The following is a 72089-nucleotide window of genomic DNA, read 5'->3' on the forward strand; positions in this document are numbered from 1 at the left end:
AGTGTAGCTCGACCAATCAGAAAAAAATCCCCATAGCCCCCCACCCATGCCAGACCTGAGCCAATCCAGATAGGGATGCGAGGTTTAAAAGTCCTGCATGCACGTACGGTTTAGCCAATCAGCTATGCTATTACAGGAACAAAGAACCGTCTGTACAAAAGTAGATGTGATTCAGAGCTCGGGGCTCTCATCAAGACTCCACTGCACTGGATGAGATGGGAGCCCTAGCTTGAGCTAGCAATAAACCCCTTTATGCATTTGCATTGCTGTGGACATCTTATTCTCTCAGTTTTGGGGACTCGGACTTCAGGCACAACAGCCAGCTTTCTCAACTTTCCCAAGTGACTCAGGGAAACCCATCTTAACTGTGTCAGAGAAAACTGGAGGGCAACTTCAGAAGAAAATAATGAATATGAACAAAAACACTCATTTTCCAGAAAGTCCAGAAATATTCATCCAAAAAAATGTGAGATAGAAGCAGACAGTGCAGGAAAAGGAGAAGGAGAAAACACGGCTGGAGCAGTCAAACACACAAATGGAACAAATCCTGAATGATAAATGTAACCATCTAACATCAGAGGCTAAACACCTGCTAAAGGCCATCCTCTTGTTTGACCTCCTTAGAGATCACATGGATGATAGGAACTTGAAAGCCCAGCAGTAGGGAGAAGCCAGAAATGGCCATTGATCGATCCATCCATAGGCCAGTGGCTGATAAGAATGTGTCATTGATGATCCTGACATCAATGTGTTCCTTCAGAGTCCTAAAGAGAAACAGCAAAAAATAGCCCAACAACTATGGGAAGAAAAGCAAATGAATGAAGAGCTTCCAGGACAAATATCCAGTCTCACATTAAAGAAATGTCTCTGCACTGTGAGAATTCCCAGCTGGACAGAGATTCAGCAGCTGAGGCTACAGCTGAGAATTCTGCCTGAATTGCATGAAGATCATTTAACACAACTTCACAAAAATTGTGTGAAGAGAAAATGTAATGGTTAGAAAATGGAAAAAAAAAACAAAAACAAAAACATCTTCCCAGCAAGTGTAGAAACATGAAAGCCAAAGCTACATATCAGTTCTGCAACTTCTATAAGAAAATGGCAGAAGGCCTGGGCAAAGAATTGAAAGGAAACACTTCCTACCATGGAAAGGAGATCTGTGTCAGTGAGAAAGGGCTCAAGACTGCTAGGTGCTGAGGAAAAAAATTGAGAACAACAGGCAGATGCTGACCAAGACTGAGTCCAAGTTCCAGCCTACCGTGCCACTTACAGCCAACAGAGGCCCTGAAGTATCTGGGGATCCCCTGTGTCTTCCAGATCACCAGAAAGCGACATGCTATGAATGCTGAAGGATCTAGGGTCACTATCAGGTTTGACTCAGAATAGTGTCCTGGACACCCATAACTTTAGCTCAACATGTGCATACATTTCTGTTAAAGTAATTTTAATTAACCTCTTGTTAAGCTTGTCATCATTACTCTTATTTGTATAGAATTTTAACTTTATGGTAGCTTTACGGTAGTAATCTGTAAAATAGATTTGATAATATCAATACAATTCCCAGCAACATAGAGGTTCCCCATGGGATACTTTGGCATCATTTATTTTAAGTATTATATTTTGATTCAAATTAAATGACCCTTATAACCTTCTTGTAAGTTTGATATAAGTAGAGACATTTGAGCTAATAAATTATCTGTAAAGCAGGGCTAATATTACAAATATTTAGAATTAACCTAATATTTACTTGAATAAATTTTGGTCACTTTAAAAATGCAAAAACATTAAACACACCTTGGCTCCATTCAAACTACATAATATTTCATTAGTTTGTTACTAAACTTGCATTTTTGTTCCAAAAATTCTAAGATTAGCTTAATAAATTCATAGATTAGAATTTTGGAATTATTTTGTTAATTTTGGAAGCATTTATTTGTTTTGTACTATTTTCTTAATCTTTGATATTTTATTTAAGATTCAGTTTGTTTCTTAAAATTCTAAAGCTTATCAGTCAAAATGAAAATATTTTCTCTTAAAGGCAAACACACACACACACACACACACATACACACAAACCCCACAAGGCAAACACTAATCCCTCTTAATTGTTTGTGAGTACTTGAAAAATATAAAAATAGAGTTGCAAAAAATTTTTTAATTATTTAAATAAAAAGTAAGTAAGAAAAAAATGTGTGTGTATAATTTGTATTTACAAACAGATTCCTGAATCATTTATCCAGAAAAGAGGTAGTTTCTTCTGATGATTCAGAAGAGATTCCAATAAGAAACACTTTATTCAAATGCTGTAGATAAAGAGACAAAGATGAGTGTGGTTCAGAGCTGTGTCAGGGATAAGGACCCAGGTTGGGAAGGTACCAGGTGCTGGCAAGTTAAACACTGCTCCATTTCTATGCCTGTAGAAAGGAGAGGGTAGAGATGTCATCAGAACCCAGCGGAGGGCTGTCAGGGTAGCAGGTAACAGGCTCCTACTCTTTGTCGCCCAGTCCTTTTGTTTCCTGCAAGAGTAATAAGCTGCCTCCCAGAGAGCTTGGCTAGCTCGAGCAAACCAGACAGAAAGCTCAAAAGAATTCAGAGAGTAGCCAGAACAATTGACTATCTTTGATCAAAAGTATGTGTGTGTGTTTCATTGTCTTCTTTCATATCCATATACTTAACAAAGGTCTATGGAGCTTCTATAGTGTCTACAGTGCTATTCTAGAAGTTTGTGATGCAGAGATGAAAAAAATCTCCAGAGCTAACGAATCCTGTGGACTTCAAAGTTTACATTTTAGTGAGGGGCAATGTCAGATAATAGAAAGCAAAGAAAGGATGATGTTATCTGCTTTTCAGACAAATCCAATAGGGGTGAGGGGTAATTTGCATGAAACCCAGGAAGTGATATTCACATTGATGTCTAACAATAAGAAAATTTTCCTGGGAGGTTAGAGGGCATGACCTCTGGTAGGGAGATATAGGTAGGGAGAATAGGAAGTCTAAATTGCCTGAGGCTCTTCCTGCCCTGCAAATAGGTTCATCGGCACTATTTTTCTAGATTCTACATATATGCATTAATACACAATATTTTTTTTTCTCTTTCTGACTTACTTCAGTCTGTTTGACAGACTCTAGGTTCATTCTAAGTGAGTGGGATGAGGGGAGGGAGATCCATGAAGCAGGGAATATATATATATATACAAACATATACATACACACACACACACACACACATATAGCTAGGGCATATATACATATATACACACAAATAGATGATTCATTTTGTTGTACAAAGGAAACTAACACAAAGGAACTATATGTTAATAAAAAAATAAATTAAATAAATTGTTTGAGAGCTGAGTTTCTGGGGCAGTAGAAACTGAGCTAAGTTCACAGGGAAGGGGGAAGTTGGGTAGAGGCCCAGGGAGAGACTTATCTCTACTGCAGTGTAGGGACACCAGGTTTTAATCCTGGTGGGAGAGGGTTGATGTCTGGGGGCATGGCATGATGTATACACTATGCAGACTTGTCTGGTTGTGTAGAGGGTGGAATGAGGAGTGGGAGAGTGATGCGCCCTTTGATCAGGTGCTTACCAGGGGATTGCATGAAGCTTTGGGGCCTGGCACTGAGGTGGTCATCACATGGATCCAGGATGAGGACAGACAGGGCTAAGTCTGGTCAGTTGTGAGGTTATTAAAGAGGAATGGAGAATGACTCTTAGAATGTTTTAATAGCCTTGTTGGTACAGGGCAATAACGACAGTAAATTATTTGCAGGAGAAAAGTCAACAAGGCATGGGGAAGGAAATGGCAACCCACTTCAGTATCCTTGCCTGGAGAATCCCATGGACAGAGGAGCTGAGCGGGCTATGGTCCATAGGGTCACAGAGTCAGCCATGACTGAAGTAACTTAGCACACCTAGATACATTACAGCCAGTGAAATCCTGATTTCTGAGCAGAAGCACGTGAAGCAGGCATGTCCATTGGCACTGCACATGGCGTCTGCCACTCCTCAAGGCTCAGGTGATCAGGTAAAGGAGAGGCACAAAGAGTTCAGTCTATAATGCCACTCTTGCAGATACCAAAATGAATATAAATTTTACTCCACTGCAGTGCCTGACCAGTGGAAGAGAAAGACCCATGAAAGAGAAGTGGTCATGAATGTGGACTGTGCACTCATTGATGGCACCATGCCAGGCTCTAACTGTCCCTGCAACAGATTAGATGTGGGTGGGGAGGTTAGGGCTCTGTGGAGAACATGGTCTCTGAGCTAAATAGTAAAGGATGAGTAGGAGTTATCTAAGTGATTTTTATAGTTTAAAAAGGTTATATCAATCACTTGGAGATCTTGTTGCAAAGCAGATCCTGACTCATCAGGTCTTGGCGGGGTGGGAAGGGTGGTGGTGGGGTGGGAAGGGTGGTGGTGGGGTGTGAAGGGTGGCAGGATGGGAAGGGTGGTCGCGGGGTAGGAAGGGTGGCGGGGTGGGAAGGGTGGTGGTGGGGTGGGAAGGGTGGTTCTGATCCCCTGTGTTGCTTCCGAGTGTTGCCCATGTTTCACCAGAAAAACAAAGACTGAGAATCTTTAGATGATTATAGGGTAGGAGTGTGGGAAAGATGAAGTGGATAGTGGCATTTCTGGCCAAGTTTCAGCTCAGGCATAGATAGGAGGGCACGAATAACCTGGCAAAGCTGATGTACAACATGCAAGCAATACTGTTCCCAATTCTCCTCTCAGAAGTTCTTTTCCACCACAGACTAATACTAGCCAAGGACATGGCCATTTCCAGGGGGAGGCCACAGGTCACAGACTTATGTTTGTCCTTTGGGAAGTGAGCCATGGGTGACTCAATTGTCTCCAGAGTCCCCAGTGTCAGTACATAACGTCTTATCTGTATAATGTCTTCCCTGGTGGCTCAGACGGTAGAGCGTCTGTCTGCAATGCAGGAGACCTAGGTTCGATCCCTGGGTTGGGAAGATCCCCTGGAGAAGGAAATGGCAGCCCACTCCAGTAATCTTGCCTGGAAAATCCAATGGACGGCGGAGCCTGGTAGGCTACTGTCCATGGGGTCGCAAAGAGTCAGACACGACTAAGCGACTTCACTTTCACTTTATCTGTATAATAGCTTGCTGAGTCTAGGGGCCTGCAGACCCCTCCTGACCTGTCCTTCGTTCTTCACCTCTACATCCTCCATAATTCCTTTAAACTCCCTCTGTTTTTTCTCATTCTCAGCTACCAGATTCCAGTGCAAACCACAAGTCTGGCTTCCCTGGATCACTGTTAATCTAGTGATTGTCTATCCTACTAGGCCCCAGTTCACCATACTTCCTCCTGTCAATCTCCTGCCAGAAGTCAGAGTAGATTGTTTATTTCATGAGATGGTCAAGGCAAGAGTGAAACCATACAGTTTAGATGCATGGGATGAAGGTACATCCAGCCCTGCTCTCATCACTACATCTCCTGGCTCTGATAAAGAGCAAAGATGAACATCATGACACTGTGTCCTAGACAACTGGAAGGGTACTTGGTTTCTGCCTGCACATTAATGATAACTGTTTAAGTTATAAAAAATATATGGTCACAAAATCAATGGCTCACTTCAGGTCAAACATTTCCAGAGAGAATTAGCATATTTAAAAAATCACCTAATATCCTAACAAGAAAGTTAGACAACACGATTTCATTGAAAATTAACTATGGATGGCTAAAGAAACACCAAAGTTTGACTTCCCTAGTGGTACAGTGGTTAAGAATCTGCCTGCTTTCCAGGTGGCTCAGTGGTAGAGAATCCACCTGCCAATGCAGAAGACAAGAGATGTGGGCTCAATCCCTGGGTCTGGAAGATCCCGTGGAGGAGGAAATGGCATCCCACTCCAGTATTTTTGCCTGGATAATCCCATGGACAGAGCATCCTGGCAGGTAACAGTCCATGGGGTCACAAAGAGTTGGATATGACTGAGCTTAGGCAACCTGGCTTCTTTCATCCATTGTGTCACTGGCTGCTAAAGTCTGAAGGCCATTTCCCGAATCCTTGTAATGATCTACAGGAAATTCCTCTGTATAACTGACTTCTCATGGTTCATCGATGGTTCTTTTTAAAAGGTGACAATGGGACTTCCCTGGTGGTTCAGTGGTTAGAACTCCATGTTGAGGGTTCAGTTCCTGGTTGGGGAACTAAGATTCATCAACCAAAAAAAAAAAAAGAGAGAGAGAAAAGAGTGACAATGACAAGTACTGTGCTCGGAATGTTGTTGCAACTCCTTTTAATGTTGTTGAGGCAACATGCTTACCTATGGCTATTTTAGCCCCAAAAAACTGAGTTATATGCTCTTATATTCTTGCCAAGAGAATCTCACAGACTGAGGAGCCTGGCTGGCTACAGGCCATAAGGTCGCGAAGAGTTGGACATGATTGAAGTGACTTAGCACTCATGCACATGCTTTTATATGGGCTTGTACTTTAGTCAAAAACACAAGGGTCAATGTTTATACTGATAGTAGATATGCTTTTGGAGTATCTCAGTATTTTGCAAGGCTGTGAAAAGCAACATCGCTTCCTTACTTCCAGAGGAAATAAAATTTAAAATGGCCCCATATTTAGCAATTATTGGATAAAATACATTTATTTGCCATTGTAGCTGGCAAAAGTTTGGGGCATTGTAAACTTGCATCTCTAGGTTCAAGGGAAACATTTTGTTGATATTTCTGCAAGAAACGTCACACTTAAAGGGAGCAAGAGCAGCCAAACCTCTGTCCAATGGGATATTTCCCCAAATGGTAATTTAGAAAAATTGGCTAGAGAAGCCCAACGACAGGCCTCAGAAAAGGAACAACAGTAATGGAAATTCAAAAATTGTTGGTTTGATAAAAAGAGATGGCTCTGGTTAGGATTAAATAACAACCCATGCTAAAATCTCCACTTATTATCACTGTATATTCATTAGACCATAGGTATATTGACCAAATAATAGTCTTCGTGAATCAGTATTGGTGGGGAAATATTAACATGGTCATACAAGTGCCTACCTCGCTTGTCCCATTGTCTAAGCAGGGAAGCCTGTTCGTGCTGCCCCTGGGCATTTTAAACAGCCTAATAGACTATTCAAGTTCTGGTAAATGGATTTCATACAGCTTCTTCATTCTAATGGATATACATATATTTTACTCATGGTCTGTATGTTTTCACATTGAATGGAAGCCTTCCTTTGCAGATAAGGTACTGCTTCCCATTTGGCTAAAGTCCTTTGGGAAATTTAGTCCTACCTGGGGAATGCCTCTTGAAATTTATAGTTATTGAGAAACCCACTTTCTGACCAAATCTTAGACAACTTTGTGCTGTTAGATGGATTTTACAATACTTTTACTGTGCTTACCACCCTTAAATCCTCTGATTTAGGGGAAAACATTAAAGACATTATTAAGATTAAACTGGCAAAATTTGTAGAAACTCTCCAAATTCCTTGGACAAAACAATTGCCATTGGTTTGTCCTCTCATAACCACCCCTTTTGGAAGTCATACATTCCATCCATTGAAATAGTTACAGATTGCCTAATGCACTTATTTCTTGCTTCTTTTGACCTACACCTGGTAAAAGGAGATGTTTCACTATTGCAAGGCCTAACACCTTCTATTAAAACTAACAGTGCTTTGACAGAGCAATATTGTCATACTGTGCTGTTGGGAGAAGAAGACTTTAAATAACTTACTCTCAATCAGCAGATTTTGTCATTGGAAAAAAGAAAAAAAACCTCTAGAAGAACCTCTCCAATCACACGGGAGAATCTCCTATCAGGTACTGCTAATCAATCCCTGTGCCACCAAACATGAAATAGACTCTCGGATTCACATGATAATCCTAAAGAAAGCACCATACCCTGACTTGACATGAAAGTGGAGATTTTCCAGAATTGAGACAGGCAGTATATAGAGAACAACCTTTCCCAAGATATCTAAATCAGGCCTGCTTTTGCCAAAACTTTGATGATGACATAATGCCTCAGGTGATCAACAATGCCTATGATCCTGACAACATACGGGCTTAGAAACAAAGTGCCTAAGATATCATTTTCCTGCCCCTCCTAAAGATAGTTATTCACTAAACAAATGGACAGGCATGAAGTCAATAGTGCATGTGTACAAACACACACACACACACACACACACACTCTCTCTCTCTCTCTGGCTCAGATGGAGTCAAGTGTGCTGGTTATTCTCCAAATTCTTTCAAGCCTTCAGGCTCTGTTCCGACCTACTGTGTGTCTAAAGCCAACTTTCCTGGCTGCACTACCCATTTTTTTTTCTCTGTGTCTGCCATTGCTCTAGCAGTAATGGAAAGACAGAAAGACAACGGGGCCAGCTTTCCCTGTTCCCTTGACAGCTCCTCACTGGGCTCACAGTTCCGCCTCCTCCTCCAGGACCAGGAATGAGAACAGCTTCTCTGTTGCTAGCAGCTGGGACCCCACCATACTTGGTCCTTCTATCATCCCTGTCACAGCTCAGAATCTGCCTTCATCTCAGTTTCTTCTTCTGCATCATTAGATGAAGTGTTTCTATTTGGAATATTATTTGATATATCAGGCAGTTCACCTCTTCTGTGTAATGATATGAATATTTTTAATTATTATATATTTAAAAGTTATTTTCATATTTGAATCTCTCTTATTTTTGCATTTTATTTAGGTACTGAAATAATAATTAAAGTACCCTTTCTCTGAACTGTGGTGTGTGTCTGTAGTGTGATTGCATAAAGTATAAACACTTATTTTCACTAAGTAAAATTTTGAGTTGTTTAGACAACAAATACTATCTTAAGCAAATATCAGAGGTTTAAATATGAAAAAATAAGAAAACAGATGAGTATAAAATGTAAACTCCTCGAAATTAATCAGTGGTTTTAGAACTAAACAGATATAATTTCTGATGTCTGAGATTTGTATTTTTCTTAATATCACATTGATTCTTAAAGCCAATCTAATTATGACAAATATTAGGTTACTTGTCCAGATTTTTAATTATAGCCCATAGCATATAGAAATGGCTTTATTATTTTAAACATCTCTATTTATATCATACATCATTTGGCTTAAGTAATAGTAATTTTGATTTAATCAAAATACAACTTACAGTATCTTATTCAAGATGATCTAAGGACTTACACGAATTCTTCAAAGAAACTATATTTAATACAATTTCATTTGGAAAAACTCTTACAAATTATCTTGCTTTATCTAATTCAATAATAGCAATCAAATGAGTAACAGTAGCCAAAATAAAAACACAAACATTCAAATTACATTAAAAAGAAAACTCAGGCAATTTTGTGCTATGGTTCTGGGTGTTCACAACCTAGCTTCTGTGGCAGCTGAGTCAAACCCGCAGGTGACATCAGGTCCCTGAGACCTCAGTTTCTGACCCTCCTGCTCCCAAGGTGGGCTCATAACACAGGGGATCTCCTAATACTTTGGGGCCTCTGTGGGTTGCAAGTGAAGCAGAAGGTGCAAAATGGTCTCTTGGAAAAGACTGAAACTTGGACTCAACCATGGCTAGCATCTGCCCATTGTGCTCATTTGCTTTCCTTAGCTCTTTGAATCTTCCTTCAGTCAACACAGCTGCCACCCAGCAGTCTTAAGGTCTTTCTCACTGACACAGATCTCCTTTCCATGGTAGGAAGTACTTCTTTCAACTTTTCACCCAGGTCTTCACCATCTTCTTGTAGAAGTTGCAATTCTGATAAAACTTTGGCTTTCATGTTTCTACACATGCTGGGAAGTTCGTTTGTTTGTTTTCTTCTAAGCATTAGATCCTCTCTTAAAACAATTTTTGTAAAGTTGTGTTCAATGATCTTCATGCACTTCAGGCAGAATTCTCAGCTTCAGCCTCAGATGACGAATTTCTTTCTAGCTGGGAATTCTCACAGTGAAGAGACGCTTCTGTGTGGAGATTGGATATTTTTCCTGGAAGGTCTCCATTCATTTGTTCTTCCTTCCATAGTTGTTGGGCTATTTTTTACTGCTTCTTTTTAGGACTCTGAAAGAATACATTGAAGTCAGCATCATCAACGACACATTCTTATCAGCTTCTGGCCTAAGAATGGATCCATCAATAGCCATTTCCGGCTTCTCTCTACTGCTGGGCTTTCAAGCTCCCATCATCCACATGATCTCTAAGGAGGTCAAGCAAAACGATGGTCTTCAGCATGTGTTCAGCCATTGAAGTTAGTTGGTTGACTTTCTTGTTCAGGATTTGTTCCATTTCTGTGTTTGACTGCTCCGGTCTTTTTTCTCATTCTCCTTTTTCTGTACTCTCTGCTTCTATCTTGTAATGTCTTGGTTGGGAATTTCCAGACTTTCTGGAAAATGAATATTTTTGTTCATATTATTCATTATTTTCTTCTGAATTTGTCCTCCGTTTTTCTCTGATGCAGTTAAGATGAGTTTTCCATGAGTCACATGGGAAAGTTGAGTAAGCTGGTTCTTCTGTGCCTCTTGCAGAAAATCCACAGTGCTCAGAAATGATGACTTTTACAGGTTTCTGTATTTTGTGTTTTGTATTCAGTGCAGACAAGCACAAGTTTTATGACATGGGAGAACAGGAGCTCCAACCCAGGTGGCCAAAGGGCTTCTTTAGCTCTTGTCATTGGTTCAGTATTGCTACTATATTCTCTACAAACTTCATGGTGGGCAGAATCCTTTGTGTCTAGCAACTTCACATTTAAAATGAGAAGTCCTTTTACTATCAAAACTACCATCACAGCGCATACTAGGATCTCCCAGGGAGTGTCAGGGAGACCTGGTGTGTGTCTCAAGTGTCCCGCAATCACCAGCAGAGCACCCCTCTGGCACTCCAAGACCAATTGGAAAATGGATCAGGTGGTCATCTGTCCGCCTCCATGGCTCTGTAGGGCTCTGCAGCTCTAACTGTGAGGACTAGTGTCCTATGGGCCTCAACTGACCACTCAAATCTGTAGAGTGCTCGGTATTTAAGGTGAACTGGTTTCCTGACAACCTGGAATGCTAAGTTAGGATAGGGGCAGGGAGGCAAGCCAGGTTCTAGGAAATATTTCTGCCTAACATTTCTGTTAAAGTAGAAAGGCATCTCAGTTACATAAGCTGTAGGGGAAGTGGAAAGGGCTTGTTGGAGCCTGGAGCTTGGCCATTCTAGGCCATGTTTGACCCCACAGAAAACCTAGTGGTTCCCACCAGGGTTAGGCCAAATTCCCTTCTGCACAAAATCAAGTCAGGGCCGTAAAATTCTTTTTATTTATTTTTTTAATCATTCAACATCTATAACTTGGTCTTGCTAGATTAAAAAAAAATTAAACAGTCATATTTTAGAGCATTTTATAAAATATATAATGAGTTGTAATTGTTGATTTAATTTACTTTTTTTCCTGGCTAGGGAGGTATCCTAATATCTATCAAAGGAAGAACACATCGTTATAATTCATATGACATAATTACACAGATTAACTACAGCTATATTAAAATATTTATAAACCTAAAATGTGCACTGGTAGATATTGCATAAGACTATGTATAGGAGGATAGTATTTACATGTAAATCTAGATCAAGGCAGAAACATAATATATATGGCTAAAGAATACACACTCAGGGATCCAAATTCAAGTCAGATGTAAGGATGGAGAGCATTTCCTGGGGATGGATAAAGATCAGGCAAATCTTCCTTTGGGAGGTTAACTGTTGTTATGGAGACCTGAGTTCAATTCCTGGGTTGGGAAGATCCCCTGGAGCAGGGAACGGTTACCCACTCCAGTATTCTGGTCTGGAAAATTCCATGATCGATATAGTCCATGGGGTCTCTAAGAGTCAGACTTTCACTTTCTTCCTTGCTTCTTGTCAAAGCAACAACAGAGAACTTGCAGGTTTGCCATAGTAAACTAGAAAAATCTGAGAACTTCACTGAAACTCCAATCAGAAAGTTTCACTTTGAAAGTACTCTTCATTTGAAATAAAGAAAGTGACAGAGTTAGCCCCTCAGTTGTGTCCAACGCTGCGACCCCATGAACTGTAGCCCACCAAGCTCCTGCTGTCCATGAAATTCTGCAGGCAAGAATACTAGAGTAAGTAGCCAGTCCCTTCTCCAGGGATTCTGACTGACCCAGAATGCTGGGTCTCCAGCATTTCAGGTGGATTCTTTACTGTCTGAGCCACAAGGGAAGCCACTTGGCCTCCAGCAATTTTACCTAAATTTCCATTCAGGTGTTCCTCCCAGTCTATAGTTCTAGTGCCTTCTGCTCCAGGTATTATTCACATGTTGTCTGTGACCTACTGGATGTGCTTCTCTTCAAAATTTGAAGTGGTGGCTTGCCCTGTGACTTCAGTTCTCTGATGGATCCAATATTTTTAATTTGTATAATTTGTCATTTTATAAGGACAGGAATGGCTATTTCAAAGCTCATTTTGTATCAGGACTGAGCTGAATTCCAAAATTTATTTTTACATTAGGAATTTTAGAGTTTTTAAAAGGTAATGCTGTATATTGTACAATCCCCTATAGTTTCTGAAGCACAACCTCATGTTCAAACACATTAATTCTTAGAGGACAAATAAATGTCCCCACTCACTATGTATGATTAATGCAGACAATATTTAAAGTCCCAACTAAGCTCAGGTCAAAATTTCCTCCCTAAAGTGTGTGTGTGTGTGTGTGTGTGTGTGCACGCAGGTGTGCACATGTGCACGCGCATGTGTGTTCAGTCGCTCAGTTGGGTCCTACACTTTGCAAACCCATGAACTTAATCCACCAGTTTCCTCTATCCTTGGGATTTCCCAGGCAAGAATACTGGGGTGGGTTGCATTTCCTCCTCCAAGAGATCTTTCCCACCTAGGAATCAAACCCACATATCCTGCATTTTCTGTATTCCTGAAAGATTCCTTACCACTGAGCCACTGGAGGAGCCCACTAAGTTGTGAGAAATGTTTCAAGTTTAGTATTTTCTGGGTTTCAGAATTATAGATAAGGAAATGAAGGGCCTAAATATTTGTATACAGCAAAACTTCTGGACTACAGTGTCCTCTGTGGAAATAGTTCAGCAATCCTGAGGCATTAACTATGAGGAAAGAATAAATCTCAGTAATTATCACACTTCAGAAAGCATTCAAGCTACATAAGATACAGTGAAGAAAACAAAACCTTCCCTGAGAATAGCTTCTGTTCAATAGGTAGTTAAGTTATACCCTGTCCCATTTATATATCTCCTAGTTTTTTTGGGATTTTTAAGTAAAAATTAATTTATTTCCTTCAATGAGCACATAATAAAAAAGATTTCATGAGCTAAAACATAGTATGTTTGAGCAGGGAGAGGAATGTGATGAGTTGGTCTGTCAAATTCACTCCAAACTTAGTTTTGTAGCTGGGTCCCTAAAGGGGTTTACACATGTGTTAGTCTCTAGGAAAGTCACAAAAATGTCACTATATTCATGAAGTAATAAGAATTAGTAAAATCACAGAATTCTATGGCAACTATTACTCAAAATGAAACCTTTTTTTCAGCCTAATTTACATATACCTGGTACTTTAACAGCATGTCATAAGTTGAGTTGCTATCTTTACTGATGAATGCAAACTGGTACCATCAGCAATGCTGACATATTAATTAAAGTCAATTCCAAAGCCTTTAAAATCATATTTATTGACCTCTACATTCTATTACCACTCTTTTAAAATGTAGAAATAGATAGATACTTACATTAATATATACGTAAATGCATATATACATACTTTTGTATATGTATACGCAAACATACACACACAAATGCACATCATTGTTTGGTGTTCTCAAGTAAAAACAAAAAATTTTCTTTATGTTCTGTTTCACAATGACATTGAATTTAATAAAATGTCTTATCTATGTGGGTGTAGTGCTGTAACCTCTCAATGTTCTTCAGGTAAAATAAACTGGTGTGGGAAAACATGAACCTCGTTCTGCTGGTATTTTATTATTCACTTAGTAAACACTTAAACATTAAATAATTAATGAATATTTAAAAATTATCCACTAATATTGCTTATCTCTAAAATTTATTTATTTTCATTAACATTTGTTTTTGAAATTTGATGTATCCATGATTCTACGTTCTTAGCTTTCATTTTGGTGCTCTTTTTCCTAAACTAAAAAAAATAAGTCAATTTTAGTGAAAACTTAATAAAATTTCCTGAGAAACTAATTTTGGTTCATATATTTTTTACTTTGATTGTTTGGAACAAGTGTGATAAGGACACAAGATTATAAACTTCCTTTTTCCTGTTTTCCTTTATTTTTGGTTTAATTTGATATATTGATCAATTGTTTTTTTTTTAATTCCATGTAGCTAAAACATTCTTTTTTGAAATTACCTACATTTGATTTCAAATTGAGATGTGAAGTTGATTTAAGAATTTCTTTGTTAAAATTCCAAAAACAATTTTATTTAACTATATGAATATTGCATATCTATTGTATTCAGAAATTGCTTATATTTCATTTAATCATTTCACCCAAAGATCCTATCTAAGCTTAATAATTATTCCCTTACTTGTGGCTTCACAATATTTATGTGTTATATTTTAGTATTAAAATATTATATAATTATATATAACATAAATTATGCTTATATATACATATACAAGTCCTACTCAAATTCCTCATACCTCTCCGCTAATATATGAGCTCCTTAAAAGCTTCAGATTTATATTATTTCTTAAAAGGTAGCACAATGCCTTGAATATAATAGCTATATAAAATGATTTCTGTGCTTCATAATGTTAATTTAATGCTGTGAAATAATAGTTTAATGCTTTAAGAAACTGACCTGAATCTAGTGTTTCAATATGTTTATGATCTGGTTTCAATCAAGTTTTATAACATCTTAACCTTGATGTTAAAAAAAATTAATAGAGAAAAATGTCCATTATAAGTTAGTATATTCTACTGACATCATAAAGCATCTACATTGTGTGTAATTTCTCATGTATTATGATTGCTAACTACACAAAGAAAGAAAGAAATAGATATTATCTCTGCAGAAGTAAATTTCTCATCACTCCTGCAACACAGTTATCCTCTAAACAAAACACATTCAAAGTTTTCCTATAATATCAGCTTTCCATCTTCTTTCTTTCCAGAAAAGCCTTTAGGTTATTTAAAGTCCAAGTGGGCATCATTGTCTTCAATAAGTGAATGAATCCCATAAAAAAACATCACCTGTCATTGAAGCCATTTTAATGGTTAGGTTTTCTTCCTTGCAAGTTTGTGTACTCTGTACCCTACTTTGACACAGAAATCGTCTCCTGTGCACTGTGGAACATTTTTTTTTTAAGTATAGAGACTGGAAACATGGATATTTATTGTGCTTAGGGAACTAAGAATTTTAAAGAGGCAATTTCTGGAAGCTGGCTGAAAAATGACCTCATTCTCCTTCAAGTTTATTGTCAACACAATGCTGTGCTGGCACTCCAGGACTCATGATGTGGTTCAATTCTTTCTGCACAGGCTTCGGGGGCATGATTCAAAGAAAAGAACTGTGCTTGAATGGCTGATTTTATTTTTTTTCCTAAAGATTGCCCTTTTTATAATTCACGCAAGTAGGGAAACACTGCTATAAACATTTCAAAATGTTTATAATTCAGAATGGTAAATATTACTTTCTTTGTGTGCTTTGAGAGTTTGGAATGAGTCAAGAATTTTAAGCTCATGAAAGTGACAGATTGGAGTTTATTACATATAAGTTCATTTTTTCTAATTCCAAAATTACCAATATATTTGACCAGTTCAATGTATACTGTGTGGAAGAGTGATAATGTACAAAATGAATATTTCTAGTAAGAGACAAAATAAGTATAAACATTGAAGTTAAGCTTTTATAATATTTTACAGCAATTTTGGAGATTATGTATAATAAAAATAATAATTAAAATTCGAATTTCCATTTTGTATTCTTCCTCTCTTGTTTAACTTTTCTATTAGCACCTCTTTTTTTTTTATTGTAATATACTGAAACTTAGATTTGGGATAGATTCAGAAAAAAAAATGATAATTCACTATAGATAGTTTGAGAAGTGCTAAATTCTAGGAACAGTGGTTTTCAAATTTTTTTTCATTAAGCAAAATCTAGAATAAAAATTATTTAAACACTGCTATTGAGACAAATGATACTTACATTTAGTTCAGTTCAGTTCACTTCAGTTCAGTCACTCAGTCATGTCCGACTCTTTGCAACCCCATGAATTGCAGCACGCCAGGTCTCCCTGTCCATCACCAACTCCCAGAGTTCACTCAAACTCATGTCCATCGAGTCGGTGACGTGATCCTGCCATCTCATCCTCTGTCGTCCCCTTCTCCTCCTGCCCCCAATCTCTCCCAGCATTAGAGTCTTTTCCAATGAGTCAACTCTTCTCATGAGGTGGCCAAAGTACTGGAGTTTCAGCTTTAGCATCATTCCTTCCAAAGAATACCCAGGGCTGACCTCCTTCAGAATGGATTGGTTGGATCTCCTTGCAGTCCAAGGGACTCTCAGGAATCTTCTCTAACACCACAGTTCAAAAGCACCAATTCTTAAGCGCTCAGCTTTCTTCACAGTCCAACTCTCACATCCATGCATGACCACTGGACACTTGCATTAGTACACACAATTAAAATTATAAGATAATTTACAGTTTAAAATATTAAGGAAAAATAAAAGATTATAAGAATGATTAAATCAAATTAAGTTAGATACATGTATTGTTCCTGGGTGGTTGAAATACATAGAATTAAAAAAGAAATCCCTTTGCCCTCACATTAGTTTATCTAACCCCAACCCAAATGTTCATGAAATTTGTTAACATGTGACATTTGATGACAAAAGACTTGCCAGATAAAATTATGGCTGTACACCCCTAACATAAGATTTTCCTGGATTATCAGAATGGGGCCTATGCAATCACATGAACACTTAGAGAACTTTCTCCAGCTACAGATAGGAGAGATGTAGCAAAAGGGGTAGTTGGAGATATTCTGAGCTGGAGAAAGGCTCATCCATCATTTCTGGAGAAAGCCACATGGAAAGTATAGGAAGTATTATGGACTGAATGCTTGCATCTGCCCTAAATTAATATGTTGAGATTCTAACTCCCAATGCAATTGTTTTAGGAGGTGGAGCATTTGGAAGGTGATTACCTTATGAGGACAGAGTCCTCAAACATGTGGTTAATGCATTTATAAAGGAAACCCCAGAGAGCCCGCCAAACTTTTTTCCTCTCCATGACAACATACTGAGAAGATGATTTCTATGAATGAGGAAGTGATCCTCAGTAAACAACGCATTTCCTTTATCTTGATCTTGGACTTCCTAGTTTCTCCAAAACTATGATAAATTGTCATACTAAGTGAACAAAGTCAGGCAGAAAAAAAAAAAAAGAAAACAAATATCATATGATATTGTTTATATGTGGAATATAAAAAAAATGGTATAAATGAACTTCTTTACAAAACAAAAATAAAGTCACAGATATAGAAAACAAACGTAGCATTCAAGGGGAAAGATGGGAGAGGGATAAATTGGAAGATTGGTACTGACGTGTATACACACTATATATACAACAGATAACTAAAAACAATCTGTATAGATCAGGGAACTCTAACCAATTATCTAATGATCTTCAAGGGAAAATAATCTAAAAAAGAATGGATATAAGTTTCTGTTCAGTTCAGTCACTCAGTCCTGTCTGACTCTTTGTGACCACATGGACGGCAGCACGCCAGGTTTCCCTGTCCATCACCTAGTACCAGAGCTAACTCAAATTCATGTCCATTGAGTTGGTGATGCCATCCAACCATCTCATCCTCTGTCATTCCCTTCTCCTCCCACCTTCAGTCTTTCCCAGCATCAGGGTCTTTTCAAATGAGTCAGTTCTTCACATCAGGTGGTCAAAATATTGGAGTTTCATCTTCAGCATCAAAAATGAATGAATATTCATTCCAATGAATATTCAGGGCTGATTTCCTTTAGGATGAACTGGTTGGATCTCCTTGCAGTCAAGGGGACTCTCAAGAGTCTTCTCCAACAAAGCACTTCAAAAGCATCAAATCTTAAGCACTCAGCTTTCTTTATAGTCCAACTCTCACATCCATACATGACTCTACTGGAAAAACCATAGCCTTGACTAGATGGAACTTTGTTGGCAAAGTAATTACTCTGCTTTTTAATATGCTGCCTAGGTTAGTCATAACTTTTCTACCAAGGAGCAAGGATCTTTTAATTTCATGGCTGCACTCATCATCTGCAATGATTTTGAAGCCCCCCAAAATAAAGTCTGTCACTGTTTCCATTGTTTCCTCATCTATTTGCCATGAGGTGATGGGACTGGATGCCATGATCTTAGTTTTCTGAATGCTGAGTTTTAAGCCAACTTTTTCACTCTCCTCTTTGACTTTCATCAAGAAGCTCTTTAGTTCTTCTTCGATTTCTGCCATAAATGTGGTGTCACTTGCTTATCTGAGGTTATTGATATTTCTTCTAGCAATCTTGATTCCAGCTTGTGCTTCATCCAGCCCAGCATTTCACATGATGCATATAGGTTAAATAAACAGAGTGACAATATACAGCCTTGACGTACTCTGTTCCCAATTTAGAGCCAGTCTGTTGTTCCATGTTCAGTTTAATTGTTGCTTCTTGACCTGCATACAGATATTGCAGGAGACAGGTCAGGTAGTCTGGTATTCCCATATCTTGAAGAATTTTCCACAATTTGTTGTAATCCCCATAATCAAAGGTTTTGGCGTAGTCAATAAAGCAGACGTAGGTGTTTTTCTGGAGCTCTCTTGCTTTTTCAAGGAGGCACTAGAGCCTGGATATATGTTTATGTGTAACCAATTCACTTTGCTGTCCAGCTGAACCTAAAAACATTGTGAATCAACTATACTCCAAATAAATTAATTTTAAAAAATTGTCTGTTATTTAAGCCACCCAATCTATGATATTTTTGTTGCAGCAGTGTAAACTGATTAAAACTAGAAAAAAAAAAAAAAAGAGTAGTCTAGGAGTAAAGACTGGCCCAGGGATGGTAGCAAACAAGGAAATACTGTAGATGCCTTGGTCCTTTAACAATGAAGAACTGAATGTAATCATCAACATAAATGGCCTTGAAAATAAACTTACTCTTAGAACCTCTAAGAATGAATGCAGCCTTGTTAACACTTTGATATTGGCCATGTAAGGTTCTAAGCATTGGATTCAGTTGATTCATATTATACCAAGACTTCTGACCTATGGTACTAGGTAGTAAATAGGTATTATTTTAAGCTATTAAATTTGAGGTAATCTGTTATGCAGCAGTGGAAAACATAATGCATCCTTAAACAAAAGAAAGATATTGTTATGGATTATTGTGGAGTCAATACTTTCCCTGAAAACAAAATAGAAATTAAATACATTACTGATTTAATAGTATTCTGGTTTCTGAACCTCAACTCAGGTGTTGCTTTTATATTCCGAATGCACTTTAATGTTTTCTTTGCCTAACACCAGTAATTATTACAGAAATGCAAATTGAAAGTAAGATGATGCATCACTTCACACTTATGAGAATGACCGCCATAAAAAAAAATAATCTAAAAATGATAGATGCTGAAGAGGGTACAGAGAAAAGGGAATGCTCTTGCATGATTGGTGGGAATATAAATTGTACAGACACTGCAGAGGAGGGTATGGATGTTCCTTAAAAAAATTAACATAGAATTACTATATGATCCTGCCGTACTACTACTGGGCATATATGTTAAGAAAACCATAATTCTGAGACTCAGTGTTCACTGAAGCACTATTTACAATAGCCAGAACATGGAAACAACCTAAAAGTCCCAAAACAGAGGAATGGATAATGAAAATGTGGTACATATATACAATGCATACTGTGTGTGTGTGCTCCGAGTGCTCACTCAGTTGTGGTCAAATCTTTGTGACCCCATCATGGACTGTAGCCTGTTAGTCTCCTTTGTCCATAGAATTTTCCAGGTAAGAATATTAGAGGAGGTTGTCGTTTCCTACTTGAGGTTCTCTTCCTCAACCAGGGATAAAACCCATGTATCTTGCATCTCTTGCAGATGTAGAAAACAGCCATGTGGACATGGGGTGGGACAAAGAGGAGGACAGGACAAATTGGGAGAGTAGGATTAATATATATACACTATGTTATTTGCTAAGTCACTTCAGTTATGATCAACTCTTTTGTGACCCTATAAACTGTAGGCCCCCAGGCTCCTTTGCCCTATATATATGTTCTATCATGTGTAAAACAGATAACTAGTTGAAACCTGCCATAAAGTACAGAGAGCTCACAGGATGAGTGGTGAGAGAGAGGTCCAAAAGAAAGGGGATATATATATATATATATATATATATATATACACACACACACATACATATGTGTCTGTATATATATACATGTGCTTAGTCGCTCAGTTGTGTCCAACTCTTTGAGACCCCATAGACTGTAGCCCCCCAGCCTCCTCTGTCCATGGGGATTCTCCAGGCAAGAATATTGGAGTGGGTTGGTATGCCCTCCTCCAGGGGATCTTCCCAACCCAGGAATCACACCAGGGTCTCTTGCATTACAAGTGGATTCTTTACCAGCAAAGCTACCAGGGAAGCTGGTACATATATACATATAGCTGGTTCATGTCACTGTACAGTAAGGATTAACACAACACTGCAAAATAATTACATTCTATTAAAAGTTAAAATGAAAAAAATAAAAGAAAAATCAGTAGATATAACACACACTGCATGAATATCCAATATTGTGCCATTTTGAATAACTTCATTTTTCAATTTTCACATTTTATATTTTTATTAAGAACCTAGATTTTACCAGGCTCTGTGCCAAATGATTTGCTTACTTCACTTCATTAAGGAGGTATAAATTTTTAATAGCACTGAGGAAAGCTGAGGTTAGGAAATTACATAAAAGTCCAGACCAAAACCCTGGCCTACATAACAGTAAGTTTGATGCTTATATTTTCCCTGCTCTTTCTCTTACTAGATAAGACTTGTTTTTATTCTTTATAGTATGTCTCTTGTCTAGAGAAGGAAATGAAAGAGAGAAACTGCAGAGGTAATTGAAAGGAGTTTGATTACAATATCTTTTCTTCCTATGAATTTTCAAATACAGAAATTTCCTTTCTCAGTTGCTGATTAGGCTGGACTCACCAATTAAGTTATGCAGTAAGATTGATAAGATGACACTTATTTAGAATATTTAGGTATGCTCTGCTGAAGATTCAAACAAACATGTATATCTTTGTAAGCAAGATGACAATGGAAAGTAAATGATCTCTTTATATTATTCATTTTTATGTGTTTTATGAAGGTCAATAATCACAAAAGTAATCCACTTGATTGATATGGGATATTCTGGATAGCTTCTCTTGTATTCATGTGGTCACTTCTTACCCTGTGGCAGTGAGGTTTCAGAGTTTTATAGAATCATAAGAACTGCAAGGAGACATTCTAATTGTTAGTCTTAGATACCAAATTACCTCCAAAGTTACTGACAAAATATAATAGCAATTTATTTTAGACACTGATCCTTTGAAACAGAAATTTAGGTAGAACAAGAAATTCAGTTAGGGATGCATTTCTTATGTCCCAAGGTGTCTTTGGTCTTAACTGGAAGATTTGAAGACTGGGTGCTGGACTCGGAAAGCTCATTTACCAAGTCTGCTGGTTGCTACTGGCTATTCAGTGAAACATTAATATGTGGTATCTCCATGTGGTCTAGACTTCCTTTAAGCATGACGACTGAGTTCAAAGGCAGGTGCTCCAAGAAGAAAACAGGAGGAAGACTTCTCTCCTTTTCTGACCTAGACTCAGAAATCAGGGAACATCACATTTGTGTTTCCCACACTCTACCGTATGAGGCAGTTACAATGATCTGTCCAGGAACAAGGAGAAGAAATGTAGATCCTGTCTCTTCTTAGAAAAATGTCAGAATCACTTTTTAAGAAGAATATGTGGAATAAAATGCATACTTGGGCTGTCTTTGAAAAGGCTATCTGGCCATGTGAGTAACCTATACTCAAAAAAGAGGTGCCTGAGACACAGTGAGAAGATTGTTCAAGGATATTAACACATACATCATAAAAAGTAATAAAGAATGAAAAAACATTCTAACACAGATGCATAATCAGAAAATTATTCCCTCACAACCTTTCCTCATTGTGATGCTCACTTTGATGTTTCAATTCATCTGAGTGTCAGCCTCCAATTATTCAGTAAAACACTGATCTAGATTTTAGAGCTGTGAATACATTTGTAGATGTTACTCAATGATAATCAGCTGACTTAAGTAATAGAGTTTGTTCTAGACAATCTGAGTGGGCCCAATTCATTCATGCAAAACTTTAAAGGCAGGGCTGAGATATAATTGAAGAAGAAATTTTGCCTACAGAGAGCAGCTTTATCTTGTACCCAAGAGTTCCAGATTGTCCTTCCTGGCAAGCTGTTGTATAGATTTCAACTTTCTAAGCAAGATCCCACAATGGAGTCAACTGATTTCTTATCATTAATTTCTTAATATATATCTTCTGCTGATTCCGTTTCTCTGGTTGATTTCCTAATGATACACTAATCAAAACCATCTATTTCCTTTTGGGGCATTTAGCATAGTGATACAATGATCTATAATAAGAAAATATATTTAATCTTCATCTACTCTTCCTGGTACAGTGTTCCTAAAATTCCTGTAATTTCCTAAGAGACAAGAGAGATAAAAATACCCTTTGTTATGTTAATAAGGTGACATTTGGACATAATTTAAGGATAAGGGCTGATTGCCAGGAGAAAAAATCATGTAATTTGTTGTTCAGTTGCTCAGTCATGTCTGACTCTTTGCAACTGCGTGGACTGCAGCACGCCAGGCTTCCCTGTCCTTCACTTTCCCCAGGAGCTTGCTCATACTCACACTCATTGAGTCAGTGATGCCATCCATCTTGTTCCCTTCTCCTTCTTCCTTCAATCTTTCCCAGCATCAGGGTCTTTCCTAATGAGTCAGCTCATCGCATCAGGTGGCCAAGTATTGGAACTTCAGCTTCAACATCAGTTCTTTCCATGAATATTCAGGATTGATTTCCTTTAGGATAGATTAGTTTGATCTCCTTGCAGTCTAATCATGTGAATAGAGAGTTGGAATTTTTAGCCCCACTCCACAGACCTCCAGACAGAAGAGAGAGCCAGAAGACTGAGTTCAACTGCACAGGGCCACAATTTAATCAACCAGGCCTTTGTAATGGATCCTCCATAAAAATCCAAAAGACATTTGAAGAACTTCTGGGTTAATGAACACGTGGAGATTTGGGAGAGAGGTGGTCATAGAAACTCCATGTCCCTTACCCATAATTAGTCCTATGCATTTCTTTTATCTGGGTGTTCCCTAGTTGTATCCTTTTGTCAGGAAAATATATGCTTCTCGGTTCTTGTCTCCTCACAACAATGATTTGGAGTGATGGACATTAAAGCCCTCAGTGCATCACAGCTCTCGGGTCTTGACAAACCGTATCATAGCTCTTAAACAAATGAGTGTTACAGCTCTATTTTATTTAGAAGATAGCAGGAGAATCCATCCTTGAAGAATAGAAGAGAGTGGAGGAGTGCGCCAGTGCACGTGAGGTTGGAGGGGGGGTGGTGTAGAGAGAGAGAGAGCATACGCACGTGGTAGAGAGAGAGAGAAAAGAGTGTACGCACGCGGGAGAGAGAGAGAGAGAAAGAGCACTTGGCTCCTCCTTTTATATGTTTTCTTCCCCCTGGGCCTGCCTTATGCAAATTGGACTCAGCCAGGAGTGCTGTTCTACCTGAAGTCCTCACTCTGATCCTCGGACCTTTCTTTGACCTTCCTTTGTTCTATTTCCACTGGCTTTTCCCTTCCTTGTTTTTTAACCACCACCATTTTAGACTCCTTTTCCCTATCCTACCTACCTAACACTTTTATAATAAACAAGTGTCTAGTAAGTAAAATGATTTTCTGAATTCTGTGAGCTGATTCAGTGAATTAATGGAATCAAAGGAGGGAGTCCTTAGAACCTCAAGTCTATAGACAGTTTGTCAGAAGCACAGGTGAGAGCCTGGATTTGCAATTAGCCTATGAAGGAGAATGGGCAGACCTATGGGTGTGGGATCCTAACTGGTGTGTCAAAATTGAGTTGAACTGTAGTGTATCATGGAAGAGTCAATTCTAACTCCATGATCAATCTGGTTTTTGTCTTTAATCTTTATTTTCACTGTTTTTTGTTATCATAATCATACAGGCCAAGAAATTTCAGAAAAAAGAAAAAAAAAAAACATTTACTTCTGCTTCACTGATTACATTAAAGCTTTTGACTGTGTGAATCACAACAAACTGTGGAAAATTCTTAAAGAGATGGGGATACCAGAACACCTTACCTGCCTCCTGATAAATATGTATGGAGCAAGTCAAGAAGCAAAATTTAGAATTGGATATGGAATGACAGACTGGTCCAAATTTGAGAAAGGAGTACATCAAGGTTATGTACTGTCACACTGCTTATTTAACTTATCTGCAGAGTGCATCATGTAAAATGCTAGGCTGGATGAAGCACAAGCTGGAATCAAGATTGCCAGGAGCAATATCAATAATCTCAGATATGCAGAGGACACCACCCTTATGACAGAAAGCAAACAGGAACTAAAGATCCTCTTGATGAAGGAAAAAGAGAAGAGTGAAAAAAAAAATTGGCTTAAAACTCAACATTCAAAAAGCTAAGATCATGGCATCCAGTCCCATCACTTCATCATAAATAGATGGGGAAGCAATGGAAACAGTGAGAAACTTTATTTATATTTTTGCTCCAAAATCACTGCAGATGGTGACTTCAACCATGAAATTAACAAAATCTTCCTCCTTGGAAGAAAAGCTAAGAGAAACCTGGAGAGCATCTTAAAAAGCAGAAACTTTGCTTTGCCTACAAAGGTCCACATAATCAGAGCTATGATTTTTCCACTAGTCATATATGGTTGTGAGAGCTGGACCATAAAGAAGACTGAGTGCTGAAGAACTGATGATTTCAAACTGTGGTGCTGTAGAAGACTCTTGAGAGTTCTTTGAATAACAAGGAGATCAAACAAGTTAATCCAAAAGGAAATCAACTCTGATACTCATTGGAAGGACTGATGCTGAAGCTTTGTCTAACTCCACACCCTTGTCTAAATCAATGAAAATATGAGCCAGGCCATGTAGGGCCACCCAAGATGGACGGGTCATGGAGAGTTCTGACAAAACATGGTCCACTGGAGAAGGGAATGGCAAACTACTTCAGTATTCTTGCCTTGATAACTCCATGAACAGTATGAAAAGGCAAAAAGATAAGACACTGAAAGATGAACTCCCCAGGTCAGTAGGTACCCAATATGCTACTGGAAAAGAGGGCAGAAATACCTCCAGAAATAATGAAGAGATGGAGTCAAAGCAAAAACAATGCCAAGTTTTGGATGTGATTGGTGATGGAAGTAAAGTCTGATGCTGTAAAGAACAATATTGCATAGGAACCTGGAATGTTAGGTCCATGAATCAAGGTAAATTAGAACTGGTCAAACAGAAGAGATATTTTAGGAATCAGTGAACTAAAATGGACTGGAATGGACAAATTTAATTCAGATGACCACTATATCTACTACCATGAGCAAAAATCCCTTATAAGAAATGGAGTAGCCCTCATAGTCAACAAACGAGTCTTAAAATGCCGTTCTTGGGTGCAATCACAAAAACAACAGAATGATCTCTGCTCATTTCTAAGGCAAACCATTCAATATCACAGTAATCCAAGTCTATGCCCCAACCAGTATTGCTGAAGAAACTGAAGTTGAATGGTTCTGTGAAGACCTACAAGACCTTTTAGGTCCTAACAGAAGCAGAAGATATTAAGAAGAAGTGGCAAGTATGCACAGAAGAACTATACCAAAAAGATCTTCATGACCCAAATAACCACGATGGTGTGATCACTGCTCTACAGTCAGACATCCTGGAATGCGAAGTCATGTGGGTTTTAGGAAGTGTCACTACACACAAAGCTAGTGGAGGTGATGGAATTCCAGTTGAGCTATTTCAAATCCTGAAAGATGATGCTGTGAAAGTACTACACTTAGTATGCCAACAAATTTGGAAAACTCAGCAGTGGCCACAGAACTGGAAAAGGTCAGTTTTCATTCCAATCCCAAAGAAAGGCAGTGCCAAGGAATGTTCAAACTACCACACAATTGCACTCATCTCACATGCGAACAAAGTAATGCTCAAAATTCTCCAAGCCAGACTTCAACAGTATGGAACCCTGAACTTCCTGATGTCCAAGCTGGATTTAGAAGAGACAGATGAACCACAGATCAAATTGCCAGCATTTTGGATCATAGAAAAAGCAAGAGAATTCCAGAAAAACATCTACTTCTGCTTTATTGATTACCCCAAAGCTTTTTTTACTATGTATATCACAACAAACTGTGGAAAATTCTTAAAGATATGGGAATACCAGACCACATTACCTGCTGCCTGAGAAATCGGTACACAGCAACAGTTAGAACCAGACGTAATAACAGACTGGTTCTAAATTGGTAAAGGAGTACATCAAGACTGTACATCAAGATATCGTCACCCTGATTATTTAACTTATATGAAATGTACATCATGCGAAACACTGGGCCAGATGAAGCACAAGCTGGAATCAAGATTGCTGGGAGAAATATCAATAACCTCAGATATGGAGATGACACCACCCTTATGGCAGAAAGTGAAGAACTAAGGAGCCTCTTGATGAAAGTGAAAGAAGAGAGTGAAAATGCTAGCTTAATTTCAACATTGAGAAAACTAAGATCATGGCATCTGGTCCCCTCACTTCATGGCAATAGATAGGGAAACAATGGAAACAGTGACAGACCTTTTTGGGGGCCTCCAAAATCACTGCAGATGGTGACTGTAGCCATGAAATTAAACGTCACTTGCTCCTTGGAAGAAAAGCTATGACCAACCTAGACAGCATATTAAAAAGCAAAGACATTACTTTCACGACAAATATCCGTCTAGTAAAAACTATGGTTTTCCAGCAGTCATGTGTGGATGTCAGAGTTGGAATATAAAGAAAGCTGAATGCCAAGGAACTGATGCTTTTGAACTGTGATGTTGGAGAAGATTCTTGAGAGTCCCTTGGATGGCAAGCAGATCAAACCAGTCCATCCTAAAGGAGATCAGTCCTGGATGTTCATTGGAAGGACTGATGCTGAAGCTGAAATTCCAATACTTTGGCCACCTGATGCAAAGAACTGACTCATTGGAAAAGGTCCTGATGATGGGAAAGATTGAAGGCAGGAGGATGAGGATGGATGGATGGCATCACCAACTTGATTGACAATATTTTGATCAAGCTTTGGGAGATGGTGATGACAGGCATGCCTAGCTACAGTCTTAGGGATTCACAAAGAGTCAGACAGACTGAGTGACTGACTGGAACTGATGCTGAAGATGAAACTCCAATAATTTGGCCACCTGATGGGAAGAGCAGACTGATTGGAAAAGGCCCTGATGCTGGGAAAGATTGAAGGCAGGAGGAGAAGGCGACGACAGAGGATGAGATGGTTGGATGCCATTACCTACTCAATGGGCATGAATTTGAGTAAACTCTGGAATATTGTGAGGGACAGGGAAGCCTGGCCTGCTACAGTCCATGGGACCTGAAGATTCAGACAGGACTAACTGAACCATAACAATTATACAGAATGACCTTCCTCAGGGAGCCCTGACACTCTACTGGAAGAGATTGCCACATCCCCTCCTTGAGTTTAGCCATTTCAGTAGATATTTGCAAGATAATTGTCTTTACTTCCTCAACTCCTCCCCCCATAAGAGAACTTGGGATCCAAACCCAGACAAGATGGTTATTCTGAGACATTTGTTTGCCATCTTCTCTGTCAACTTGCCTTTGTACTCCTGGCCTCAAAATTTCTTCTCTGTTAACTGCTCTGTTGTGCATTGTGCAGACTGAGCTAGGACTTGGTAACAGTAGGGCACTCTGCTGGTGTCTAAAAATTGCTTGGTGGTGTGAGAATGTTGAAATTGAGGGCAGAATTGTAGTTTCTGATCAGAATTTCAACATTCATTCCAGTTTAAGTTCATTAAACTTAATGAATACCAGTGTTACCAATCTCATACCAAAGTTCAGTCATTGAAACTGAAGGGAGACAGAATATGTTAACCCCACTTAAGCATCAGGATTATTTTGAGCTAAAGGGAATTGGAAAGAAGCTAATACAAGAAATGGTCCCTGCATTCCTCCCATTGTCCTAAAAGCAAAGCATTAATTTTCAAAAGTGTCACTTCTCCTCTCTCTACCAGAAAGGACACAATAATTTATCATGGAAACAACTTTAGATTCTTATCAATTGATAAGGCTTTCACTTAAATATGCATAGCAACCCATAACTATGCTTTTCTTTGTCACCTCTCCATAATTCTTCTCCCCTTCAGCTTTTTTTCCTTCATCTTTAGCTGAAGATAGTATCTAAGCCTGAACTCTAAGTCACCTTGGAACATTACTTATTCTTCATGGATATCTTCCATGTATAAATAATGTATACATGTCAGTAAACTTCTATTTACTTTTCACTTATTAATTTAATTTTTGTGACAGCTATGCCAGCCAAAAATTCAGAAGGGCAAAGGGAAGATTATTTTTCCTCCTCTACAGAACTAGATAGAATTAAATTGCTGCCTTCTGGTTTTAATTATTCAGTATAAATCATTTCCAGCACTTTTTCTCAATATTATAGAATCAAGTAAGCATTGTTTTTTGATTACTTGCTAAGAACAATGTGTTATTGTTCAGGAGAGTTCTACCGAAGAACACAGAATGAATTAAAAGGTACATACAGTTTGCAAATTCCATAGAGGGGAACATCACTGGCTTTTATAAAGAGTCTCATTGTTAAAGTTTTATGGAAAAACATGCTACAAGGATTTTGAGCAATTAACACTCTTATTAAGATCTAAGAACATTGTGCTTAATATTTCATTGCAGCAATCCAAAGGTTAAATCTAGTTCACCTATAAAACAAATAAAATGCTTCAAGACTGTTAACTGTTTAAATAGAGAGCTGAATTTGTCCAAAATAATGAATTAAAAAAATTAAATCTCAAATAAAAAATCAGGGAATAGTGATTAACACAAGATATATCTCTTTTTGTGGCACTAGTTTTCTAATAATTCAAAGAAAAAACTCTAACACATAAGATGGTTGCTATGAAATTAGAATGAATACTGACAAGGGAGAAATGTTCTGGTTCATAACTGCATTTGAATATATTAATTTTATTTTTTCCAGGAATATTTTTTGATATGTCCAAATTTCTACTTAGTATTAAGTAGAATGTGATTCTTTTTTTCCCTTGCTCAGACTCTTAGTTTGAGTGAATTATGAAGAATGCACTTACTAATTATCTAAGAAATTTGCTGTCATTTTAGACATTATTTATGGAAGCAGAGATTTTTTTGTAGATTTTTACAAATTCATACAATTGCCATTTCTCCCTAATTTGATACAGTTGATGATGTGTCAAACAGAGCAGGACTGAAAATGAAAGGAGATGAAGCAAATTTGCTGGCAAAGTGAAAGATTCTTCCATCAAGGAGATAATTGTTTAAAATAAGATTCTCTGAACTCCATGAAAATATAGCTTTTTTTGAGACAGTTAGACATAGTTATAAAGTATCTGATTTTCACAAAACACTTTAGTTTTCAGTGTATTAACCAGCTCAAGTTTAAATCTTCCTAGTAATGCGAGACGGCAAAAGAGACACAGATGTATAGAATAGACTTTTGGACTCTGTGGGAGAGGGAGAGGGTGGGATGATTTGGGAGAATGGCACTGAAACATGTATAATATCATGTAAGAAACAAATCGCCAGTCTAGGTTCGATGCAGGATACAGGATGCTTGGGGCTGGTGCACTGGGATGACCCAGAGGGATGGTATGAGGAGGGAGGTGGGAGGGGGGTTCAGGATTGGGAACTCATGTACACCCATGGCTGTTTCATGTTGATGTATGGCAAAACCAATACAGTATTGTAAAGTAAAATAAAGTTAAAAAAAAAAAAAAGAAACATTGGTAACATTAAAAAATAAGGTATGTGTTATTTATATCATATGTCTTTTAAAAGTGCAGATATAAATATGATTCTATTACATTTTTCAGCTTCTATCTACTTGTAAATCTGAACATGTAGCCTCAATGTTTGATTTCAACTTAAGAATTTTATTCAAAAGTTTATTACTTTTTCAGTTATACTAATATCAGTATATTAAAATATCATTTAATAGAAAAAGTAAATAAATAAATAAATAAATCTTCCTAGTAATTTTCTGTTCTATTTCCTACAGTTGCTTTTCATAGTTCTTGACTTCTATTGACTCCCTAAAATTAAAAAAAAAGGAAAGAAATTAATAATAAAGTAGTATTGATGCCAACATGTCACGGTTTTTGTTTTTTCTACCTCTTTCATACCTTCTTTTACTTTCTTTACCAAAAGCGGTGCTCAAAATTTTCTCTTTACTCAACATAAATAAAACTGGATAAAAAGAAGGAAATCTCTTATTTTTTACACTGTAATGGTTTTTGTAATTTCATTGGAAAGTCCAATTGCTAGGATTAGTCTTATGTGTAACTTTATGTCAGGGAAATGTCATAATTTCAACATTTCTTAATATTTTTTTTTTTTTTGGTATAAAAGCATTTTCATTATTTGCAACCAAAACATGCAGACCATTTTTTTCCCTCTTTCAGTTTTTTTTTTTTCCCCCCCTCTCTTTCAATTATTACCCTGGTGAATGTTGACTGTTAGTTCAGGCTGTGAGATCAGGGGGGAAAAAAAACCAAAAAACTAAAAGCAACAACAGCAAAATCTCATTTGCATCATGTAGAGTAACAGTCATAATCAGATTATTTAGTTTTAAAAATATTAAGACTCTTTCTGAGTATATGTCAATAGGAATGCTGCACAGTAGCTGTGTGGCATAAAGTGAGACATTAAAATTTGCAGTTAAAAACAGAGTTATAAATTTTTTTTTGTCTTGTATGATGAGAAAATAAGAGTAATATTCTAGATTTCTAACAAGATTACTTTGAGAATTAGATACTGTTTTGGCAATGTGGCTAAAGATCAGGAGTCATAGAGCCATTTGTAACATTTGATGGTTTTTAAAGATGAAATAATTTGTTATAAGTGAAAACAAAAGATAATTTTTATTCTCAGTTAAAATAATTTTTGAAGATGACTTTTTCCCTAACTATATAAACAAGTGAAAGAAGTAACTGTCACCAAGTAGTTTATCTATTTCAATATAATCATGCCATAAAATTGACAACAAATCTTGGTTCTCTGTAAAAGGACCGTCTAGATAGACATGACTTTACATCTTCTCTGCACCTGTTTATACAGGCCTGACACTTAAATTGACTGCTTTTCAATTCTGTTCTTGGAAAACTCTGATAATTGAATCTTGTGAAATTTCTGTGATAATTGGACATAATGTAAAAGTATCTGGCAAACAGTTGAAGATGAATTAACTATTATTATTTTCATTTATGCTAGAGAAGGCAATGGCACCCCACTCCAGTACTCTTGCCTGGAAAACCCCATGGATAAAGGAGCCTGGTAGGCTGCAGTCCATGGGGTCGCTAAGTCGGACACGATGGAGCAACTTCACTTTCACTTTTCACTTTCATGCATTGGAGAAGGAAATGGCAACCCATTCCAGTGTTCTTTCCTGGAGAACCCCAGGGATGGGGGAGCCTGGTGGGCTGCCGTCTATGGGGTCTCACAGAGTTGGACAAGACTGAAGCAACTTAGCAGCAGCAGCAGCAGCAGAGTATTTAACATTACTTTGAATTCACTGAGTTTAAATTTTATGTATATTTTATTTTGTAGTATTAAAAATATTTTCCTGACCAAACTTTAGTGCCTAGTATTGAATTCATCAGTCATTACTTATTTGAATTTTGATATTATTAATTAGTATTTTAGGACATTTTGATAAGGATTAAAAAAATATAGCTGTATTTTCTTGCCACAATATTTTTAATTCAACTGTTCTTTATCTTCATTAACAAAACACTTTGGAGACAGTGAGTGCCAGTGTTCAAGGCACTCCTGTAAGCGTCTTTTATAGGTTTATAGCACCTAATCTGTTACAGATGTGTCCTTAATGTTATAGAGGAGTAAAATATTTCAGCCTTCAGGTTTTATACTTGGTGCCTGCCAATGCAGGAGATACAGGTTCAATCCCTGGTCCAGGAAGGTTCCCTGGAAAAGGAAATGGCAACCCACTCCAGTTTTCTTACCTGGAGAATCCAATGACCAGAAAAGCCAAGCATGCTACAGTCCATGGAGTCACAGAGTCAGACACAACTTAGCAAGTGAAAAACAACAATAGCAACAAATGTGTAAAGTAACTTAAATACCAGTTTCAATGTCAGCATTACAATACCTGCATCAGCGGTGTACCTCCCCTTTGGTCTGAAAGGTCACTATAAAATAGATGGAGTAGTCAGGTTGAGTCTTAAGTAAACTTTTATTAAAGGACAGAAATTATTTGCTTGAATGTTTATTTCATTTAAATTTGCATGAACTCTTAAGTGATTAGACACATCTTCTCACTTGGTAGATAAAATTAAAGACAATATGTAGAAAAGTTTGACCCTATTGCGCAATTGACAGCTAAAGTCAAAATGCAGAATTTACTTTGCAAAAAGCAAATAGTTAAAACTGTAATATTATCAATTTACAAGGTTTGTATCAGTATGCTATTTTCATAGAAACATTCTCCAAAGCAAGGGTTAAGGGTGTGTGGACATTATCCAAGGATATGCACTGTCATATCAATTTTGCCTACATATGTATTTAGCTTAAGAAAGGGCCACCATTTCCATCAAGTTTTCAAGGGGAACTGTAACTCCAGTTAACTAATAAATCATTGCTCTTAGGAGAGTTGAGAGCATTTGGGAAACAAATTGAACAGTGAAGTGTTATTTGCACAAACATCACCCCACAGTGAAAGTATCCCAGAATAAAAATCTAAGAGAAACTAGTAGAGCAGATAGATCTGTGAGCTGTTAAATTAATATGATTGAAGGCTTTAAACTTGTGGCAATTTTTTATGACAACAGAAAACTAAAGCCATGCAACTTGAATAAGAGCAAGATACATGCTGTAAAATATTACTTTAAAAAAGAAAAAGCACTGTTTTTTTCTGATTAGAAAAGAATGCATGTTCAATCCCTGGATGGAATAACATAGTAAAATTTAAAGAAAGAAAATTAAAATTACACACAGTCCCACCAACCAGAGACATTTTCTTGAATTTCTTTCCATTATTTATTCACACATACATTTTTTTCTGTAAAAGTGTGATCTTGTTATATATACTTCAATATAGCCTTTAAAGAATTTTCATCCAATCATAAACCTCTCCAGCTACCATGTTACTAAAAATATTTCTAAAGGCTGTGTTGTTTTTGTTGTTGTTGTTTTGGCTGCATCATATTTTTCCATACTCTAAAATGGTAAAACCTTTATTTTGTCTCATGTGACACATTTTTTTTTAATGTGATGTTTCATATGTACCTGGTAAAATGCACAGATCTTGAGTAATCACCTTGATCCCATTGGAAGGATGCATATAACTATGTACAACTCACATATCATGCATATATGCATATGCATATAACTCATAGATCAGTGCTATATAGATGTTGTTATTTGTGCAAGTGTTATTTGCACAAACACCACCCCACAGTGAAAGTATCCCAGAGTAAAGATCTAAGATTTTTTCAAGCTACCATTTTCTAATTCACTTGTCTTTCTTAAATTTATTTATTTTAGCTTAGTGAGATGGATTTTTTTTTCCTATTACTTGTATAAGTGATCTGTTGTTCAGTTGGATTGACTACGAAATTTTGCTTTTACATTAATGTCATTCTATTTAACATTTCTGGAGTTTACCCAACACACAAGTGAATTATGGGGTGTTGGTGAAAATTTCATTTTCTCTGGAGCATATTCATCTTCTTCAATAGAATATACACACAAAGTTTGCTGGGGCAAGGGTGGGACATGTGTTCCTCCCCACCACAGATGTAAGTGCCAGAACTTAATCAGTGGATTTGCAATGGTCTGGGAAGTATTTCACCTGCTTACACTAGGAGTTTGCAGACTACATGAGTTTTTTTGTTTGTTTCATTGAAATGACATTATTAGAAAAATCCAGCTCTGCATTCTCCCAGGAAAACTGCTGCCATTTTATTCCTCAATGCCATCATAGCTACCTTCTTTCCACATTTAATGCACTGCTATAAGGTTTATCAGTTTACACACTGAGTATTTAGAATAAGATGTGTGTTTGCTGGGTGCAGTAAAAAATAAATGTGCTGAAATCAACATCTTATTCTTATACCTATTTGTAGTCATTACTGGCTACTATATTTTTTTAAATATTATTATTTTTTTTCAAAATTAGGGTAGAGAAGAATAAACAGTGTGTTTTGCATATCAGTTCCCTAGGATCCATAGCCAGAATTTTGATGACAACCCACATAAACACACACACACACATACCACAATACATGTATGAGACTCTTTTAAGACTTATGCCAGTAGCTGAGAAAATTTTAAAAATACAGAGATCTAGAAATTTAAAAAGAAAGAAAACGTAAAAATTTGTGCACAATTTGTATAAACAGAAAGATCCATAAATTATATCCTGTTGTTGGTGTAGTGGTGAAGAATTTACCTGCCAGTGCAGGAGATGCAGGTTCAATCCTGGTGTCAGAAGACCCCCTGAGGGAGGAAATAGCAAAGTGCTCCAGTATTCTTGCCTGGAGTGTCCCATGGACTGAGGAGCCTGGTAGGCTACAGTCCATGGGGTTACAAAGAGTCAGACATGACTGAACATGAAGACACAGGCACATATAAATTGTACACACACAAAAAGAGAGTTCCCTGAAATCAGATAAGATTCCAACAAGGAAAACTTCATCCCAAATTGTGCAAATGAAGATATTGTGATGAAGGTACAGATTCTTGGAGCTGAGAACAGGGATAGGAAACTGACATGGGATGGAAAGACTCAAGGGAAGGAGAGAAGAAGTGCTGTCATCAGGATCCATTGAAGAGCTCTTATCATGGAAGGCAAAGCAGGGCAAACAGAGGAAACTCTTGCCACATCCCTGCCTTCCTGTCATCCCATTTACTACTGGTAGGAGTAGCAGGCACTCAGAGGGCCTGGGTACTGCAGTTCAGGGGAGTCAGCCTTCTGGACACATAGCAGGCCAGAAAGCAGTATAGAACAAATGTGGAGAATGGCCAACACACTTGAGCCTATTCAACTGAGTGTATGTGTGCATTATTGCACTCATTTATATGAATTTACTTTAAAAATATCTAATGAGTTTCTATTAATATCTGTTGATGACTTCAGCATTGTTCTAGGTGCTTGTGAGGCAGTGATGGAAAACACCATCCAATAAAATCTGTGAACCCATAGAACTTATGTTCTAGTGAGAAGCAGGTCGAGTTAACAATGAAAAATGTGCTTTGCAGTTGATTATAGTAGGACAATGGAAAAATACTAAGAAAGTGGCATTTCAACTGAGAGCTACAAGATAAAAAGAAGACACTCCAGGAGTGTCAAGAGAAGAACATTTCACGTATAAAGAAAAGACTCTAAGAACTCAGTTTCTGGGGTCAGAGAAAACCTGCAAAGATGGCAGGGTAGGTAGAGTGTGAGCAGGGCCAATTGCTCAGATGTTAAGAGAAGTACAAGAACAGCCAAGGTGGATTGTAAGCCATACTGGATTGTGCATGAGGAGAGGTGAGGGGGAAGTAGTATGATATGGTGTGTACCTACACAGATCTCTTTGGCTGTGCAGGACCTTGTGGCTATCTACAAGAGAGCACTTGAGGGCTGTCACTGGGATGCTTGTCACCGACATGGAGAATAAAGGACAATTTAGGGTGGTGTTTGGGAGGTTTCAGTGGTCACAGAAGGGGAATGAAGGGCTGTTCAGATGATCTTCAATGATTCTTTATATTCTTTTGGCACCACTTCAAGAAAGTCTTATTAAAACCTCCAGAAGGGAACTCTGAAAAAAGTCAGTAAGGCATAGATTTATCATACCAGGGAAAAGCCTACTTTCCTATGGACTGTAGTGAATTGAAAGGCATGTATATCTTAGACTCATTTTCCAATGAGTCAAAGGGCCAACCTATTGGGAAAGACCCTGATTTGGGGAAAGACTGAAGGCAGGAGGAGAAGGTGACAACATAGGATGAGATGGTGGGATGGCACTATGGACTCAACGGACATGAGTTTGAGCTAACTCCGGGAGGTTGTGAAGGACAGGGAAGTCTGGCGTGCTGCAGTCCATGGGGACACAAAGAGTCAGACACTGAGAGGCTGAACAGTATCTTAGGCTTCAATGTATTTTCTATAGTACTTGAAGGCCCTCATGACTAGGTTGTCTTCACTATCAGGGGTGCCCATCACAGATACTTCAAGGACAGAAACAGGAAAGGCAAGAGTGTAGAGTGAAGGTTCCCAAGCATAAAGGTTTGATTACTTTTGTTGAGTTGCTGCAATGATGCTACGTTATGGTGCTGTCAAGGTGAACAATAGATTTAGCCCTCCCAAAGCATACAGTCATTGGAAAAGGAAGACTAATAAATTAGAAACAGCCATAAATGTGCCATGTACACTCACTTTGGCATCATGTTTTAATAGTTCTTAAATCTCACCAACAGAATATCACAACTGATATTATCCTATATTTTATTATCCTACATATTATCCTGACATTATCCCACATTTCATTACCATATTTTTTATGCAGATCTACAGGTTTTTCTCAACAAAAAAAGAATTATCAATACTGTCCATATACATATAATAGACAATATATAACATTGTCTCATAACATTTCCTATATGCTTAAAAAGTCCTTAAAAATGTATCTTAAGGGCTACACATTTTTCCACACTTATAATAGCAACATCATAAGTTTTTTTGTTTCTTTTAAATTGAAATTTGATTTATAGATGAAACTCGATCTTATGTTCCCAATATGATCAATATTGATAATTATATATACTTACATAACCTGAATTTCTATCACTCGAGACAGTTCCTTCTCTGCTCCTACCCGATCAATTCCTACCATCGCAGAACAACCACTGTTCTTACTTCTATCACTATAAATAAATTTGATTTGTTCTAAAACTTCACAATGAAATCATATAGTTTTATCTTTGTATCTGCTTCTTTCACTAAGAATAATTCTTCCAAGCTTCAACTATGTTGCTGTGTATATAAGGGAGTTGTTCCTTTTTATTGTTGAATGATCTGCTTTTTTACCAACCTCATTGTTCCACACTACTTTCCCTCAGCTCCAGCTTCCCACTCTAGTTATTAGGTCCAAAAGGACTTTCTTCAAGGATAGTCCTTCTGGAAGAAGGAAAACTTGTTAAGTGATGACAATGGCCTCTCCTGTTTGTTGAAATTCTTCTATCTGCATTATTCCAAAGATGGTTTAAGGTTACTATGCATATCTACTGCTTGAATCTTAAAAGTTCAATTTTATTTTTATTAGTTCAGTTCTCCATAGGAAACAAAAATAGAGTGTGTGTGAAAGAGGTGGGAGTCAGGGTAGGAGGGAAGACAGAAACTAAGAAATTGGTTCACATGATAGTAGGTCCTGAAAAGTTTGAGATGTGTAGGGATTCCTGTAGGCCAGAAACTCCAGTAGGATTGTTACATTATAGTCTGGAAGGTCCACCAATATTAAAGAGCTAATATCTTGTGTTTAAAATCATCAGGTTATAGATATTAACAGCATTTACAATATACATTTACATCTAAGTCTAACATTTAAGTTATTGTTTGATTAAATAGTTAATATAATCTAGCCAAGTTGACATATAAGACTAACAGTATTATCAGTTCGTTCAGTTCAGTTCAGTTCAGTTCAGTCACTCAGCCGTGTCTGACTCTTTGCCACCCCATAAATCGCAGCACGCCAGGCCTCCCTGTCCATCACCAACTCCCAGAGTTCACTCAGATTCACATCCATCGAGTCAGTGATGCCATCCAGCCATCTTAAAATCCAAATACTAATCTCATATTTAAATATTGATTCTTTTCACTAAAATCCACTTCACATGGCCTAACATTTTTCATAAATATTGTACAGTGGTGTACCAGTTAAGACATGAATTTACTAATTTTATTCACATATACACACACACTGCCTCAGGCCATTTTATGAAAGACATTTTAAGAGCATGATTTAGAAAGATAAATAAACATTTTGGAACTATCAATACCGATAACTATAAAACATTCATTTTCTTGACTAATGCTTATCTCCTCATATTTGTGTGTGTGTGTATATATATATATATATGTATATATGCATATGTGTGTATATCCCTTTTTAAAGCTAATTCTTATACTTTTATTTTTTGAAAGATAAAATCCAACATATTACTTGTTTTATCCTTTTTTGACTCTGTGCACAGAAATCTTTCTGGATAGGATCATAAATGTGTTTGAATTCTGGCTGTGTCAGTCCCCCAAATCCTCTAAGGTCTATTTCTTAGAACTATAAAGCATTAAGATACTATCACCTACCAGAGTTTATTGGGATTATGGGAATAGGAGAGACAAAATATTTTGATGGAAAAAGCATCAATCCCCAGACCAAACAGAGTTCTGTAAGTTCATGTTACCATGTAAGAAAAATCTAGAATTTGAGGCCATGACATTTTGCTCCATTCCATTAGCATTAACTCTGATCACTGCACCTGAGTAGTAGGTGTAGTCTCAGAGCCAAGGATGCAACAAACCTGCCAGCATTTAAGCTGCTCTCACTCAACATGGAGCTGCAAGGACCACAGGCAAAGAATGAATGGTAGGATTCTCAAAGGTCAGTTTTGCAGGGAGTCACAGAGAAGTGATTCTAAACAGCAAGAGAGAAATTCTTCAGAGTTTCACTGACAGTTGTTATCTATATTTGAAGAAGGGTTGGAATAACTGTAGTTGACAGAGGCAGTTGGCATCCAAATTATAAATTTGAATTGCTGTAACTGTGCAATGTCTTTTAAAGGCTTAACCACAAGTTTATGAGAAGTGTTCAATGTTCTAATGCAATTGATATAAATTCACCTTCCTGAGGTGAATCTTTGGCCAATGTCAGGTCAATTAGGAACATAAAGGACACCAACACTGACTAATATGCACATTACTTCCAAATAACAAGTCATCAATACTAGAGCAATGAGTGCAACAGCAGAGACCTCAGCATGAACTATAGCACAGATATGACACAACTCTTGTTCTTTGTCTCTCGACATGTATACTATTTTAGGAATAAGGGTGATGTTGAAATCATGTAAATAGCATATCAGGTCCTTGTATTATTTTAAAATGTATGCTGGCATGATACACAACTAAATGGGCTATTTTTTAACAGGATGAGAATATGATGATGTTTTTGTCTGACCTTAGTAGTATAATAACACAAGTAAGTTTGTGTGTTTCATGTGAATTTATTGTAAATTAGAAGAAAAAAAAATTCCATTGGTCAGATCATCTCATGTGGAGGTTGTATTACATCTCCTTGAACATGACAATATAATGGGCTAAGAGAACTTCAGAAAATACTGTTTTGTGACAACATTGATTACTATATGGAAAGTGTTTGATTGTATCCACATAGACAAGTTGGCTTTAAAATTTGCTTTAAGTAAATATTTGAGTGATTAGTAGTAGCCTATCATTTCACAGATGTCTAAATTATCTTGTCTTTTAAAAGCTATGATAAAATTATTTCTCTAAGTACTTATATTTATGCAGTGTTGGTAAACAGCAGAATAGTTCTGAAGCAATTTTTCTGAGTTAAAATAAAAGTCAGCTTCTTAATTGGGCTTCCCTGGGTGGCTCAGACAGTAAAGAATCTACTGTGCAATGTGGGAGACCTGAGTTTGATCCCTATTTTGGGAAGACCCCTTGGAGGAAAGCATGGCAACCTCTTGTTCAGAATGTGTTTTTTTATCTGCTGCATTTCTATAATCTCTGATGATGTTTCATGTTCAATCCTAATTAGCTTTATATTTTTTGTGGCTTTACTTTTTTGTTAATTTACTTTAATTGGAGGCTAATTACTTTAAAATATTGTAGTGGTTTTTGCCATACATTGACATGAAGTACAAGCTTTATATTGAGTCTTTTAAAAAACAAGAGTACTCAGATTTTAGAGAAGAGCTGGAAAGCAGAGCTTGTCTGCTACTTTAAGGTGCAAACTTATTTTCTAGATTTTAAATGACAAGAATAAATTTGAAGAGGGATAAGTAGGAAGTTCAGTTCAAAATGAGAGTTAAAAACATATGTATTAACAAGTGTGATGCTCTATAATGTCAACTTTGAGAAAAATTAGGAACCACACAGAGTTGCCACAGAGTCTATGTAATTTATGTCTACTGGTTTTAATGTAGAGAAACATTTCTTAGGCTCAATGGAATTGAAAGAATATGTTTTTTCAGATAATGATAGTTGAAATGTTTTTTAAAATAACTGTAATAAAGCATACATTTTTAATTGAAATAATGTTGTCAATCACAATATATTATTATCTTATAGTTCTTTGATGTATTTGCATTTGACTTATCTATTCTTGATTAACACTAACTTTGGATCTAGCCATCACTTTACCTTCTTTCATATTTACCAAATATGATCTGATACTCACATTAACTTGATGACTCCTGCTGGAATAAGTCATTCAGCTGCATGTATAAGTTCCAAAATGTTTTAAGGTATCCAGCTCACCATATCATTGGGGCACTCAATACTGCTACACAGGTGCTCAATTGCTCAGTTGTATCCAAGTCATTGTGACTCCATAGACTGGAGCCCATCAAGCTTCTTAGTCGATGGGATTTTCCAGGAAAAACCCAGGGATTGAATCCAGGTCTCCCTAACTGCAGATAGATTCATTACCGTCTTAGCCATGCATACCCTATTCCACTTCTCTAATGAGCTTGCTCCAGTAATTTCCACTCCCATCCACTCCCATATTCTAGTCTCTTCAACCTCTGACCACTACTTCTACTTTTCTCTCCCATCCCCATCCCCTACTTACAAACCATAATCTTATTTAAAGAGAAAGCATCAGACAGAAAACACTTTAGATTCCAACTACAAGTGCTTTTACACATGCATCCATCTCTTTCTCCTTCCTCCTATTAGTTGAGAAGACACAAGATTTCAAAAGAACTGGAGAAAATTAATTTTGAAATTGAGAAGAAAATACATGTAATAGGTATATTGATATTACACTTTCTCTTTCATCTTTCCCTTCCTTTTCCTCCTGTCCCTCTTCTTTTTCTTCCCATCTTCAAGTCTTTCTGTTATTAGAATGGATTAATCTTATTAAATATGAAGTGAAACTGAAAGCGAAAATTTTAATTGCTCAATCGTGTCCAACTCTTTGTGACGTCATGAACTGTAGCCCTCCAGGCTTTTTAGTCCATGGGGTTTCCCAGGCAAGAATATATCGCTATTTTATTCTCCAGGGAATCTTCCCAACCCAGGGATGGAACATGCTCTCCAGCATTCATAGGTGGATTATTTAGCACTGAGCCACCAGAGAAGCCCATTGTTCTTTTACATTCTTGCTAATTTTCTGTCTAGTACTTCTATCAGTTGCTGAGACTGGGATGTTTATTCTTCCAACAATAAATGTGGGTTTATCTGTTCCTTATATCCCCATCAGCATTTGCTTCATGTATTTGAAACTGTGTCTTTTTTTTCAGTAAACATATTATTGAACATCTTTTTCAATTACACATTAGGACCTTTGTTGATTGTTCCTTTTATCAGTATGTCAAGTCCATCTTTTCCCTAATAGTTATTTTTTGTTCTTAACTTTTTTTTTTTAATTTATTTATTTATTTTTAATTTTTATTTTACAATTCTGTATTGGTTTTGGCATAGATTGACATGAATCCACCACAGGTGTACATGCGTTCCCAAACATGAACCCCCCTCCCACCCCCTTCCCCACATCATCTCTCTGGGTCATCCCCGCGCGTCAGCCCCAAGCGTGTCATATCCTGCATCAGACATAGACTGGCATTTCGATTCTTACATGATATTATACATGTTTCAATGCCATTCTCCCAAATCATCACACCCTCTCCCTCTCCCTCTGAGTCCAAAAGTCCGCTATACACATCTGTGTCTTTTTTGCTGTCCTGCATACAGGGTCATCATTGCCATCTTCCTAAATTCCATATATATGTGTTAGTATACTGTATTGGTGTTTTTCTTTCTGGCTCACTTCACTCTGTATAATCGGCTCCAGTTTCATCCATCTCATCAGAACTGATTCAAATGTATTCTTTTTAATGGCTGAGTAATACTCCATTGTGTATAGGTACCACAGCTTTCTTATCCATTCATCTACTGATGGACATCTAGGTTGTTTCCATGTCCTGGCTATTATAAACAGTGCTGCAATGAACATTGGGGTACATGTGTCTCTTTCAATTCTGGTTTCCTCTGTGTGTATGCCCAACAGTGGGATTGCTGGGTCATAAGGCATTTCTATTTGCAATTTTTTAAGGAATCTCCACACTGCTCTCCATAGTGGCTGTACTAGTTTGCATTCCCACCAACAGTGTAAGAGGGTTCCCTTCTCTCCACATCCTCTCCAGCATTTATTGCTTGCAGATTTTTGGATCGCAGACATTCTGACTGGTGTGAAGTGGTACCTCATTGTGGTTTTGATTTGCATTTCTCTAATAATGAGTGATGTTGAGCATCTTTTCATGTGTTTGTTAGCCATCCGTATGTCTTCTTTGGAGAAATGTCTATTTAGTTCTTTGGCCCATTTTTTGATTGGGTCGTTTATTTTTCTGGAATTGAGCTGCAGGAGTTGCTTGTATATTTTTGAGATTAGTTGATTGTCAGTTGCTTCATTTGCTATTATTTTCTTCCATTCGGAAGGCTGTCTTTTCACTTTGCTTATGTTTTCCTTTGTTGTGCAGAAGCTTTTAATTTCAATTAGATCCCATTTGTTTATTTTTGCTTTTATTTCCAGAATTCTGGGAGGTGGATCATAGAGGATCCTGCTGTGGTTTATGTTCTTAACTTTTTAAGATGGCTTAAAACTCAACATTCAGAAAACTACTATCATGGCATCCAGTCCCATCACCTCATGGCAAATAGATGGGGAAACAATAGAAACAGTGATAGACTTTATTTTCTTGGGCTCAAAGATGCAGATGGTGACTGCAGCCATGAAATTAAAACATGCTTGCTCCCTGGAAGAAAAGCTATGACCAACCTAGACAGCATATTAAAAGCAAAGACATTAGTTTGCCACAAAAGTCTCTCTAGTCAAAGCTACAGTTTTTTCAGTAGTCATGTACAAATATGAGAGTTGGACTATAAAGAAAGCTGAGCACCAAATAACTGATGCTTTTGAACTATGGTGTTAGAGAAGACTCTTTGAGAGTCCCTTGAACTGCAAGGAGATCCAACCAGTCCATCCTGAAAGGAATCAGCCCTACATATTCATTGGAAGGACTGATGCTGAAGCTGAAGCTCCAATACTTTGGCCACCTGATGCCAAGAACTGACTCATTTGAAAAGACCCTGATGCTGGGAAAGATTGAAGGCAGGAGAAGGGGACAACAGAGGATGAGATGGTTGGATGCCTTCACTGACTCAATGGACACGAGTTTGAGCAAGTTCCCAGAGTTGGTGAGGAACAGGGAAGCCTGGTGTGCTGCAGGCTTTGGAATCCATAGGATTCCAAAGAGTCAGACACAACTGAGCAACTGAAGAGTTCTTTATCATTTGTTTTTTTGTTTGATAAACTTCCTCTAGTCAATCTTTAAGAGCATCTCTGCAAGTGATAGTTTTCTTTTAAGTTTTTCTTTTGGACTCAGATTTCTCTGGAGAGAGTTCAGCCTGGATGCCTCTGGCAATTTTTGAATAGATGAGATTAAGCTAATCTTATCATTTAGTCCCTAAATTGTGTCTGACTCTGTGACCCCAAGTACTGTAGACTGCCAGGCTCCTCTGTCCCTGGAATTCTCCAGGCAAAAATACTGGAAAGTGAAAGTGAAGTCGCTCAGTCGTGTCCGACTCTTTGCGACCCCATGGACTGTAGCCTACCATGCTCTTCTATCCATGGGATTTTCCAGGCAAGAGTACTGGAGTGGGCTGCTATTTCCTTCTCCAGAGGATCTTCCCAACCCAGGGACTGAACCTGGGTCTCCCGCACTGTAGGTAGACGCTTTACCATCTGAGCCACCAGGGAAGTCCAGGAAATACTGGATGGGTAGCTATTCCTTCCTCCTGTTCCCAGGAGATCTTTCTGACCCAGGGATTGAACTCAGGTCTCCTGCATTGCAGGACATTCTTTACTGCCTGAGCCACCAGTACTTTCCTGATGACTCAGCAGGTAAACAATCCACATGCAATGCAGGAGACACTGGTAACTAGGATTCATCCCTGGTTGGGAAAGCTCTGTAGACAAGGAAACGGCAACTCACTCCAGTATTCTTGATTGCAAAATCACATGGGCAGAGAAGCCTGGCAGGCTACAGTCCGTAGGATTGCAAAGAATAAGACATGACTGAATGACTAATATTTTCACTTTCAGATATCATTCTATGTAATATAAGTTGGAAATATTCTATTTCACAGATATAATATTGGGAATTTGGCTAAAATAGCATTTTGTGTCTGTGTGACTCATGTTATATACATTTGGCCTAATTCTCCTTTCAACATAGCTGTGTGAACCGTCCATGCATGTTTATCATTTCCCACCTAAAAAATATGTAATAGAGGTGCCTTTTCAACTCATTTTCTGACTTCAATATCCTCACCTTTACTTATGAACATTTTGCCTCGAATTCCCTCTGTCTCTACACTCAAAACTGATCTATAATTTTTTTTTTCCCAGGTTTCCTCCTTTCTATGCTTTTGATTTAAGCACCCAGGACATTCCCTAACAATGTTGTGCCTGCAGATAACATTTCCCCCTGCTTTATCCTGATATAAAGGGGAAACTTAGGGAGACATGCATTGACAACTACTTCATACATGGATGAGAAAATAGAGCTTTAAAAAATGTTTTGGGTTAACTTCAAACTATATGTCACTTATGTGAATATATTTCAATGAATCTTGCATCATCCTTTATACATGTTTATTTATCATATTGATTTTATTTAGCTGTACTTCAATACTAATATTAAATCAAAGTCACTAACACTTAATAAATGTGAAAAGTTAGCCAATATGATGTATATAATCTCCCCTTCAGTTTTCAAGGGCTTCCTGAATTGATGATATGTGGATTTTTAAAAAAACTTCTTAGTGAAAATATAAATTAATATAAACTATACCCTCTTCTACTTACCATGCAGATAGAGAAGGCAGCATTTTCATAAATACTGGAAATCCACTAAGTGTTGGCAGCTTTATTATTGGATTAACATCTTATTCTTACCAGAAAAATTTTGTGAATGTTTAGGTCATCCATTTTGCTCACTCTGAAAGTCAATATCCACTGCCAACTATAGATTCATTTGTCAAACTAACAAGAATAATAATAAATTTCACTTGCATGGTCTCCTTCCAGATGTGTCCTTCAACAACCCCACAAGATCATTTCTCATTGCACTTAACCACAATGTGACCCATTAATGGATTTTAATTTTTATAGTTACGTTTATTGTACTTCTACTAGAGAAAAGATGGCAGTAGAACTCATTTTTCTTTTTACTCCTAGAATTATATTTTGCAACTCAGTCATAAACTTATCATGTGAATATTTAAAAATCATAAAAATAGTCTACAAATTAATTCCTTCCACAGGAATTATTTCACTGTTATGAAAGAATACATCTGTTATGTATTTGTTATGTATTTCAAATGTTATGTGTTTAAAGGTTTGTTTATTGATTGTTTAACATTTAGGACACTCTAGTTCTTTGTAAGATGAAACTATAGCATTCTTATGAATGATACAATATGAAACCCAAAAGAAATTGGAAATAATCTGGCCTAAGGCTCTCTTTTATTATTAGTGTTTTTTAACTGATGATATGTGTTATTGAGACCTATGCTCAGTGACTTGTCTGACAGTAATTAACACAGGTGATGACAGAAAAAGGAAAACATCAAATCTTCCTATTAACCATTGCTTTCCAATAATCCTCTACTTCAGTGATCATAGTATATAATTTCAGTCAACACTTATATCATCATAATTAACTATTTACTAATATAAGAAATAGATTTCCACATATACTGTGTAACAGATCTTGTTTTAAGAACTTGGCATATGCAGTGAACAAAGTAGATTAAAATTCTTGCCTTTATTTTCACTAGGCATGATACATGAATACATTATATTTAAATTGATATAAGTGTTTTTGAACTTTGGTGCTGGAGAAGACTCTTGAGAGTCCTTTGGACTACAAGGAGATCCAACAAATCCATTCTGAAGGAGATCAGCCCTGGGATTTCTTTGGAAGGAATGACGCTAAAGATGAAACTCCAGTACTTTGGCCACCTCACGTGAAGAGCTGACTCATTGGAAAAGACTCTGATGCTGAGAGGGATTGGGGGCAGGAGGAGAAGGGGACAACAGAGGATGAGATGGCTGGATGGCATCACTGACTCGATGGACATGAGTCTGAGTGAGCTCTGGGAGTTGGTGGTGGACAGGGAGGTCTGGCGTGCTGCGATTCATGGGGTCGCAAAGAGTCGGACACGACTGAGCGACTGAACTGAACTGAAGTGATATGGAATAAAGAAAGATATCAAGATAAGGAGGTTTAGTGTGTAAATGATGAGGAGCAGCAAGTAGAGTTAGAGAGACTGTTGTAATTTGAAATAGGTTCCCTGGACAGACTCTACCATAAAAGTGAAATTTGAGCAAAGATCGAAAGTATGATAGTTATACAGATGGATATAATGGAGAACGATCTAGGCAAATGATATATTATGTGCAAAATCCCTGAGGTTTATGAGAGGAATACCAATATGGTGATCATTGCAAATAGTCAGAGGTGAAACATAGAGGAGGAACTTGTAAATCAGTCCATAAAGGGCATTTCATCTGATATAAGGGCTTCATGTTTTACTACGTAAAATATGTGACACTATTGTAAGATATTGAATATGATGGAAGAGATTTTCACATACAGAGGTATGGAGAAGTCATTCTGGTTTATATATGATTTGGACTGAACTTTATGTTAACTAGAAAAGCCTGTCTTATGACCTATCAAACATGCATTGTACATTTGCTTTGACCATTAAAGAAAGAATGCAATTAAAATAAAAGTAAAGTAACATTTCAGGTCTCCAAAGTGGAGTCAAGTAACCACTGAGATTGTGGTTTCAGACATATTACTTCATCACTGAAAACTTGCATTTTCTGACCTCTATCAAAATCAAGGATACTACCAGCTATTCTCTAAACAATATTTGCTAGAAAGTTTCAGCTACAACTTTATGGTCTCACGGTCTCCCCATGTATATATGTAATCATTTTGAATCCCCATACATCCTTGCTTAACAAACATCTTTACTTCTTGACAGCTCCAGTTAGAATTTTTGATTAAAAAAATGTATTTTGAGGTTTTTCGCCTTTATAAACTTTCTCCATTTTGTAGTCCAGTGGGATACAATTCAAGTACTTCTTGAATCTCTGAGGTCTCTGTGGTCTGCTGACCCCAGATCAACTTCCTGTTCACCATGCTAGCCACATCTTCTTTGAGCCCCCCTTAACAATGCGTGTGTGGTGACTTCAAAATACTTGAAATTCATGAAAATCAGTATGAGTTCATCTTCTTTGACTTTGCATATTATTTTCCGCTGTGTGAATATTCTTTTACTTTCTTGATAATTCAGAAAGTTAAATTCCTTATCAATGTCCAGCTCAAATGTCCTCTCTTTAAAGTGATACTCAGTTCAGTTCAGTTCAGTTCAATTGCTCAGTAGTGTTCGACTCTTTGCAACCCTATGAATTGAAGCACACCAGGCCTCCCTGTCCATCACCAACACCCGGAGTTCAGTCAGACTCACATCCATCGAGTCAGTGATGCCATCCAGCCATCTCATCCTCTGTCGTCCCCTTCTCCTCTTGCCCCCAATCCCTCCCAGCATTAGAGTCTTTTCCAGTGAGTCAACTCTTCACATGAGGTGGCCAAAGTATAGGAGTTTCAGCTTTAGCATCATTCCTTCCAAAGAACACCCAAGACTGACCTCTTTTAGAATGGACTGGTTCCCTTCCCCAACTCCATCAAAAGGAATAATCACATATTACTTTATGAAAGTTCTCTTGTATTTTATCTTTGCAGCCATCACATTGTATTATGATACTTTGTGTCATAAGTTCTTACTTCTATTAATCTCCTAAAGGTAGAAATTGCATCTCATTGACAAGGAAGGTTTTTTTTAGTTAAATTATCTTTTTTTCCCCCATCACATGGTATGTGGTCATCTTAGTTCCCCAACAGGGATGGAACCTCTGTTGCCCACAGTGGAACCATGGATATGTAAACCCTGGACCACCAGTGAAGTCCATAAATTATTATTTTTTAACTTTCTTTCATCCTGAGCCTAGTTGAATGCCTCAAATATAAGGAGTTAGCAATAGATAATTTCAAGTGTAATTAAATGGATCTCTTTTAATATTACCACTGGAGGCCCTGGGGAGATAAAAGATATGTGAAGGACATCCTCCTAAGGGGCAAGCACAGATGGCTAGAGATAAAAACTCCCCTGCCACCTCACTAATAGTAACAGCAGCAATATCATGAGTCAAATATTAAGCTTCATGAACTATTTTCATTTTGAAGACTTTACTTTCAATGCTTCTAGACTTCACTGAAGAGTTAAAAAAATAATTCTCATTTCTGAAAATAGAAATTTGACTAATTTTGCATAAAATTTTGAGCTCTCAGATTTGTATCAATTTAAATTTTAATATTGACAATTTTAGGGAAAAGATATGACCTATCTATAATTTGCCCATCTATATTTGTTAAAAAAATAAAAACATATAAAACATACTTAATTGATGTTTAAGCATGCTTAATTTAGAGTTTGGAAGTTTATAGAAGGATGTATTTCTTGCAAAATGAAAATAAGAAATCATAAAAACATTTTGTTATATTTTTGCTGTGAGTTCACAATGCACTCGTCATGATTTCATGGTACTTGAGACATTTGTCTTTCATTAACTTTTTAAAAGTTTTATTAAAATATAATTGATTTACAATGTTGTGTTAACCTCAAATGTACAATAAAGTGATTCCATTATACATGTATATATAAAAATAAATTTATTTTTTATTATATTCTCTTCCATTATAGGTTATTATAGGATACTGAATAGAGCTTCCCAAGTGGTTCAGTAGTAAAGAATCTGCCTACCAATGCAGGAGACACAGGAAATGTGGGTTTAATCCTTGTGTCAGGAAGATCCCCTGGAAGAGGAAATGGCAATCCACTCCAGTAATCTTGCCTGGAAAATCCCATGAAAAGAAGGGCCTGGAGTGCTACAGTCCATGGAGTCACAAAGAGTTGGACACAACTGAGCACACACACACACAAACACACAGTGTATTGAGTACAGTTCCCTGTTCCATGCAGAAGGTTCTTGTGGTTATCTACTTTATATATAATAATGTGTATACTTAATTCATTGTATTTTTAATGTACTGTTTAAAATTTTCTGAAAAAGAAGATAATTAAGCTACATCTAAAAAATAATAATTTACTGTCTTCAAATTTACTGTCTTCAAATTTACTGACAGAAAAAACTCCATTTAATGTGATTTTTTATTTTATATGACCTATATTATATTATTAATTTCAATGAAATATTTATTTCAATCTTATAGATAATATATAATATCTTATAATGTTTAAGATAACATTAACTTTTCAAGAATAATACTTTCTCATATTGTGGTTTGATGTTCTCTCTAACCATACTTCAGTTCAGTTCAGTTGAGTCATTCAGTTGGGTCCAACTCTTTAGGATCACATGGACTGCAGCATGCCAGGCCTCCTTGTCCATCACCAACTCCCGGAGGTTACTCAAACTCACATCCGTTGAGTCAGTGATGCCATCCAACCATCTCATCCTCTGTCATCCCCTTCTCCTTCTGCCTTAAATCTTTCCCAGCATCAGGGTCTTTAGTTCTTTGAATCAAGTGGCCAAAGTATTGGAGTTTCAGCTTCAACATTAGTCCTTCCAATGAACACTCAGGATTGATCTCCTTTAGGATGAACTGGTTGGATCTTCTTGCAGTCCAAGGGACTCTCAAGAGTCTTCTCAACACCACAGTTCAAAAGCATCAATTCTTCAGCACTCAACTTTCTTTATAGTCCAACTATCACATCCATACACAACTACTGGAAAAACCATAGCTTTAACTAGGTGGACCTTTGTTGGCAAACTAATGTCTATGCTTTTAATATGCTGTCTAGGTTGGTCATAGCTTTTCTTCCAAAGAGCAAGAATCTTTTAATTTCCTGGCTGCAGTCACCATCTGCAGTGATTTTGAAGCCCAAAATATAAAGTCTGTCACTGTTCCCACTGTTTTCCCATCTATTTGTCATGAGGTGATGGGACCAGACGATCTTAGTTTTCTGAATGTTGAGTTTTAAGTCAACTTTTTTGCTCTTCCCTTTCACTTTAATCAAGAGGCTCTTTGCATACTTAAATAACTGGAAAGAAAGGGCAGCACAAAATATTACAAGGATATGTATTAGCAAGAAAGTTCAGATATACCTGTTTTTGCATTTGATTTATAAGTATTGAATTGATGTTCAAGTTTTTCGATATTTTACAGGCTGAATCTCCAATATTTCTTTCTATACCTTTTGCATCTATTCAGATATACCAGGATGGTTTTGAGTTTCTTAGACTTTCTCATCCTTTATATCTAACTTTTGCCCTCTCAGTTAAAGTTGCTTATAGGACACCTTGTATAAGTATATAAACATTGTATATGTGAGTTTATATGGAATCTGTTAACTTTATTTTGTAGTCAAGTTATATAATTTCAAATTTATAGCTGCTTGGAAATTCTTATGCATCTCTTTCTCAAAATGATGCCCATCTATGTTAATTAATAGGAACAAATTTATGTTTTGTTATAAAATGTACTTATTAACGTGAAAAGAGTATTACCCAAGGGGGGGGAAAAAAGTGTTTGAAAAAGGAAAAAGACTCCAATGATACAATGTAATGGTTCAAAAACTACCATGACTTTCAGCTGTAAGTGGTTCTATTAGATATCCATTATAGATTTCTAAAGCAAAACTTGTTACAAACATCAAGTTTTGAAGTAGCAATTTTATTGCTTCTGTTGATGTTTTCATTGTAAAGAGATTTCACTTAGAAAAAAAAGAGATTTCACTTAGAAAAATGTCTTTTATGAAGTAATTCTCAATTTGCATGGCCTGTTTAACATGTGCAAAATAAGATGGTCTTCCCTGCTGTATAAAAAATAGGGTTCATTGTTAATTTACTTTTGTCTGAACAACGGATCTACAGGCTTAGTAATAGCTTCAGTTACTGAACACATGTAAACTTTGTTTTTAAAATTCAAACAAGTAGAAAAATATAATTAAGGCTATTAATAAAGAAAACTTCTTTGGTGGCTCAGATGGTAAAGCGTTTGCCTACAATGCAGGAGACCCAGGTTCAATCCCTGGGTTGGGAAGATCTCCTGGAGAAGGGAATGGCAACCCACTCCAGTAACTTCCCTCCCCCCCCAAAAAAAAGGGGGGCTCAAAGGAATATGGAATGAAACAGGGCAAAGGCTAATAGAGTTTTGCCAAAAGAATGCACTGGTCATAGCAAATACTCTCATCCAACAACACAAGAGAAGACTGTACACATGGACATGGTCAACACTGAAATCAGATTGATTCTATTCTTAGCAGCTAAAGATGGAGAAGCTCTATACAGTCACCAAAAATAAGACAGGGAGCTGACTGTGGTTCAGATCATGAACTCCTTATTGCCAAATTCAGACTTAAATTGTAGAAAGTAGGGAAACACCCTAGATCATTCAGGTATGACCTAAATCAAATTCCTTATGATTATACAGTGGAAGTGAGAAATAGATTTAAGGGACTAGATCTGATAGGTAGAGTGCCTGATGAACTATGGATGGAGGTTTGTGATATTGTACAGGAGACAGGGATGAAGACCATCCTCATGGAAAAGAACTGTAAAAAAGTAAAATGGCTGTCTGGGGAGGCCTTACAAATAGCTGTGTAAAAAGAGAAGCAAAAAGCAAAGGAGAAAAAGAAAGATATAAGCATCTGAATGCAGAGTTCCAAAGAATAGCAAGAAGAGATAAGAAAGCTTTCCTCAGTGATCAATGCAAAGAAATAGAGGAAAACAACAGAATGGGAAAGACTAGAGATCTCTTCAAGAAAATTAGAGATACCAAGGGAACATTTCATGCAAAGATGGGCTTGATAAAGGACAAAAATGGTATGGACCTAACAGAAGCAGAAGATATTAAGAAGAGGTGACAAGAATACAGAGAAGAACTGTCCAAAAAAGATCTTCACTACCCAGTTAATCACGATGGTCTGATCAATCACCCAGAGCCAGATATCCTGGAATGTGAAGTCAAGTGGGCCTTAGAAAGCATCACTACAAATGAAGCTAGTGGAAGTGATGGAATTCCAGTTGAGCTGTTTCAAATCCTGAAAGATGATGCTGTGAAAGTGCTGCAATCAATATGCCAGCAAATTTGGAAACCTCAGCAGTGGCCACAGGACTGGAAAAGGTTAGTTTTCATTCCAATCCCAAAAAAAGGCAATGCCAAAGAATGCTTTAACTACCACACAGTTGCACTCATCTTACACGCTAATAAAGTAATGCTCAAAATTCTCCAAGCCAAGTTCAGCAATACGTGAACTGTGAACTTCCAGATGTTCAAGGTGGTTTTAGTAAAGGCAGAGGAACCAAAGATCACATTGCCAACATCCACTGGATCATAGAAAAAGGAAGAGAGTTCCAGAAAAACATCTATTTCTACTTTATTGACTATGCCAAAGCCTTTGACTGTGTGGATCACAATAAACTGGAAAATTCTTCAACAGATGGGAATACCAGACCACCTGACCTGCCTCTTGAGAAACCTATATGCTGGTCAGGAAGCAACAGTTAGAACTGGATATGGAACAACAGACTGGTTGCAAATAGGAAAAGCAGTACGTCAAGGCTGTATATTGTCATCCTGCTTATTTAACTTATGTGCAGAGTATATCATGAGAAACGCTGGGCTGGAAGAAGCACAAGCTGGAATCAAGATTGCTGGGAGAAATATCAATAACCTCAGATATGCAGATGACACCACCCTTATGGCAGAAAGTGAAGAGGAACTCAAAAGCCTCTTGATGAAACTGAAAGTGGAAAGTGAAAAAGTTGGCTTAAAACTCAACATTCAGAAAACAAAGATCACGGCATCTGGTCCGATCACTTCATGGGAAATAGATGGGCAAACAGTGGAAACAGTGTCAGACTTTATTTTTCTGGGCTCCAAAATCACTGCAGATGGTGACTGCAGCCATGAATTTAAAAGATGGTTACTCATTGGAAGGAAAGTTATGACCAACCTAGATAGCCTATTCAAAAGCAGAGACATTACTTTGCCAGCAAAGGTCTGTCTAGTCAAGGCTATGGTTTTTCCAGTGTTGGACTATGAAGAAAATTGAACGCCGAAGAATTGATGCTTTTGAACTGTGGTGTTGGAGAAGACTTTTGAAAGTCCTTTGGACTGCAAGAAAATCTAACCAGTCCATCCTAAAGGAGATCAGTCCTGGGTGGTCATTGGAAGGACTGATGCTAAAGCTGAGACTCCAATACTTTGGTCCCCTCATGCGAAGAACTGACTCATTGGAAAAGACCATGATGCTGGGAGGGATTGGGGGCAGGAGGAGAAGGGGACGACAGAGGATGAAATGGCTGGATCACATCACTGAGTCGATGGACATGAGTCTGAGTGAACTCTGGGAGTTAGTGATGGACAAGGGGCCTGGCATGCTGCAATTCATGGAGTCACAAAGAGTCACACACGACTGAGCGACTGAACTGAACTGAACTGATTGACAAAGAAAATAGCAATGTTAAAGCTGACTTAGAATTGTATATTAGAATAGAATTGACTTTACATAAAATAATATTAAATAATAAACAGTTAATTTGCTATTTTGATGACATACTTCATTATTATCTTAATTTTTCCAGGTTTTCAAGAAATGTTAAGTATCTGCTGGCTTCTGGTTCTTAGGGCATAAAGAATTAGAGAACTAATTATTAGTTTTTGTACTACTAGTTTGAGCTTCCCAAGTGGTGCTGTTGGTAAAATACCCACCTGCTAAATCAGGAGATGTAGGAGAACATGAGTTCAATCCTTGGGTTGGGAAGATAACCTGGAGGAGGTTTCTTCCCTGGAGAATCCCACAGAAAAAGAAGCTTGGTGGGCTTCAGTCCATGGGTTCGCAAGAGTTGGACATGACTAAACCACCACCACCATTCCTTTTTTGAACAGTCAACTCATTTTCTCAATACCCATTTTTCTATGAGACCTGGAAACTCTTTTTGCCTGGAATCTGTCTTAGTTTTAATGAAGTTTCATCTCACATTTTTTTCATTTCTTATTCTCTTTAATTACTGTATTAAATTCTGGTTTTCCTCTCAGGTGATAAAAGGGATATAGTTATGCTCTCGAAGCTGGTGAAAATTACAGAAAATAGTGTAAGTATCCAGATGTAATAACTCTGAGGAGTAAATTAATACTTGTATATATTGAAATACAATTTTAAAACATTTGAGATACACAACAGAGCTGCAGATAAGAAAATTGATTCTGGTGCTAGATTGATAAAACTGGAATTAGAGTTTTGTCACTTCACTTTCACTTTTCACTTTCATGCATTGGAGAAGGAAATGGCAACCCACTCCAGTGTTCTCGCCTGGAGAATCCCAGGGACAGAGGAGCCTAGTGGGCTGCCGTCTATGGGGTCACATAGAGTCGGACACGACTGAAGCGACTTAGCAGCAGCAGCAGCAGCACTTATTCTCTACGTTACTTGGCTCAGCTATTTAAATGTCTGAGCCATTAATGTCTTTAATAATAATAACTTTCTCTTCTAGTAATTGTGAAGATCATATCCATTAATACATATAAAACATGTAGAATGGTGGCTGTACACAATGAATAAGTATTCATAAATTAACAACAAAATCATAGTTTAGACACCTGATCTTATGAAATATAAAAGAATCAGACCACTGTAAGAATTGGAAATTTAGAAATACTTTAATCTAGCCCTTTTCATATAGTTTCTTTTATTTCTTACTGTTGCAGTTTTTTTTTTGACAATGACATAATAAAATTTTATTAATTATTTTTCATATTTGAGCTATTGTGTATTTTTGTCAATACAAGTACATGACTAGATAAATGTCTACTGAGAAATATATAAATTTTTAAAACTCAGAGTACTACTAAAATTCTTATGCTATGTTTTCAAAGGAAGATATTAAAATAAATTTGTTCTAAAACCTTTAGGGAAGTCATTTAAACATGTGGGCCTCAAACTGCTCTTTTAATATGTATTCCAACTTTCTTCATCCATCTTGTTATAGCTCGGCATTTGTGTTGTGAGGTCTTGCTGGGTAAAATGTTATTGCCATTACTAAGTACAGATACACTAAATGTGTTAGTTCAGTTCAGTTGCTCAGTCATGTCTGACTCTTTGCAGCCCAATGGACTGCAGCACATCAGGCTTCCCTGTCCATCACCAACTCCTGGAACTTGCTCCAACTAATGTCCATCCAGTAGGTGATACCATCCAACCATCTCATCCTCTGTCATGCCCTTCTCCTCCTGCCTTCAATCTTTCCTAGCATCAGTGTCTTTTCCAATGAGTCAGTTCTTTGCATTAGGTAGCCAAAGTATTGCAGTTTCAGCTTCAGCATCAGTTCTTCCAATGAATATTCAGGATGGATTTCCTTTAGGATGGACTGGTTGGATCTCCTTGCAGTCCAAGGGACTCTCAAGAGTCTTCTCCAACACCACAGTTCAAAAGCATCAGTTCTTTGGCACTCAGCTTTACTGTTGCAGTTTTAATTTTTTTTAATATAAATTTATTTTTTTTAATCAGAGGCTAATTACTTTACAATATTTTATTGGTTTTGCCATACATCGACATGAATCTGCCATGGGTATACACGTGTTTCCCATCCTGTACCCCCCTCCCACCTCCCTCCCCATACCATCCCTCTGGGTCATCCCAGTGCACCAGCCCCAAGCATCCTGTATCATGCATCGAACCACAGTTTTTAAAAATAGCCTTACAAACAACAGATAAAATTAATTCTCTTTAACTCTTCCAACATCTTTTTTGTTTTATTATTTTTCCTTAGAATTTGCTATGCATATTTTGCTTCCAATGTTATTTTTAATATATATGTTAGTATAAAATATATATAACTCATATTATATACTTCCTCTTTCAAACCATGAAAAAGGGAATAAGATTTAGATAAATTATACTTAATTGTAGAAATAACTGGATGTTCTACTCTCACTGAATACTTCTTAAATGAGAGAATTACTCTAGAAAAACAAATTGGGATTTTGCATATCTAAAATATCATATCCCATTAATATTCATTAGTAAAAATAAGAATGAAAATTATAATTTTTTCCCAAAATAATTTCAGGAAAAGCATTTGGCAACTACTGATGAAATACCACAGTATTACAACAGAAAAGTTTTCTCTGCAAAATATAAATAATGGAGGAGGCAACAGAGAACATCAAATTATGATTTAGAATTTAAATAAAATCACTATAAATTTATATTGTGGAGAAAAATAAAGCTTCTCTATATTAAAAATTTCCATTTTAATATTTTTCTATCACCTCACTATTCTTCTGTATACTTTTCCTTTTAAGAATTTTTCATTATGTTTTATTTAGTACTGAAATAAGATCAAAATAGTAAGGCATATTGTAGAATAGTAAAATTATGGCAGATTTTCAAAAATGTCTATACAGTTTACTTTAATTTTATAATAAAAATTACCTTTATGAATTCTAATTTATGTGGTTTCTGATCTTTATTTTATCTGGAAAGAAAGCAGGGAATTTTCTTTAAAAAGACGCTTCTCTAAAGGCAGTGTCACTCAAATGTTTCCATAAAGTCTGAATTGATGTTAAGAACACAAAGAAAAGAAAAAGAACAAGAAAACCGTGAGTGGACCCAGAAAACCTGCTATGGAAATCTGTGCTTAGCTCTATCAGCTCTGGTGTCACTTAGGCTTTTACTTCTTTAATCAATGTACAGATATGACAAACAGTACATAAATATTGTAGAAACTAGCTTAATATCAGCTGATATTAAGGACACAGTATCAAAACTGAGATGGCACAGAAAATCCATGTTTGTCTCAGGTAATCAACCGAGAAATAAATAAATCTGCATAGAATACTGGAGTGTGTAGCCTTTCCATTCTCCAGGGCATCTTCCCCACCTGAGGATGGAACCTAGGGTCTCCTGCATTGCAGGTAGATTCTTAACCGTCTGAGCCACCAGGGAACTTATTTTCTAAAAGTGAATAATTAAAGAGGTAATGTGACGGAAAGTTGTATTTCTTTAAAATAAAAATGGTGCTTGATGGTTAATTTTATGTGTTGATTTGATTGAGACACAGTACCCAGATATTTAAATCAAACCTTATTCTGGATGTTTCTCTGAAGGTGCTCCGAATGAGATTTGCCCTTAAATTGATGGACTTTGAGGAAAGCCGATACCCTTCATAATGTGGAGTTTAGGATTCCAGTTCATTGAAAATCTAAATAGTTCAAAATGCTGGCCTTGCCCTAGATGAGAAAGTTCACCAAGCCAACTTCCTGTGGGCTCTGTGTGCAAAGCTGGGTCTTCCTGGCTTGTCAACAGACTGCCTTTGAACCCAAACTGCAACAGTTTCCTAAGTCCCTAGGCTGACAAACTCTTATCAGTTTTTAGACTCACCAAGCCTCCACAATCATCATGTGAGCCAATTTTTAAACTCTCTTCTTTATTGTTTTCCTTCTTTCTCTGTATCCATCTACCTCTTATATGTTCTGTTTCTCTAGAGAACCTCAACTAGTACAGTTCTCAGAACTTTTTCACTTACTACTTTCAGGGCTAAGGTTTGTCCTTGATCTCTCATGCCCTGAATCCAAGATTCTGAAGGGTAAAACTATGATTTTTAGTTTAGTCCTTTTAAGTTAAAACCGCAGAGAAGGGAAAGGTTACCCACTCCAGCATTCTTGCCTGGAGAATTCCATGGACTGTATAGTCCATGGGATTGCAAACAGTCAGACAAAACTGAGCAACTTTCACTTTTAAGTTAAAAGGTAAAGAGAGAAACAAACAAACAAATCCAAGAGATTATATGAAAAATGCTGTGTCAAAAGTAGTATTTTCATAGCCATCTTTTCATTTTTTGAATGTTATATATTTTTGCATTTAACAGATTTATGTTACAATTATTTTAAAAGTGTGGACACAATCTATTCTAAATTATAGAATAGTTTTAAGTGATTTTTGAATTTTTTTCTTGGAAGAAATTTATTGCATTCACAGAATTAATAAATGCTTGTTCCCCCTTCCCTCACCGTTTAAACACTACAATAATCATATATATATATATATATATATATATTTAGTAAACTGTAAAAGTGGTGATTTATTGCTGTTCAATTGCGAAGTCCTGACAGACTCTTGTGATCTCATGGAATGTAGCCCTCCAGTCTCCTCTGTCCTAGGGATTTTCCAGGCAAGTGTACCGAAGTAAGTTGCCATTTCCTTTTCTAGGGGATCTTCCCAACCCAGGGATCCAACCCATGTCTCTAGCATTGCAGGCAGATTTTCACCACTGAGCCACCCTGGAAGTCAAAAATGAAGTTTAAGACACAAGAAACATTCTAATACCACAATGTTTGATATGGCAAAATCCCCAAATGAAAACTAATCACCAAATTTAAAATCCTTTAAAGTTGTATTCCTCTGTTTATACAGATTTTTTTCGCATTTCCAACTTTTCTCCTTATATTTACAAAAGTTATATTATGTGTAGTAGTCTTTTAACCAATATTTATCACACAGCTGGCTTGAATGTGGTTCTGGAAAAGCAAGGGTGAAAATAGATAAAGATAGAATGAATACATCTCTACTTAAATTTTAATATTGTTTTTGGTTAAGAACATGGGTTCAGACAAACAGGAGTTGAAATGACATACCTTAGATATCAGTCGCAGGCCCAGTGATTCACATAATAGACTTCAATTGCCACATTGTAAACTGGAGTGGATTATGTTATCCACACAGAGAGTCACTAAGAAAATTAACAGTGACATGAAGTCCATGTTTCAGTCGGGCGCCTGGCACAGTAAGCTGTCATCACTGCTAACTAATATCCCTATGTCTAAGGTCTGCAAAGCTGGTGCTCAGCGCCCTATGCCATATCACAGTCACTATTATCCACTACCTGGCTTTGTCCACCCTGTTATCATTTGGACTTTCTACAAAGCTCCATCCTGGAGATTGCTGCTTGTTTTAACAGCTTGTCAAAATCAATATTCAAATAATAGCATCCACGTTTCTATGAAGATTAGGAGTAAATTGAAGGCAATTTAGTCTATCCTTGGTTAGATAGCATTTTATTTAAGCCATTCAAAGAAAAATAAATTTTAATCTTTAACTTTGTAGTATCTCCTGCTAGTGTATTTTATCATCTCACAGAAATTCTCCCCATATCTTGCCTATATTAGAATGTTGCCCTTCCCTTCACACTTTTTTTCTGTGTGATTGGGTCTGTTGGAGATCACTTGGGTAGCATTCTTTTACAGAGAGCTCTTACATGCCATGCATTACCATTTGGCTTCTCTCAGTGTTTATACCTCCAGAATAATCTTTCCTTGCTTTTCTTTATAACTAATTTGAAATCTTAAACTGACTCCATTGCCTTCTTTTGAACTCTCTGCATTTCACATAACAGAATTCATTCTGATCACAAAAAAACAAGTCACTGATGAAAATAATAATTACATCATGATTCTCAATGCAGGGTTCCTATTTAAGAATTCAGCACTGTGTTTGCCTTCCCCAGGGCTGCATTGCTGATCATAGTTAGTATATTATCTGTTATGACACTTAGCTATTTTTTCTGCCACACTCACATTTCTTGTATTTTTACAATAAACAATTAGTTTTCTCTTCAGATATACAGCCCTCGTCTTATCTTGACTACATTTTTTTCCCATGTGTTTTCCCATTCAACAAGGTCACTTTGAATGGTGATTTTATCTTCTACATTTTTAGCTGCCTTCCTTCTCCCTCTTGTTTAATGTCTGCCAAGTTAATGACTGCAGAGAATATTCCATCATCCTGATTACATAGTGCCCTCTGTTAAATAATTCAAGGATTAATACTAGCCACATTTCTACTAAGTAGTACATTTCTACTAAGAATGTCATTCATGCAGTGGTTATTTAGGTTTTCTTTAACTGATTAGCCCAAGCATGGAACTAAAGTTCATGGTTTTGACATATTTTAATGATGACTACTTAAAACTTTGAATTGACTGACTATTTAGTAACAAATTGAGTGTAATCTGTATGCCCTAATATTCAACACTATTATTTGATTCTAATGCCTTTTGAGATTTATCTCCCTCTGATTTTTCTAGCCTGCAAATGTTAGCTTTAAGAATGAAGACTCAACTGTGATACGTTGGTGTGGAAAGGGAGAAAAACTGATATGAATAAGAATGTTATATTATTTACTCTTTTATTCTTTCAGTTTCATTAATGAAACTTCAGCAATGGGCTGAAGATCTGATAATGAAACAATACAGAATACATGGTCATGCTATAAAATTATATTTTGGAGATAAATATTTAGGAATGCAACTAAAAAATGTGACATATTCATTGATAAGGAAGATAACACCTTCAGATAGAGCCCATAGAAATGGCTTCTATTGTAGACAAGTGTGAAGGTGATTAGGATGGTATTTGGAGGTGGGGCGCTTGGGCAGTAATTAGCTCATAAAGATGAATACTTCATAAATGGAATTAGTGTTCTTATAACTTCCTATGCAGTTATAAAAAGGCATTATTATTTTCTCCATTAGGAAGATGAAAAATAGAAGAAAAACAGAATGTCTGTGATAAGCAAAAGTCAGTGATAAGGCTTCTAAGACAAGGCACTCTAGGGTGAGTGTGTAAGATACAGTTGTTGGTATATTTGTATTAGTATAAAGGCATTAAGCTTACCCTACTTATCCTGCCTTTCTCATATAGAATACATTTATCCCTCCTCTAGAGAGACAGCCCAAATGACCCATTCAATTATGTTTTCAACTTCAAATTCAAAATCATTTTTCTTATAAGGTCTGCATTACACCTTGCAATCTGGCCATCAATAAACCAAAAGTCAACTCTTCCTACTCAGGGATATCAGATATACAAGATGAGAAAAAGTCCTGGAAATCCCAAACTAAATCTGCCAGTAGGAAAAACAAAGATAGGAAATATAACTGCTGTCATTGATAGAGGAAAATTATCAAATCCAACAGGTTTAAGATTAGGGACAATTTTCTTCTCTTCAGTTCAGTTCAGTTCAGTCACTCAGTCATGTCTGACTCATTGTGACCCCATGAATTACAGCACGCCAGGCCTCTCTGTCCATCACCAACTCCCGGAGTTCACTCAAACTCATGTCCATCAAGTCGGTGATGCCATCCAGCCATCTAATCCTCTGTCATCCCCTTCTCCTCCTGCCCCCAATCCCTCCCAGCATCAATGTCTTTTCCAATGAGTCAATTCTTCCCATGAGGGGGCCAAAGTATTGGAGTCTCAGCTTTAGCATCAGTCCTTCTCCTCAGGACTGATCTCCTTTAGGATGGACTTGTTGGACCTCCTTGCAGTCCAAGGGACTCTCAAGAGTCTTTTTTAACACCACAGTTCAAAAGCATCAATTCTTCAGTGCTCAGCTTTCTCCACAGTCCAACTCTCATATCCATACATGACCACTGGAAAAACCATAGCCTTGACTAGACAGACCTTTGTTGGCAAAGTAATGTCTCTGCTTTTGAATATGCTGTCTAGGTTGGTCATAACTTTCCTTCCAAGGAGTAAGTGTCTTTTAATTCCACGGCTACAATCACCAGCTGCAGTGATTTTGGAGCCCCCAGAAATAAAGTCTGACACTGTTTCCACTGTTTCCTCATCTATTTCCCATGAAGTGATGGGACCAGATGCCATGATCTTAGTTTTCTGAATGTTGAGCTTTTCTTCTCTTATTGCTAGGCAAATTGTCTGATTACTTCATCTTCTTGTCTCCTATTTTATGCTGGGAGACTCCCATGTCCAGGGTAATGTGTGGTCCCTGAATTTGTTCCTGGGGAATTCTTGATTATATGCTCCATTTGGAGAATAGGAAAGCTTGGTAAAACCTTAAAAAAAGAAAGAGTATATTAGTCAAGCTATGATGGTGAGAGCAAGTGTTAGAACTGAAAGGATCATTTTTTACTAAAATATTAATTGACAGATAATAAAGAGCTACTGGAAATGGTTGCCAAAGAGAATGAAGTGTTAAAGGTAGCTTTCAGATTTAAACAAAGTATGCGAGAGAATGGCAATGCCACAGACAGCAACAGACCTCTCCCCCCTTTACTCTGAAGAAATATGTCTATACCACAGCACAGTGTGTTAAAGTAACTTCTCTACAGAAATAAACTTAACATCTAATTATCTGATTAACACACCTAATTAATCAGAATCTCTATGATATAAATGGGCTTCCCTCGTGGCTCAGTGGTAAAGAATCTGACTGCAATGCAGGAGTTGTGGGTTCAATCCCTGGGTCAGGAAGATTCCCTAGAGAAGAGAATGGCAACCCACTCCAGTATTCTTGCCTGGAGAATCCCATGGACAGAGGAGCCTGGCAGGCTACAGTCCATAAGTCACAAAAGAGTCAGACACCACCGAGTGACTAAGACACAATGATATAAAATCCATTACATTCATACATCAATAAAATAAAATGTGTTGCATACAACTGTCAAAATCAATAAATAAATTCTACAAGTTAGGATTTTGGATAGATGGTGTCTTAAATTTTGTCATGTGTCAATGCTGTATTTGCCAATCTGCATTACATTAAAATTTTTTTCTAATTCCTTATTAGCAAGTTTAATATTGATTCTCTTCCATTTTGTGTATCCCTAATTTTACTTTCCCATGCATGCTGGAGATCCATCCATTACCAGTGTGAACAACTATGCCTTGCCCTTTTTCTGTTCCAGTACACTCAAAGATTCTATTTCTTTGCCTAGCCCATTACAGATATTAGACATTTGTATACTTCAAGGTCCAGTGAATTTAATTAGGTTTTCAGTTGGTTGGTTTATTTACTCCTTTGTATTGTGGTTCTTTGGCAACTATATTTGGGCTCTTGGTACAGAGGAATGTTACCTGAAGGAAGTTAAGAATGACATCTGATTTAATCATTGCAATTTTATGGATTGTAGGTTCTGTTTGTACAAGAGGCTGAATTTATTTATTTTTTATTTATTTTTTTTCCTTCTCCCAGTAGTTCTGTCTCTGTTCCATGCAAGCACTTAGGCCATTATATGTTCACTGCTTTAGGGAATGGATGTGACTCAGGAGAAAGCAGGTAAGGGTCATCAATATCCTTACAGCTTACTAAGGCCCCCAGAGTGACAAAGAACCTACCGAATGGTACTGATGCCCTAAAATTTGGCATAGATATAACTGATTTAATCCTCAAAGGAACTGTAGGCATGAAAAAGGATCAGATCAGTTGTAACTTATGTAACAGACGTTTCAAAAGATTCCCATGTGAACAGACTATTGAAAGACAAATGAGTCCAGGGCAGTGTGGTTGTCCTCCAAACTATTGAAAAATTTAGGGGTAAGAAAGGGAAACCAACTAGAGTGAGATTAGTCATCTATCACCCTAGAAAAATGAAAATTCAAATTATAATTGGAATTATTGAAATTTATCTAATTTAAAATACTAGTGTATGCCTAGATTTTTATCCACTGCAAAAGAAAGCAAAAAAAAAAAAAAAAGGAAAGAAAGAAAAAGACTCTCAATTATCTATCTTGTTCTTATTTTTATATTTTAGATGTGATATACTTTGCTTGTTGATTCACTATTCAGTAAGAAGATAACAACCTAGTGATTACCAAATCTAACCGTGTATAAGCATTTAATAAGTGACACAAATAAGTGAGTCTGGAGGGTCATGAAGAATTCTGAATGATGGCAATTACAGGAGGAGAAGCGTCAAAGAATACAGAGTCTTTCTAATGTGGATTGTGGTTACTTTGTTCCAGCCAATTATTACATTATAGAAATGTAAGTCATGTATAGTGGCTATTTCCCTTTTTTAAAAAACAATAAACAGAGAATGCAGACTCTTTGGTCTAAGTTGGCAACATTAAAGACAGTGTGCAAGACACATAAATACCTTGTCTGTAGTTTTCATCTTCTTTTTCATGCCATTTTGTGTTCTCTGTCTTAGAGTATTGATTTTCAAACTTATACACAGAATTGAAAACTTTTCACAAACACTGTACAGATGTCAAATGACTAGAATCACCTGCAGTGGCTCTGTCAAAGTGCTAAAGGAGAGGTTAGTGCCTCAACTTCATCATACCTTTCTTGTCCACGGTGGGAACTTCCAAGGAACAGATATTGGGGGTGATAAAGTTAATATGTATGTCAGGATCATAAAATTGAGACCATCCCTGTGGCCAGGCTCACATCACAACCTAAGCTAAGTCAGCCTACACTTATGGGAGACACTGTCCAGGAAAACTCATATACACCAATCACAATCCTTCAGATCAGCTTTAGATAGTTTGTTATTGGTGTTCAGTCGCCAAGTTGTGCCCGCCAAGTCTGCAACCGCATGGGCTATAGCACGGCCAGACCTCTGTCCCTCACTATGTCCATTGAACTGGCAATGCCATCCAACCATATCATCCTCTATCACCCTCTTCTAGATTACAGTGCCCTAAAAAACAGAATCTATTGGCCTTATATAGGTATTTCTGATCTCCTAGTCAATTTTGCCTTATTTCTTCAAGGCCTACTTAAATGCTATATAAAACTTGTTTTTAACCTAAATTTCTTGGGAACAGTGCACCAAAGTTTATGAGGTTTCTGGTTTTGTTATTGCTATACGTATGGTTTCTGTTTTTGCTATTGTTGTTTAGTTGCTATGTAGTGTCCGACTCTTTTGTGACACCATAAACTGTAGCCCACAAAGCTCCTCGGTCCATGGGACTTCCCAGGCAAAGATGCAGGAGTGGGTTAACATTTCCTACACCAGGAGATTTTCCCAACCCAGAGATGGAACCTATGAACCCACATCTCATTTTCTTCAGTGGTAGGTGGATTCTTTACTGCTGAGCCACCAGGGAAGCGCTTGTGAGGGAATATACTCCCCCAATCGATGGACTGTTTTACTTTGAATAACAACATCAAACTTGTTGCAAATAAAGTTATGTCAACTGAAAAAAGATACTGAACAAAAGAATTACATGTTGTCTTTAGAGAAGACAAATGATTAAACCTTTAGACTAAACAGGCTTTCCAATCAAGAAGTGGAAAAAGTATTTAGTCTAGAAACATTTAGGGATTCAACAGCTTCAGCGAATATTAAGTTGACATCTAATTTAATTTAAAGAGCACTTGTGGTTATTTCACAAACAAGCTGCTAGTTTAACTTTCAAATGCTTTGCTGCTGCTGCTAAATCACGTCAGTCGTGTCCGACTCTGGGCGACCCCATAGACGGCGGACCACCAGGCTCCCTTACCTGGGATTCTCCAGGCAAAAACACTGGAGTGGGTTGCCATTTCCTTCTCCAGTGCAGGACAGTGAAAAGTGAAAGTGAAGTCGCTCAGTCGTGTCTGACTCTTCGCGACCCCATGGACTGTAGCCTACCAGGCTCCTCCATCCATGGGATTTCCCAGGCAGGAGTACTGGAGAAGGAAATGCAATCGACTCCAGTGTTCTTGCCTGGAGAATCCCAGGGACGGTGGAACCTGGTGGGCTGCAGTCTATGGGGTCACACAGAGTCGGACACGTCTGAAGTGACTTAGCAGCAGCAGCAACAGCAGAAGTACTAGAGTGGGTTGCCATTGCCTTCTCCTCAAATGCTTTGAGATGGAAGCAAAGTTTAGTTAGAAAAATATATTTTTAAAAATATTGCTATCATGGACCCCTAGAAAAATAGTTTAAAATTACCAAGTAAGAGAAAAATACAAATGATGTTTCTCTTTATTGTCTGTTAATCAGTTAAGTTCTTTTATTATTTATAAAAGCTTTTGCATAGATTTATTTTTTATCTATTCAAATGTGTTTTCTTTGCTTACCCAATTTAATCTTCACCACATCAAGAGTGGTAAGACCACATTCTTACTCTCATTTTATTTTTAGCTTTCCTTTTCTCAATTACCTCTGACCAAGGACATTAGAAACTTCTCCATTTTCTAAATTAATTAAGAAGCTCATATCTTCCTCACTCACTCAACATTCATACTCAGCACAGTCTGTCTTTTTCCTATAAGCTTTTTTATTTATTTTGAAAATTAGCCATCCTTGATCTAATTATGTTAGAGCTCAATGTAGCAATTACCTAACATTTTAAATCAATGGAAACAAATAAGTTAATGTGACTTCAGAAGGGACCGTTGAACATATTGCATTGTCTTTGCAGCTTTTTATCTATCTAATAAATCAAGATATCTAAATCTATCTAATAATTGGGTCGATAACATGAGTTTCAAGCTGTGGCATATTGTTAAAAACCATCAAACATTTTACCTTTCCTCACAAACAAGTCCACAGAGATGACCCACACCCAGTGTATACTTGATTAGAGCTCTAATCTCAAGACCACTTCATGGAAAAGGAGGTGCAGTCCTTGCTGTAACAAGGCAAAAACTGAGGCCCCTGAATTAGGGCCACATTGCCATACTAGTGGAGTTCAATGGGCCATGTGAGGACTCATTCTCCCCTGTCCCTTAACTGATTGAATTTGCATAAACCAGGTAAGTGTAAGATTTACATGATTAAAATAGAAAAAAAAAAATTGTTCTTTCTTTAGAATTTTTTATTGTGTATTGGATTAAGGCTTTCCCTGGTGGGTGATTCATATGTTGATGAATGCAGGAGACCCAAGTTTGATTCCTGGGTTGGAAAGATCCTTTGGAGAAGGGAAGGCTACCCACTCCATTAGTCTTGCCTGGAGAATTTCATAGGATCACCAGCTCAATGGACGTGAATTTAAGCAAACTTCAGGAGATACCCTGAAAATGGATGGCACTGGAGCGTCGGGCCCATACCCGGCAGTCACCGGCAGTCGGAGAGGTTTATTTATTTTTTTTATTCTGAACTTCCCTGGTGGCTCAGACAGTAGAGCATCTGTCTACAGTGCGGGAGACCCAGGTTCGATCCCTGGGTCAGGAAGATCCGCTGGAGAAGGAAATGGCAATCCACTCTAGTACTATTGCCTGGAAAATCCCATGGACAGAGGAGCCTGATAGGTTACAGTCCATGGGGTCGCTAAGAGTCGGACACGACTGAGCGACTACACTACACTTCAGGAGATAACAAAAGCCTGGGGAGCATGGAGTGAGTGCTATAGTCCATGGGGTCCCGAAAGAATCAGGCATGACATAGCAGCAGAACAACAACATAACTGGTTAACAATATTGTGATAGTTTCAGGCGAACAGTGAAAATTTTAAGCCGTATACATATACCCATTTTCCTCTAAACCCTCCGCCATCCACTCTGCCACAGAACGTTGAGCAGAGATTCCCTGTGCTATACAGTAGGTCCTTGTTGATTATCCATTTTAAATATAACAGTGTCTACATGACCATGTCAAACTCCCTAACTATTCCTTCCCCCTGTAAATCATGTTTGTCTTCTAAGTCTGGGAGTCTGTTTCTGTTTTGTAAGTTCATTTGTATTATTTCTTTTTAGATTCGGCATATAACAGATGTGATATTCTCCCTTTCTGGTTCATAAATGACCATCTTCTGGCTGTGGTTTGACATGACAAAAAAGACAAGGGAGCATTTTGGAGTCTCTTATAATAAGGGAACATAATTTCATTCATGAAATTTCTGTGTTCATGAGCTAATCAATTGCCAAAATCTCCATCTCTGAATATCATCACATTGGAAATTAGGTTTCAACATGTGAACTTTGGAATTTCAACATATGAATTTTAAGGAGACACAAATATTCAATCTATAGCAGTCACTATAAAATAATTAATTTTCAAACCTGTTTAGCCTTTTATATTACACAGAATACATATCTTTTCAATGCATATTGTTTTTAGCTATTTCACATGGGTATTATGTCAAAATTTTGTAAAAGGCATAGAGAACCTTCCAATCTAGATAAGAATTAAAATCTTTCTTTTCAAAGTTAATTTATTTTATTATGACATTCTTAAATTATCTAATCTAATACCATAAACATGGTTTATTTTACTAATTAAAAGGATATCTAAGAGACTATAATAATTATCAAGTTTTAACTCTAGTTTAAAATCTCCTAACTTTTAAACATTTAATTAATCTACCATTTTGACATAGCTTTCAATGTCAAGCAGAAATTTTTGAAAATATAAATAATAAATGTACCTTTAAAATTCAAACAAACTGGAAATATAATATCTGTTTTTTTTTCTTTTTTCTCTTTGTGCAATTATGCTTTCAAAAGAATACAGGTAGTTGGTACTCATCAATTAATTCCCTCATAGTAATTATTATTAAAGAAAATACATTTTTTTCTAAAGGAAATTGATTTTGTTTTAAAAAAAGTTAACAATTTAACACATTCTTTCATCCAGTAGCTCAAAGGTACTTGCTGAGTTCTTACCATATGCCAATCAGTCACTAAATGCTTACAACACTGCCCATATAAAGAGGAATGAGCCACTGTCCCTAACCTCAAAAAATGATTGCTTAGTGAAGGTGACAGGCCCAGACAGGAGATAGATAAAGCACAGCACTCTTGATTGCAGTGGAAGAGCTGTTCCATAAAAGAAATGCTGACGTATGTCTTGAGAATTGCTGTTAATGGAATAATAGACATCAACTGATGGGCCAGGCAGTGAAAGGCAACACAAGTAGATCAAAGACACTGAAGAATTAAAGATCTTTGTATGTTTAGAGAACTGTGAACACTTAGATATTACTCTGGCACAGTATATATGGCTAGAAAACTAAGTGAACTCGTATATTAAACAGCCATGTAAGTCAAATCACATTTTACCTTGTAATAGCTGGCCATTAAACCAGTGAGTCTTGATCCAGAGTATGCATTGACTTAATTAATAATTCAAATAATAAAAATAGACCCTGGCAGCCCCAAATAGGATATTCTAATTCAGTTAATCTGGAATATGTATATATTTGAAAGTCAGTATTTTTAATCATAATTATTATTTTAATAACCTTCAGAAATGGTCCTGACTTGAACTACTGGTTATAAATAATATAAGTTAAAAGTTTATATCAACGGAATAACATTATTAGATGTTCATTTTAGGAGGCTCATTTTGGTATTTGTATCAATAATGTATTTTGAGAGAAATCAAGATTGAAAGCCAAAAGACCAAATAAAAGACTTTCTTAATTGACAAGGCAAGAAGTGATAGGTATTAAAGCCTTGGAATTGGAATTACAGATTAAAGAGGCTTATAAAAGATATTATCTATAGAACATGTGTTTCTTTAAATGCGTGAAGTGTTCATCTAACGTAACTCTAGATTTTTGACATGGGCAACAGGAAAATTGTGTAAAGATTAACCTAACTTGGAAATAATTATAAATTGGCATTTTTAAAAGACTCCATCTCTGTTACATAATTAGATGTGTGTGTTTGATCATGTGTGTGTTTGTCATGAAACTATGAAAAGAAATGACTAATTAGGGGCTTTATTCAGAAATGAAAATCTGGATTTCCCAAACAACCAATAATTATCAAATATTCAATTACATTGTTTGTTTAGTGGAATCTAGACTCTTAAGTCAACAAGAATCACTGTTATTAAGCATTCATCTGATTGATACCAGGCTAGACAGTACAAGGGATAATAGAGAATTGTGGGTAGCAATGCTTGTCTGGTATACTCAGACAGAAAAGACAAAGATTCACAGACTAATTAATGACATCTTGTAGTCTATATACAAGAACTAAGTAATTTGGTGAGTTAGTATTTTTCAATTGAGAAAAGGAGTGCTTTGAAATTTCATTACCCATAACCAGTGGAACCTGAGTAACTATTTCACCATGGGCGATATCTAGGTACCGGCTTGCCCATTAAGTCAAACTTCACTCAATATCTGATATATTTTCTCAGACTCGACAGATGGCTTTTCCATCATTCATATACTTATATGTATCACTTCAATAACTTACCTTTACTCTGATGCAAATCTAATGGCTGGAGAATTGATTTCCTGGTCAGTCCTTCCTTGTTTTAACCCAAGGGGATATATGTGATTTAAAACATCCCAGAAATGCTAAGAAAGAGAGTTAAGAATACTTCCATACAGCTTTTTTGTCATGTGTAACCCTTCCTTATACTTTTCTTAAGTCTTCACTCTTGTACGAATAAAAATCATTTTTCCTTTTTTTTTACCTTGTTATTAAATGTTATAAAGTACAATATATACAAGTGAAAGATTTTCCTTATGAATTTTATCCTAAAATTATATTTTATCACACTTAAAAGTCACTTTTAAACTGGTTAGACATTTCATAAGGTTTAGAAGCTTAAGTTGATATATATATATATATTAACCAATATATTGAATTTAAAAACAAAAATACATCAAAATTCTTTAGAAGTCTCTATACTTACAGCATTTTTAATTAAAGCATGAGAAGAATTCCCAAATTAAATTAGTAGTACAAATTAATGTTGATTTTTGTGTTTAATCCAAAGACTATATTCATCAAAATGTTATGGGAAAAAATGAAAAAGAATCACTCTATTAGAAATCAGGTTTACAGGAAGAGATAAGCAAGAGGGGGATTTTGCTAACAACAATTAAAAATAATCATCATAAATCATAAGCTATTATTTTCAAGAGATTTCTTTCATGTATGGTCTCTTTCATAGGTTGCTTTTAAAAATATGTTTCATGTTCCCCTTTTTTCCAGTTTCTAAAGGCAATGAGGTAGAAACTTCATTTTATCTGTAGATTTATCTTTCTATGTTGAATTGTACACTATCACAGAAAAGCAAGAGAATTCCAGAAATATACCTACTTCTCTGTCATAGACTATGCTAATTTCTTTGACTGTGTGGATCACAACAAACTGTGAAAAATTCTTAAAGAGATGGGAATACCAGACCATCTTACCTGCCTCCTGCAAAACCTATATGCAGGTCAAGAAGCAACAGTCAGATCTGAATATGGAATGACGGATTGGTTCCAAATTGGGGAAGGACAATGTCAAGGCTATATGCTGTCACCCTGCTTATTTGACTTACATCCAGAGTACATCATGCGAAATGCCAGCCTGGATGAAGCACAACCTAGAATCAAAATTGACAGGAAAAATATCAATAACCTCAAATACAAAAATTATACACCCTTATAGCAGAAAGCAAAGAGGAACTAAAGAGCCTCTTGATGAAGATGAAAGAGGAGATGAAAAAGCTGGCTTAAAACTACATTCAAAAAATGAAGATCATGGCGTCGGGTCCCATCACTTCATGGCAAATAGATGCGGAAACAAGGGAAACAGTGAGAGACTTAATTTTCTTGGGCTCCAAAATCACTGCAGATGGTGACTGCAACCATGAAATTACAA

At 36.9% G+C, this 72089-nt stretch overlaps 1 long non-coding RNA gene and 1 other non-coding gene across 2 annotated transcripts; one reads left to right on the forward strand and one right to left on the reverse strand.

Moving 5' to 3' along the window:
• The first annotated feature begins 4896 nt into the window (after nucleotides 1-4896).
• Nucleotides 4897-4968, forward strand: TRNAC-GCA. Its single transcript has one exon. It is a non-coding gene; the product is annotated as a tRNA-Cys (tRNA).
• Nucleotides 4969-23824: 18856 nt separating this feature from the next.
• On the reverse strand, nucleotides 23825-51007 carry LOC120853551. Its single transcript, XR_005718805.1, has 4 exons — nucleotides 50997-51007; nucleotides 50714-50724; nucleotides 24671-24678; nucleotides 23825-23948 (listed from the first exon to the last, which is right to left on the reverse strand). It is a non-coding gene; the product is annotated as an uncharacterized LOC120853551 (long non-coding RNA).
• Nucleotides 51008-72089: the final 21082 nt, after the last annotated feature.

The sequence above is a fragment of the Oryx dammah genome, unplaced genomic scaffold (genome assembly GCF_014754425.2).
Source record: "Oryx dammah isolate SB20612 unplaced genomic scaffold, SCBI_Odam_1.1 HiC_scaffold_2, whole genome shotgun sequence".
NCBI classification, from domain to species: domain Eukaryota; kingdom Metazoa; phylum Chordata; class Mammalia; order Artiodactyla; family Bovidae; genus Oryx; species Oryx dammah.